This window comes from Triticum urartu, chromosome 3A (genome assembly GCF_056163025.1).
Source record: "Triticum urartu cultivar PI428250 chromosome 3A, HENAU_Tu73, whole genome shotgun sequence".
NCBI classification, from domain to species: domain Eukaryota; kingdom Viridiplantae; phylum Streptophyta; class Magnoliopsida; order Poales; family Poaceae; genus Triticum; species Triticum urartu.
The window spans coordinates 7,926,093-7,996,571 of record NC_141875.1 but is presented as its reverse complement, the minus strand read 5'-3'; the positions used below and the strand labels follow the sequence as shown (position 1 = coordinate 7,996,571).

General features: G+C 45.9%; 4 protein-coding genes, 1 long non-coding RNA gene and 5 pseudogenes across 10 annotated transcripts; 6 read left to right on the top strand and 4 right to left on the bottom strand.

Annotated features, from left to right (window-relative positions):
* The window catches only part of LOC147977669 (uncharacterized), a 14,251-nt pseudogene extending 9,587 nt beyond the window's left edge, over window positions 1-4,664 (bottom strand).
* Window positions 4,665-8,875: 4,211 nt separating this feature from the next.
* LOC147977668 (uncharacterized) lies at window positions 8,876-10,329 on the bottom strand (annotated as a pseudogene).
* Window positions 10,330-14,520: 4,191 nt separating this feature from the next.
* On the bottom strand, window positions 14,521-18,088 carry LOC147977667 (uncharacterized). Its single transcript, XM_087545866.1, has 3 exons — window positions 16,617-18,088; window positions 15,545-15,644; window positions 14,521-15,002 (listed from the first exon to the last, which is right to left on the bottom strand). The coding sequence occupies exons 1-2, from the start codon at window positions 18,070-18,072 to the stop codon at window positions 15,592-15,594; spliced, it is 1,509 nt and encodes a 502-aa protein (XP_087401992.1). The 5' UTR covers window positions 18,073-18,088; the 3' UTR covers window positions 14,521-15,002; window positions 15,545-15,591.
* Window positions 18,089-21,604: 3,516 nt separating this feature from the next.
* On the top strand, window positions 21,605-30,279 carry LOC147977666 (rust resistance kinase Lr10-like). Of its 4 annotated transcripts, XM_087545870.1 has the most exons (7): window positions 21,605-21,746; window positions 21,838-22,139; window positions 22,517-22,807; window positions 22,955-23,357; window positions 27,825-28,524; window positions 28,667-28,836; window positions 28,931-30,279. In XM_087545870.1, the coding sequence occupies exons 4-7, from the start codon at window positions 23,306-23,308 to the stop codon at window positions 30,064-30,066; spliced, it is 2,058 nt and encodes a 685-aa protein (XP_087401996.1). In that variant the 5' UTR covers window positions 21,605-21,746; window positions 21,838-22,139; window positions 22,517-22,807; window positions 22,955-23,305; the 3' UTR covers window positions 30,067-30,279. The 4 variants fall into 4 exon arrangements, with proteins under 4 accessions (XP_087401996.1, XP_087401997.1, XP_087401995.1 ...); XM_087545871.1 differs by lacking the exons at window positions 21,605-21,746; window positions 21,838-22,139; window positions 22,517-22,807; window positions 22,955-23,357 and adding an exon at window positions 27,667-27,767 and having other exon boundaries at window positions 27,912-28,524; XM_087545872.1 differs by lacking the exons at window positions 21,605-21,746; window positions 21,838-22,139; window positions 22,517-22,807; window positions 22,955-23,357 and having other exon boundaries at window positions 27,734-27,911; window positions 28,036-28,524.
* Window positions 23,371-27,298, bottom strand: LOC125530423 (rust resistance kinase Lr10-like; annotated as a pseudogene). Its single transcript, XR_015617911.1, has 3 exons — window positions 26,481-27,298; window positions 24,854-24,877; window positions 23,371-24,671 (listed from the first exon to the last, which is right to left on the bottom strand). The product of XR_015617911.1 is annotated as a rust resistance kinase Lr10-like (transcript).
* A 7,231-nt stretch (window positions 30,280-37,510) lies between the features above and the next one.
* Window positions 37,511-43,152, top strand: LOC147977665 (uncharacterized). Its single transcript, XM_087514503.1, has 4 exons — window positions 37,511-37,807; window positions 39,199-39,407; window positions 41,682-41,799; window positions 41,940-43,152. The coding sequence occupies exons 1-4, from the start codon at window positions 37,511-37,513 to the stop codon at window positions 42,744-42,746; spliced, it is 1,431 nt and encodes a 476-aa protein (XP_087370629.1). The 3' UTR covers window positions 42,747-43,152.
* LOC147977664 (uncharacterized) lies at window positions 43,130-44,683 on the top strand. Its single transcript, XM_087514502.1, has 7 exons — window positions 43,130-43,201; window positions 43,319-43,401; window positions 43,483-43,684; window positions 43,787-43,990; window positions 44,074-44,247; window positions 44,329-44,613; window positions 44,666-44,683. Exons 1-7 carry the CDS (start codon window positions 43,130-43,132, stop codon window positions 44,681-44,683), a joined length of 1,038 nt encoding a protein of 345 aa, XP_087370628.1.
* Window positions 44,684-44,716: 33 nt separating this feature from the next.
* Window positions 44,717-45,242, top strand: LOC147977663 (uncharacterized). Its single transcript, XR_015599493.1, has 3 exons — window positions 44,717-44,862; window positions 44,950-45,075; window positions 45,171-45,242. It is a non-coding gene; the product is annotated as an uncharacterized LOC147977663 (long non-coding RNA).
* Window positions 45,243-49,944: 4,702 nt separating this feature from the next.
* LOC147977662 (uncharacterized) lies at window positions 49,945-51,127 on the top strand (annotated as a pseudogene).
* Window positions 51,128-55,568: 4,441 nt separating this feature from the next.
* LOC125542265 (putative LRR receptor-like serine/threonine-protein kinase At3g47570) lies at window positions 55,569-59,468 on the top strand (annotated as a pseudogene). Its single transcript, XR_015617910.1, has 2 exons — window positions 55,569-58,704; window positions 58,795-59,468. The product of XR_015617910.1 is annotated as a putative LRR receptor-like serine/threonine-protein kinase At3g47570 (transcript).
* Window positions 59,469-70,479: the final 11,011 nt, after the last annotated feature.

Genomic DNA, 70,479 nt, shown 5'->3' with positions numbered 1-70,479 from the left:
CGTTTGGCACTAATATATCCATCTGTCATGTTTGAATAATAATTGCCATGTTGTAAATATTTGTAGAAACTATGGACACCGCCCTAGATGAAGCAACAAAAGAAGCATTGTTGAGGGACATAATCGCAGAAGGAAGTGATGCCATCTCGTTGTTTCTCAACGAAACCGATGGTCTGGAAGGACAGGGTGAACAAGCTGGCTACGGTGACCTAATGCCGGTGCAAGAAGAAGAACATGAGGACGGCTCCGGTGACCCAATGCCGGTGCAAGAAGGAGACCGTGATGACGGCTCCGGTGACCGAACCGAGTCCGGCCAGGTATATATATTAGTTAAGCCTATGCTGACTAGCTGATTGATGCATTCATTGTTTTGGTATGTACACATATTAATTAAGTCTTTGTTCTTTTTTCTAGCCCTCCGAATCGAGCACAACTTCGGTAAAGAGACGAGGCCCGAAGAAAAAGTTGAGCTCGGATGAAAAGTTTGAGATCATAGCAATCGCGCCCGACGGCCAACCTATTGAACCCCTCCGGACAAAGAGCGCATTTGTTGCTCAGTGCGGGGTTCTGGTTAGGGACAAGATCCCGATAAGCATCCAGCAATGGTTTAAGCCAGCTACAGAAGACCCTGAGGTGTCTTATGTCAATGATATGCAGAAAAATGATCTTTGGACTGAGCTGAAGTCAAATTTCACCCTACCGCCTGAGGATAATCCAGAGAACCCAGTTAAAGAGAAATTAATCAAGTCTTTTGCTCTGAAGAGGATGGCAGAACTATTCAGGAGGTGGAAGAAAGAGCTGAATAAGTTTGTCGAAAATAATGAGACACCAGAATTCAAGGGCAGATATGAGAAGATCAGAGATCACTGGCCCGCATTTGTGGCCCACAAGACATCAGAAAAGAGTAAGAAGATGTCGGCGACAAACAAGCAAAATGCTGCGAAGAAGAAGCTTCACCATCGCACGGGGTCAGGTGGCTACCTCGTAGCCCGGCCTAAGTGGTCCAAGAGTGAGAATGATCTGGTTCATAAAGGGATCGAACCAGAGACAAATAACTGGCCAGACCGTTGCCGGACTTGGTTCTTCCGGGCTGGCGGAACCCTGGACCCTGAAACAGGGAAGTGCATTTGGACGAACGATCAAATGGACATACCAGTCAGTAAGCTTAAGTAGTATATCGAAGCAGCGCATGAAGGGACGTTCTTTCCAGACAGAGAGAACGACGAGCTCACAATGGCCCTCGGGAATCCTGAGCACCCTGGACGGACACGAGGCACGCCAGGCTCCGTTCCGTGGAAGGTTGGGTTTCCGGACGCAGGCGGTTACAAATCCCATGATAGGAGGAAAAAAGTGCAGCAGACCCAAATGCAGGCGCTGAAAGCAAGGGTGGACGCGATAGAGGAACGAGAAGCAAATTGCAGCAAACGTACTGCGGAAGCCTCCCCCGAAGCTACCCCGCCATCTCAGCGCAGAAGCAGTGTGGCTTCCACCGAGCTTCTTCAGCCGGAGCATGCCTTGACGGCTCCTGCCAGCTATCCCGTGGATGCTATAACGGAGTCTCAAAATTGCCACCTTATGACGCAATGGATGAATTTGAAGGTTAAGGCGGCTGTTGGCTCTGTTTTTCCTACTGAACCCGGCGCAACTTTTCACTGTCGGCCGATTCCAGAAGGATATGCTAGGGTGATGGTGGATGAGATAACGGAGGGATTTGAGGACCTCCAGCTTAACCACCCTACCGGTGAAGGGGAGACTCGGCTGGGGTCTGCTCTGAAGACTCCATGCCTACGGCGGAAGGAGCTCATCAACCTTCCGAACTGGACGCCACCGCCTCCTCCTCCTCCTCCGGCGAGTCAGGGCACTCCGCCTCCACCGCCTCCTCCTCCGGCGAGTGACGATCAGGGCCCTCGGCCGGCTCCTTCTCCGGCGCGCGGCGGCACTCCGCCTCCTTCTCCGCCTGCGCCGACGCGCCCGAGCAGCCAGCCTCCTCCTTCTCCGCCTCGTCAGCAAGGGCGGAAGAGACCTGCCGCCGCTCCAGCTACTCCGGCGCGTCGTAGTCCTTCTCCTCCGCCTCTTAAGCAAGTAAAGAAGACAACCGCTACATCTGCTCGGTCGGCGTCTAGCAGTACAACCAGAGGCGGGAGGACATACAGATTCGGTCCTTCTCTGAAGACTCCAGAGAAGTTACCATACGAGAGGACCCAGGAGGAGAACGCCGAGATCGCGCGAGAAGAAGTGAAGAAATTCTTTGAAGGGGTGAAAGCAAAGAAACATCCACCTCCGGAGGAGAAGGTAGATCGGGTGAAAGTGAAGCGCACTCTGGCTTCCCTGACAAAACCATCGAAGTCTGATTCGCCGAAAGGAAACTATGACCGCATTATTGGAAAGGAATTTGCCGAAGCGGAGCGGTCGGGAAGTACTGTCAGTGATCAAAGGCTGAAAGAACGACGAGCTGGGAAACAAATTGCCCAGCTCGGCGAACAAGCGAAGCAATCGTGCCCCCCGCTCAAGGTGCCTAGCCACAACGTCGCTAATGATCCGAGGATGGTGCCCGGTTATAGCAATCTTGCAGATTACCTGCCCGACGAAGTACATTATGAACCCATGGAGATGTAGATACAAAGATACGAGTACGGGAAGCCTCTCGTCAAAGATGAAAGATCTCTATCAACGATGATGCGAAGATTGCATGATTGGTACTTGAAAATCTGCAGAGACTCTGGGGGGAGGAGTACTTTGTATTTGAAAGTTAAAAAGGAGCATGACCTCGTTGGAATTGATCTGTTGCCTGTTCCATTTGAGGAGTTCTATCAGTTTTTCAATCAATTGGCCCTCGATAAAGCAACGGTCACCTGCTACTGTCTGTAAGTACTACTACTTCTATCATTAAGTCTCTCCATATAGCTCAGCTCTTTCATTGCATGTATTTATAATCATCCTCACTATATTATGCAGATTGAAGATCGTCGAATTGAAGAAAAGACAAGTCGGTGATATTGGGTTCATTAACACCTATCTCATAGATGCAACTCAGGTTAAATTTCATGCCGCAGAAACCGAGGCCAGCATGCTAGAATCGTTGATAATAAATCAAAACAAAGATATAATACTCTTTCCTTACAACTTCAAGTGAGTGTTACTGTCTTGTGCGTATTCGGTTTCCCTTATATATTAGTCAAGGTTATAGTAATGTAATTGATGAGTTATGCATGCGTGTGCAGTTTCCACTATATTCTCCTACATATTAAGCTTGAGCAGGGACTAGTAACCGTCTTAGACTCAAGACGAAAAGATCCCAAGGACTATGCCGACATGACTCAAATACTCGAGAAGTAAGTTAAATCGATCATTATCCACCATATCAGCAACTTTGTTCATTTCCTGATATATCAAGTAATTGTTTTCTTTGTCCGGCAGGGTTTGGAGAAAATTCACCAGAAAAGCTCCGGGACTGCCGAAGGAGCTGCAATTTAGACACCCGAAAGTAAGTACTAGCTATAGTAGCATTTTAAGCGCATCTACTAGTCATTTAAGCCCTAGTTTCATCAATACCATTTGGCATTCTTGCTTATCAGTTTGATTAACCTCTATTTCTTGTAAAGTGGTTGTGGCAGGAACAAGGGAATGATTTCTGTGGATACTATGTTTGCGAGTCCATCCGCCACACGGCCTGTGAGCGGGGCTACACTGACGAACAATATGAAGTACGTAAATAACAACATTCACAATTTTATTTTATTACCATCATTTGTGTTGAGTTTCATTCATTCATATATATATATATATATATATATATATGTATTGACCCCCTTCTTTAAATTAGATGTTTTGGAAGCGGGATGAACTCCTAGCAACAACTCGCATGCGAGGAATTCAAGAGGAATTGGCGGCATTCTTTCTTGACCACGTGATCCCTGAAGACGGAGAATTCTATGTGGACCCTGAGTCCGTATGATTATATTTGTAAGAGATAATTATTGTATATATATAGCCGGTAGTGTCAGATAGATATACGAGAACTTGTTGTTCGACCAATCTCTCGGAGAAGGAGAGGTGGTCGATATCACTTCTCTCTGTATATATGCATATATGTTCATGACGATCTTTCTGTTTCCTTCGTTTGATTAATTACTAGCTAGCTAGCGTGTCTAGTCCTCTCTATATACGTATGTATAGTACGTAGCGTCGACCAAGTACGGACATAACAGAGGACACTTCTCTCTATTAATTATAACTAGCTAACACAATATATGAAACACCTAAATTAACCCCCCAAAACCCCCAACCCCCCCCCCTTTCAAAAAAAAAACAAAAACCCCAGCCACAGAAGTGCTGACGCGTGGATGCCTATTGGTCCCGGTTGGCTCTGCGCACTGCCCACGTGGAGGGCCTTTAGTCCCGGTTCTGGACTGAACCGGGACTAAAGGGGGGAGGTATTAGTACCGACACTTTAGTCCCGGTTCCTAAACCGGGACTAAAGGCCCTTACGAACCGGGACTATAGGCCCTTTTTCTACTAGTGGGTGACTCCGTCGCCCTCGTCACTTGCGTGGACTGGGTGATGGAGACGCGCACTGCGCCTCAGATTCAGTCCGGCTCCCTCCTCATTCGCCTGAACCTGGGGATGGAGGCGTGGGCTGCGGCGGCGGGCCGCTCCGGCGGCATCTAGGGCAGCGTTCATCCGCGGCCGCCAAGAAGACCTAGCAAGGATGGACGTGGTGGTAGCAGGCTAGCAACGGGTTGAGTTCGCTCCTGTTGTAGAGAGCATTGGTTGGGCTTGGACATATGATTGGAGTATTCTCTTTTTTTTCGGAATCTATGGTTGGAGTATTCTCAATAAACAAAAACCATGCGGATTTACAACCAACATCCTTACAGACTTTGATGAAGTCATCAGACATCTCAGCCTAATTTATTTGCAGTGTCAATCTGCAAAGACCGACCACGGCGATCTCAACTGCTTCTTTCTTGCTACTGTAAATGATAGCTTAAATTGCTATTTTTCCAATCAATCTTGTCCCGGGCTACATTTTGTTGGGTATGCAGATGCAACTTGCAACAAGTTCATACACTAATTAATATCCAACACTTGATGGGGCAATGGATCCACGAAGAGCTTCATCCGGCCTGTGTTCCCACTGTCATTGTGATATTTTCCTTCGGCTCGTGCTGGTCTGTGTGTACTATTATTGCTCAGACTTTTATGATGGCAACTCCGATTTCCCTTGTAATGAGTTCTTGTTGTGGCTTATAAATAAATAAGGGATGTGCCCTTCAGACAGAAGGGGTCGCCTGGTTTCCCTTGTACCCATTGGTGGACAAGGCCCGCATGCATCACTCTGGCAGCATACATCTGAGAATGGCTTGGAATTTTCCTCAAAAATTAGAGAGAATGACTTGGAATTTCAACCGAGATGAAAACATAATTCAGCTGAGAATGACTTGGCATTTCAGTCAAAGTAGCTCTCCGAGAATTGTAGCTGAGATCAATCTAAAAGTCCTGGGGTGATGGCGTGACACATATTGACCACTTCAAAAGCAGTGGACAGCAGTACCAACCTCAGTCAGTCTCAGGACAAGAAATTTCAGTCGTGTCAAACAGGCACTTGAAATGACTTGGAAACCCAACAGAGAATTAATGTCAAGAATGCAACCTCCTGCCGTACGTGCTCCTGTGATTGTAGACTCGCCGAAGTCCCGTCCCTCATCTTCAGCAGCAAACAACTTCTGTGGGAACGATTAGTCCTCTGGCTCATATGAACCACTTCTGCGGAGACAGACTAACCTCCACTGTTCTAACCCCTCCCCCCCCCCCCCCACCTCCCCCATGCGGGCGACGGGCGAAGCCCCGCTCCCTCCTCTCCTACAGCCCACCTACCCGCCGCTCTCCCCTGCCGCTGCTGCCGGCGTGGTCCGCCGGGCCTTGCCCGCGCGGCGCTGGCGGTGGTGGGCCGTTCTTTCCCCGCGTGCGTGGGGGCCCCCTGATGGCGGCGGTGCTCCTTGGCCGGCAACAGTGTGGCTCGGCGGCGGGGTTTCGCGGGCTGCGGGCGTCCCTGATGCGGCAGCGCGGCCGTTTGCTGTGGGGCACGCGGTGGTGCAGCTGGGCGGTGGCGTCCGCTCCGCCCAGATGTGGGGCCTTTTGGGCCCCACTGGGTTGGGGCGGGCCAGCGATCCGGCGAGCGGCGGCGTTGCCCCTGGTGGAGGTGGCGCGGCATCGGGGGCTGTGGGTGGTGCGGCTTCGTCGGTCGATGTGCAACATCGTGGCGACAGGGTTTGTCAGGACCCTTTGGGGCCCAGCCGGGCCAGTTTGGGCTGGTAGGCCCCTGTCATCACGTCCAGTCGGCTCCACGGCAGCGGTGGTGGTTGTCCCCTCCCGTCGGCCGAGTTGCGGATGCCCCCGAGCCCGTTGGCTCCTTGTCCCTCCTCCAAGTGTCGTGTCGTTAGCCCCAGGGAGATGGTGAAGTTGGTTCGGTGACCATAGTGGCACATCCTGGTGGGCAGCATGTTTGGTGGTGCACTTCAGATCGTCCGGGGTGGTGGTGGTTGTTTGGGTTGGGAGAAATCCTTGGCGGCCCGTCCGACATCGACGTGATGACGCTTGCGGGCACCGCCGGACCTTCCTGAAGGGCGTCGGATATACCCCTTCCGCACTGCCCTTTCCATACCAGGGGAAACTTTAGGACTTGTCTGGACAACAGCGGCCTCGTTGTTGAATTCCTTCTTGAAGGTGTTGCTCGGTATGCGACGCTTCAGAGTGCTAGGAGCACAATGGTACTTCTCCGGAGGGTGTAGCGGTTGCCGGCCATCTTCGTCTCGTTGATCTGCCATTGTCAGCATTTGCTTCTCTTTCCATTTCTCTATTTTTTCCTTTGGGCTCGTTTGTGCTGTGGCCCTAGCAAGCCGGTTGTATCGAATGGTTGCTTTATAATATAGAAGTGGGGGCAAACCCTTTATCGTCATATGAACTGCAACTCTGTAGCACCGGAATTTGACTTCGAATTCCATCAGAGTCATGGTGCATGGATAACTCTGTACCTTTGGAATTTCATCCCAAAGATAGGTCTGTTCATAGTTGCATATAGATAGACCAAAGGAGTGGGCAGCGGTAGCAACATAAATTTGATTTAATCTTGTTTTCTGCAGTCCAACTCATGTTTCAACTAAACTATATCTTCCTGCCAACAAAAGCACATCGACTTTGCCCGCCCAGCATATGCCAATTTGTAAATCTTCTAGGAATGACATGCTTTGCGAACCACAGCTGAGAAGCACAAAAACTGGCATGGCTTAGGAGAAGAGCTGCCAAGTAGAAGCACGTACAAAAATCAAGAGACGATGAAGTCCTGCTCAAAACAATAATAAGGTATTCAAAGGCATCCGACTACATTGCAAACTTCTTTTTGAGAATGCTACATTACAAACTTAGCCAGACTAAAGTGCGCGCTCTAACATATAGAGAATCCAAGCACATTGAAGCGACGAGGCAAACTCAGCTACAACTAACAACTGCAGTAGCCCTTTCTTCACCTGGAGAAAACAGAAGTGTTAGTTTATTAGTGAGCCAGTGCAGAAAAAGAGAAAATATAACAGAAACACCTATGTATGATAGTGTATGAACAAAAATTTAGTGGCTATATCATATCACCTAAAATAATAAGATCTATATCATGTCCCTTAGAAAAATATAGGGTTGTATCATATTCCTGACTATCTCCTAGAAATAGCAATGACAACAAAATAAACCCTTCAGCCTTTTCACACAAACTAATTCAGTTGGGGAATTGAATGATGTGGCCGGCGTTTGTAATAATAAAGTGAGCTACTAATACATTGCTTTCAGCTTATTGAATGTGAAATAACCAAACCAAGTGAAAACTCTAGGCATAAAACATGTGGATCATCCTGTGTATCATTTAATTCAACATGAGTTATATTTTTTACTTAGCATTGCCACAATTCTAAGTGTTTGTCTGTGTCATTAGCTGTGCACCCCAAATAGTGGCTGAATAGTAGTTTGAGGGCACATGCTACCCACATTGGTCACAAAATATTTTCTAAAGAGAAAATCAAATAGTTCAAATCCCAGAAACTATATGCAGAAGCTCTTTTTTCCTGTTGAACTGCTTCAAAGCATTAGCACTCAAATCAGAGAGTCGTCATGTGCAATGTGCAATGTGCAACATTTTCTCAACAAATCAGAGAGATCCATCCTTAATCGTTGTGCCTAGAAGTATTAGAAGTCAGACAATTAACAATAGTTCTGATGAGAAGACTAATGGACAACAGAAAGCAACAATGAGCCAGTTACATATATGAGATGACTTTAGAAAATTAACCTTTTTTCGTAGATGTTTTGTGAGTTGCTTTTAATGGAGAAAAGAAGGAAATATGACTTAGCAAAATAACTAACTTTTCATTTATAGATACTAGCAATAGTGCCCAAAGTCACATATGTTGTAAATCACAACAAACATTCCTGAAACTATTATATGTAACTGCCTAGAATTTAGCTCATAAAAAATTATTGTCTATAATTTCTCATCCAAAATCATCCATCGTCACTTTACAGAGAGAAAAAAACATGCCTGAGATAAGAAACTTTAGGAAAAGAAGTGATATTAGGTATTCAGTTTGAAATAAATGGAACCTAATTAGAGACTAGAACAATATTTGTCATGTGCTACAGATGTACTAATCAGTTGCTGAGGTTCTTCATCAAGTACAAAGAGGACTATTGTGTTCAAGGACAGTTGATATTACGTAGAAGCTTACGACAGATAAAAAGTACTAAGTTACAAAATAGCAAGCTTAGAATTGATGAAAGTACTAAGTTACAAAAGTATAACTAGCTTTAGATTCCATACATGCCAACTAAGTTACTCATTAACATTTGATTTTATATTTTCACTCATTTGACAATTATGCTTCAGATTCCATACACTTGTTACTAAGCTTATATTGTGGTGACTTAAGAAGAACAACAAAGACATTTCAGCAACCATGTACGAAACATGACTGATCGAGCAATCACCTGGTGCATGGAAACTCGTGAAAGGATGGTAGCAAAAAAAAATTGCCGCTTTCTTGAAGTCTCTTGGATTGCATCGAATCAAGTTGAACCATGTATAGGCTGCCGCCCACACATATAAAAATTGCATCCTCAGTATTTCCTTCGATAGTTTTCCACTCTTCTGGCCTTCCTTCAATCAGGGGAGGGAGTCCAAGAATTATGCTGATGTCAATTGTTTTCTGCAGCACCCATGTCATAACACCATGATAATTGAGGTCCCTCTGCCACATTTGGAAGTATGGGTAAGACAATATTGCTAATCCAACATCACCATTATCGGTCAGCATTATCTTACGACTGGCATTGTTCTAATCCTTTGCAACAAGGGGGCCCTCGATCATAGGTAGACTCTGCCCGTCCAAATCAAACTTGAGGATGTGATTTCCCGTGCACAACCAATAAAGTGTATTACCAACAAGTGACCCAGAATAAGAAGCATCATAAATCTTACATGGCGCGGCCGTTGAGATGTGATTGCCCCATGTGTCAGTCTGGGAGGAGTAAACGCACACGAGGAGGTGATTATCCTTGGAGTACATCAATACCACCTTGAAGGGGCTGTAGTGGCAGGCACCATGCACGTGGCCCTGGTCGCTAGCAGTAGCGGCACAGAGCACAGCCGAGGGGCGAAAGCTTGGCTCGTACTCAGGCGGAACAGCCACACAATGCTTCTCGCCGGTGATGGGGTCGCACACAATGACCTCTCGCCGCTCCAGGTCTTCAAAGAGGATGCGGCCGTGGCGGCAATCGAGCAAATTATCATAGTCCGGGTTGCTGTAGCGTCGCAGGTCGAAGCGCTCTGGAGTGATGCGGTCAGGTAGGTCGAGGGCCGGGTTGAACATGATATCAAAGTCACGGCACTCGAAGACGCCTAGGAAGGGTGGATTCCGGTGGTGGGCGTGGAAGTGACACTGGAAGTTGGGGTCGGTGAGGATGCCTCGCCAGCGCTTGCATACGGCGGAAGCGCGAGGGAGCGACGAGGGCAGAGGCGGGAGGCGGAGGAGGATCTCCCACAGCATATCGTCGTTTTCAAGCGGCGAGGTCGGCCAGCTGCGGCGGCCGCGTTGGGTCATTCTGGCGCCCTTCTCGCTGGCGTGGATCTGGGGGTGGAGCCTCCTTCTCCCTCCTCAATGGGCGTGGATTTGGGAACGGGGTGCGTACGTGCTCCGGCGGCCTTGGCTGGATTGGAGACGACCGATCCCTACGTTTCGATGCCAGAAAGACCTTGCTAGCCCTAGGTTTGTTCTCTCGTAGCGTTGGGCCTTGACTTTACTACAAAAGAACTGGTACTGGGCTTGGTCCCTGTTCGTTCCAAGGATATATATGAAGCGTGCAAGGTACAATTTCCTAACCAGATGTACTCCCTGTCTCAAAAAAATAAAATTCAGATGTATTCCCATTCAAAAAAACAAAACAAAATAAGCAGATGTATTCGCATTCTATAAAAAACCCAGATGTATTCGAATATTGTCTTTGGCGGCCGAGCTCCATGGAGCTCGGTTTTGAAAATTTTGAATTTCATCAAATTTCATATTTCCTTAATTTCAAAAAATTCAAAAAAAAACACAGAAATACATGAAGGCATAACACACATGCCTGTAAATTTTCAGGCCAAAATACGTTGAAATGAAGGCTGTGCAAAAAAACAAATCTGGGGCTTTTTAACGCATGATACTGTTCATCCTCCAGGGCCATAAATTTGTCTTTTTTGTACTGGTCGCATTTCAATGGTTCTCATCCTGAATTTTACACACATACACATAACATGCTTACTTGCACATTTTTCAGATTTTTTTGATACCAAAAGGTTTGAATTTTGATTTGTTTTAAAAAAAGGCCTCCATTTAGGCCGAGAGCCAAACACCCGTTCTCAGATGTATTCCCTGTCTAACATACTCCCACCGTTTTATAATACAGTGCCTATATTTTTTTCAGAAGTCAAACAATCAAACTTTTTTTTTGCATGGAATTTAGGACTTTATTCAGTATAATAGGAGTCGGTTACAATCTGCCCGCAGGCTAGTTCGGAGGAAATCTGGGCTAACAGCTAGCCAACTGTCCGTCCCATCAAGCGTACAGGCACGCTGAGCACAAAGATGGGCCGACACATTCATGTCCCTACCGACATGTCGAACCGAAAAAGAGATAAAATGCGGCACTATGTCCAATAATTCTCGAAAGATAGGCGATGCAATCGATCTGGAATTGCCTCGCGAGTTCCAGAGCTCGACCAAATGAAGACAATCGACCTCCATTATCACATGTGAGTAGCCTCGGAGCTGAGCAAAAATTACCCCCTCCCGAAAGGCCAGCAGCTCGGCGATGAAGGGGTCCGAGACTCCCGGCAATGGTTTGCACCAAGCTCCTAGGAAAGCAAGATGGGAGCGTGCCACTCCCCCTGCCCCCCCCCCCCCCCCCCATTTGGCTGGCCGTCGAAAACTGATCCGTCAGTGTTAATGATGATCCAACCCGCGTCCGGGGGGGCGCCAACACTGCCCCGATGTCCGAGTGCGTCGGTTTGGTATGTCGAGAATGGATAGTGTCTCCTGCACCCACTTCATGGCCATCGCAGGATCGAACCCCTCCTGATCATGTGTCCACTTGTTCCTCGAGGTCCAAATGGAATGCATGATAGTAATGATTTTGCATCGTGCATCATCAGAGAGCTGTTGGTCTAGCGTGATGTCACGAGCCCAGGAATCTTGGTGCAGCGCTGGTAGGTGTAGATCAAAGCGATCACTAGCCGCCGCCCAAAACAAGCTTGCATGCGTGCAAGTCATCAATGCATGCATCAGGTCTTCGTCTGCAGCCTGACAAAGATCACACCGGCTCATCGTTTTGATGTGCCTGTAGTGTAGAGTCACGGAGTCCGGTAGAATCCTCCGAAGAACTCTCCACCAAAATACTCTAATCTTCGGTAACACATTGAGCTTCCAAAGTGCAGTCCACAACTGTTTGTTATTCAGTGATGTCTCCGTTACCGTCCCTTCCTCTGGAGAACTAAGCTCGTTGCGAGTCATGAGAGATCGGTACGCCGATTTGACAGAATAGTGTCCTGACCTTTCCAAATCCCATGCCAAAGTATCCTCTCTGCCCGCCACCCTCAATGGAATATTCAGTATTGCTATCGCGTTGGGGGGAGTGAATTTTTGACGGATTAAATCCACATTCCACCTTCCTGTATAAACATCGATCAACTCTGAAACTTTTGTGAGTGCAGCATCTCCTATGCGGCCACTAGGTTTCAGTGATATTGTGGTTGGTATCCAAGGGTCTCTACACAGAAATATGTACACTTAAATTACCAAATACGTACATATAAGTAGACGGCGATCTCCTCGCTCGTCCCTGCTGGTGCTCCACCTCTCGGATTTTATGCGCCCAACTATGCAACGGCTGCTCCCGTGGATCACGCTGCGGCTTCATCGCCGTTCTACTTCGTGTATTTCATCCCGGTGAAGCTCATGCCGAATAACTATTTTGCATGGCATGCGCAGGTGCTACCCCTTCTCTGCAGTCGCTACCTCGATGGGTACTCGACGGTATCCTTCCGTGCCCGCTGCCGTATCACCCGACGTACCACGCATGGGTGGCTCAGGATCAGGCCATGCTCTCGGCCATCCAGTCCTCGCTTACGGAAGGCGTCTCATGGCTCGTGCTCTTCGCCACCACGTCTCGGGATGCATGGTGTGCCCTACACACGAGTTTCATGTCTCAGCAGCAGGCACGTGCTCATGCCATCCGCACCAAGCTTGGGGAGACCAAACTCCACGACCTCAGCATCACCGACTACTTGAACAAGATGATGAGCCTCGCTGACACTCTTGCCTCCATTGACCAGCCTGTTCATCCTGAGGACTTCACCACCTTTGTCATGAACGGGTTGGATGACGACTATAATAACCTCGCTGAAAATATCAATGGTCGCGACACCCCGCTGCAGCTCCATGAGCCCTACTCGCGCCCTGTGTTGGAAAAGGCAGTGCCTAGGAGGCGCTTAGGCACGCCTAGGCGCTAGGCAATGGCCAAACACCTCGCCTAGGGCATAAATGGAGGTCTAGGCAGGGAAAGCAAGGAATGGCCTACCCAAGCAAGAAATCATGCCACATACTGCACTAATATGCCAATGGGTTATATTTCAATGGCATTAGATTGTAATTAACTTATTTATATGCCCTAAACTAATATCAACACCCATATAATAATCACAAATACACTACGAGTAAAAACTATATTACCGCCTAGGCCGCGCCTAGAGCGCTTAGGCACCGCCTAGGCACTAGGCGAAGGCCAACCGCCTCGCTTACGCCTACCGCTTTTTCCAACGCGCCTCCTCACCACGGAACAACGAGTCAAGTCCGCCGCGCCGCGCCGAGCTTTGCTTCTGCCAACACCGCCACATGCGGCACTAGGAAGTCCTACAAGCCGCAGCCTAGTGGTAAGCAGGCCCCGCGACCTGCCGCCGCGACCTTCGCGCCCTCCACGCCTACGACTGGTCGTGGCCGCCCATGCGCTTGCTGCCCCACCTATGGTGCCCAGCTTCCCTCCCAGCTTTGCGGCCTCGCGGGCCACATTGCCTCCCGCTGTCAACCGCTTCAAGCAGGACTTTCTTGGCATCGGCAATAACGACAAAGGCAACGATAAACAGGCTGCCTTGGCGGCTCATGAGCATGGACACACTCCATCATATCCTATTGATCCGACATGGTAAATGGATATGGGTGCGACTCATCACTTGACGAGTGATATGGGCAAGCTCTCCACCCAGGAGCCATATCGTGGTCATGATCAGGTTCGCACTGCCAACGAAGCAGGTATGCACATCTCACTTTTGTAGTAAGTATGAAGTATATATTTCCCATTCTTTATTAGTAATGGGAACCCCAGGTCCTGTATGAACCCAATAATCTTGGCAAGCTGGCCTCAGTGTATGTGTATTCACTTCCTCCAGTAGCAAACTTACTCTTCTCAGTATATAGCTATGTGCTATGTGCCTGGAATTATTTTGGTTGCAAGTGCCATGTTCTTGTATTTCATTTCGTTTTTTCATAGTTGAGATGGGATACAGTCATGGCGTACTGATAGCTCTCTACTGTACCATATCTCTGGAAATTTAGTCAGTGACTCGGTGTCCATGCGATTTTAGACCTGCAATCCAGTGTCGCTTATATATGGACCAAAGTAGCTATTGGAGAGTCAGGGCATTCCGATTTAATCTGAGTTCATTTCAGCTGTATAAAAAACATTCAAATGACTTGGAAGTCCAGCAGAAAATTACAAGCTAAGACTGCTCTGTATGATCTTGCGATTACGAGTACGGTTGTAGGCCTGGCTGCTGTCGTCCAGTCCCATATGTATCATCAGCAGGAAATATATTATCTGTAGTCTCATCGGAACCACCACAAATAAGTGGACCACAGCAGCAACCTCAGTCCCAGGGCAGCAGTGCAGCAGTTATCCCGTTAATTTCCTGATATATGTTGATCTCAAGGCAAATGGGAAAAAAAGAGGGAGCATCACATTATATCTTGGAGATGGCATGCTTTTCAAACCAAAGCTGAGAAGCACACTCGAAAACACACTTTTTGGTGATACTTGGGTCGGAGAGACATTAATGCTAGGGTATTCAAAAGCATCTTGCTACATTGGAAACATAAGCGATAATGAAACTGTCATGGCCGGAGAGATAGGAGCTGCCAAGCACAAGCACATACATAAGCAACAGATAGCAAAACCCAACTTGCATTAATACTAGAGTATTCAAAAGCATCTTGCTACACCGGAAACATAGCTAGACCAAGGCATATGAATTCAGTAAGCTTCTTCAGATAACAGTTTCTTAATGTTGTCGACCACACTGATGTGCAACAAACTCGGTGACAAAAAAAAATGCAGCAGCCCTTTCCACATCTGGAGAACACAAAAGCATTAACCTGCAAGTAACAAACTCACGATCAATACAGATAAATATAATATCTAACAGAAGCACTTGTGTACAAACTCACGATCAATTCAGCATTATAAATAAGAGCTTTTCCATGTCCCCTCGAAGAAAGATGAGGTATATCTCCTATGAATTCCCATGACGACAAAATAAATCTTTTAGTCTTTTCCACATGAATTTGTTGGGTGGCGGAGTTGAATGACACGACTGATGTTCGCAATAACAAAATGGCTACTAATTTATTGCTATCAACTTATATATCACGAAAAAGCTAAACCATGGGAGCACTCCTGGAAATACAACATATGGATCATCTGCATCACATTATGATCCAAAAAGGAGTCATTATTTACTTTGCATCAGCCACTGCAATTTTAGTTGTTTTTCTGTGTAATTAGCATGTTTGATTCCCAATAGTCAAATGGTCAGTAGTTTGAGGGTGGATGCTACCCACAATGGCTGCCAGATATTTTTCAAAGAGAAAATCAAACAGTAGTTCAAATCTCACAAACTATATTCGTAGGACCTTACTTGTTGAACCATTTCGGCATAGTAGCACACCAAAGCAAATAGTCATTCTATGTCTCATGCAACATTTCAGCTCCATCACGTCCAGAAGCAATAGCTGCGCCTAGAAGCATAACCACAAGAAGACAACAGTGAGTCTCTTTCTACATAGATGAATTGAAAAAAATAAGAAAAACAACTACCGTTTATATTTATGTTTTATAGATGACTTCTGGCAACAGATAAACAAAATTTTGCAAGGAATATTCTTGAAAGCAGTATATTGCACACGTAGCTACCCCATAATGAACAATTTAGCTTATAAGAAAGCAAGAAAGGTCTAGATTTATGTCATGTAAACTCACCCCGGCCTCCTCATATGAAGACAAAATAAAAACATGGCAACACTCAGAAATACAAGTGATCTTGGTTATTTAAGGATCCTGATTAGAGATAACAAACATGTGAAAAGGGGTGTGCTTTACTAGTCACTTGCAGGACAATCTTGCACAAGTGGCAAAGATTTCTATTATTCCGGAAGGTATGGTTTCAACAAAAGTCCTTTTATGGAGTTAATAAAAATAGCAATACTAAAAGTATTGGATAGAAGAATATACCTAATTAAGGTTTCAAACAAGCTGGACGGAGCTAACAATTTGAAATTTGAATTCACATTATTACTCATTTCATTTGATATTTGATTTGTTATCTTTCAAGGATGAAAGACAATTACATTAAATGATAACACAAAGTATGGCTATATTAAATGATAACATATACTAAACATTACGGCTATAAGCTCCTTTGTCTAGCAAAGGTATTCAAGCATAAAAAGGGCAGCCCCAGTGCATGTAGCTCCCGCTTGCGCAGGGTCTGGGGAAGGGTCCGACCACTTTGGGTCTATTCTACGCAGCCTTTTCCTACATTTCTGCAAGAGGCTGTTTCCAGGACTTAAACCCGTGACCTCATGGTCACAAGGCAGCAGCTTTACCACTGCGCCAAGGCTCCCCTTCAAAAAGGTATTCAAGCATATATGTAAAAAACATAACAAGATTAGGATACTCCTATGATATTAGTACTAATGAAGAACAATCACCTGGCATATAGAAACTCTTTAAAGAATGTTGGCGCATAATATAACCGGTTTCACAAAGTTTCCAAGATTGCATCGACTTAAGTTGAACCATATAGATACAGCTGCCCACATATATAAATATATCATCGGTATCCTCAGCATATCTCAGTCTGCATAACAACTTTGGCCAATCTCCTTTAACCTGATGGGGGATCCCATGAATGTCATTCAGTTCAACTGTTTTCCACAACACCCACTTGGTAACACCATGACAATCGACCTCCCTTTGCCACATTTGAATGTCCTGGTAATAGTTAGACAGTATGGTGAGACCAATAACGCCATCCGCCACCTGGATGATCTCACGTTGGACATAGCTGTGGTTGACATCATTTATTCTGGGAGGCGCTCTGATCAAAGCTAGGCTTTGACCATCCAAATCAAACTGAAAAATGTGATCATCGCACATCCAGTAAAGTGAATTACCAATAAGTGACGCATGAATATAAGTGCCATGAAGCTGATATGGAGTGGGCGTGGAGATGAGATCGCTCCATATGCCAGTCTCCGAGGAGTAAACACATGCAAAGGCGGGCTGTGGACCAGTACGGTAGGTGCTCGTCGACAGCAAGACCACCTTGAATGGGCTTGAGTGGCAGCTTCCGTGGACATGGTTGTGGTCAGCAACAACAGCGCAGAGCACCACCCCATCAAGGTAGCAGTCCCCCTTGAACTTCGACGGAACGGTCAGGTGGAGCTTCTCGCCGGTTATGGGAGCAATTACAATAAGCTCTTCCCGCCGTGAGGGCATGATGAGGAGGCGACCGTGGCGGCACCCGAGCAGCTCGACTCCCATGCCACGGCGACTGTCAATGCCGAGGAGTCGCAGGTCAAAGCGCTGAGGAGGGATGCGGTTGGGATGGTCCAGGACGGGTGTGAACACGATACCATCTGCACTGGGCTCGAAGAAACCGAGGAGGGGCGGCTTCTGGTGGTGTTGGCAGAAGCGGCGGTGAAACCTGGGGTCGGTGACGGCGCGTCGCCACCGCTTGCAGACGGCGGAGGCGCGTGGAAGGGAGGAGGGCTGCGGCGGGAGGCGGAGGAGGATCTCCCACAGGAGATCATCGTCCTCAAGCGGCGAGGACAGCGCCGCCGGCGAGCGGCCGCGGCGGCCACGACGACGACTGCGGCGGGTCACTCCGGATGCCTCCACACTCGCGTGGACCTGGGGACCGAGGCGCGCGCCGGGCCGGCGAGCCACTCCTGCTCCGTCCTCACGCGCCTGAACCTGAGGATGTAGGCGCGGGCTGCGGCGGCGGGCCGCTCCGTCGCCCTCGTCACTCGCGTGGACCAGGGGACGGAGGCGCGCGCTGCGCCGGAGAACCACTCCGGCTCCCTCCTCACTCGCCTGAACCAGGGGATGGAGGCGCGGGCTGCGACGGCGGGCCGTTCCGGCGGAATGGTCGGCCGCGTTCATTTCGCCGCCGCCACAAAGACCTAGCCACAGGAAGACTAGCAGTGCGTTCAGTCGTTCGTAATTATATAGAGAGCATTGGTTGGGCCTGGGCCTGGCCCTGACTTGAGAAAGTATACAGTGGTGTTGTTGGGGCCCGTTCGTTCGTTCGTCCTATTTATTTGCAGTGGTCAATCTGCAAATTAAGAGCGTTTCCCTAAAAAAAATTGCAAATTAAGAGCGACCACAAGGATCTGAACTGCTTCTTGCTCTTGTGTGCTTGCTACTGCAAATTTTTTTTTTGCGGGGTATGCTTGCTACTGCAATTGATGGCTTAAATTGATGTACTACCTCCGTTTCAGTTTACAAGTCCTACGCGTATACCTAGATTACCAAATTTATCATCTTAATATAAACCATATAACACAAAAATTATACGGTTTGAAAATATAACATCTGAAGTTTATATTGATATATTTTTTGTAATATATGACTTGTATTAGGTTGGTCAAATTGACGACCTAAGGACACGCGCACGCTCTGTAAACTGAGAGAGAGGTAGTATGTAGATGGAGAGCCGCAACTAGCAACAAGTTCATACGCTAATTAATAGTAGTAATATCCAACGCCTGATGGGGCCAACAACCATGAGAGCTTTTGTTAGGGCCGGACTTATTCCACCAAAAACAACTTCTTTTCAGAAATTAAAATTTCTGAAAAAGTTAGTTTATGGAGTGTTCAAGTGAGGTATAGAAGTTAAGCTTGACACATAGTGAATCCTTTTCGCCTCATCCTTTGTGAGCTGTCAAGACCCACTTTCAACTGCTCTAAAAAAATATGGAGAGGAAGAGGTGGAATGAAGGCGGGCCAGAGAGATATGGGAGGCATCGGGGAGGGCACTGGGTAATGGATAGAGAGGAGGGCGGCGGCCTTTTAAAGGGCACCGTGGTTGCCATTAAAGAGGGTCGTTGTGGAGGCGATGAGCAGCACAACCATCAAGAGGTGTGCTTCCCCGTGAGAAACGCAGCTGCGCTCACACACCTCCCATTGGCCTGTTCACAGGCAAGCCAGGAGATGATATCGCGTGGCGACATGCGACATATTTGCCACGGGAAACTGAGGGAGCGGTCGTAGCATTAATGGTCAGTTGGTTGCTCACCAGTGGTGTGTGGGTATCCGCATAAGCTAAAAAACCGGCCATGGTGTGAGGAGGAGGAAGATAAAACTTTCCTCCCGAGCCGGTGGTTGGGTTTGGAGCGAACTCCATACTAGACCTCCACAACCTCCAAATATGGAGGCTATGAGCTCGGTTTTGGATCGAGCTCCATAAATTATGCGACTAAGGTTGCTCTTAACCCCTCTTTAATAATGTGTACTTCAAACTGAAATTATAATAAACTTACTTGAATAATTATCTTTCTCCTCTTTATCTGTCGATTACTAATTGAACTCTAGCAAGTTCAGGACTTGGTAATAACTAGTATGACTAAGGTAATCAACCAACAGAAATTATGCAGGGCATGACTAGCATGACTAAGGAAAGGACACATTGTACCAACATATTTTGATACTTTCCCTCCATCAAGCTTCTTTCAATCAACTTCTACTTCATGTACCCTCATTAATCCTCCATTGTTCATGTGGTCCATGATGCTACGTTGGCCAACACGGCAGAATACCTTAAGTTGCAGCGTGTGGACACATTCAACGTCCAAGAGACGATCAACTAAGATTTTTCAGGTAGCGTTTCATCTCGTTTCTCTATGCTTGCCATGGTAGGCTGGTAGCTCATTTGGCATGCCGCCATCCTAGTCTACTCCGAGGACTCATGATGTGTCGCTCAAACCAAGATATACAATTGGGCCACTAAGTATGAGTTACCAATTCTCGATCCTTCCCAAGCCCAAGCATACATGCACACCCCTAGTTGGCAGCCATAGTGGCACTTAGTGCCCTGCATGGTGTTTTCTTGCATGAACTATACCAAAGTGTTCTCACGAGAGCTTGTTTATATAACTTCCTTTAGGATGGACACATTTACCAATGTGGAGATGGGCATTGATGGATGCTACCAAAGCTAGTGAGATTGTGTGAAATGCATTGGTTGACGCCATCAACCTCCTATTGTCGGCCGCTATTGTAAGTTGAAGAGATCGAGTACATTGAAGTCGTCCTTTCCCACCAACCAGTTGATATTTATTCATCGGGAGTCGGAGTCAGGACATCACATGGAGTTTAAGTGCAAATATATTATTATCATTGCAGTTTGCTCACAGAAAGATAAACAAGCGTTGCAAAAGAATGATGCAGTTTATGGAATGTGTAACAAAACTCCTTTCATTTTTTATTTTGTTAATTTAATATTGATAAAACCAAAGTTCAAGTAGTGTTGTAGTGCTTCTAGAAATAATAACAAAACTCTTTTCATTTATCATCTGTTAATTGTTGTTATTTTATTTTTTCAAATTTTACTATGTTAACCATTAACCAACAAACTTTTCTTTCGAAAAATAAACCAACTAACTTGCTAGCTCTTTATTTTGAATATTGTATACAATGCACTACATATTTCAAATAAATCCATAATTTAAACTCATTAGTAGATGTGAGACAGACTTTAAGAAAAATAGCTTTAACTGCTAACATCATTGGCTATTTTAACTAGTCATTTTTGTTCAGGCACTCTCGAAAATAGTTTTATATTGAATCTAGCAAAAAATATTGACGGGTTATGGAATCTAGCAAATTTATGGTACGCTCTAGTACGATAGTCAAATTTTCTAGCCAAATTTTTTAGGCAAATTTTTCTACCCACATGGAAACATAAGTTTTTTTTTAGAAAATCATGGAAACATAAGTTTGCCTCAAAATAATGTTGGCTAGAAAAACGTATCCACAAGCCCGACCCATAAGCAAAGGGAAAGACATATCCGCGATTTCTTTTTTGCAACGGGGGCCCGTTTATTACCCTATAGGTGGCGGACGGCGGCCGGAGGCCGGCTGCCGGCGTGCTTCTGGGCGGCCGTCGCACTTGGGCCGCTTCCGCTCGAATTGGTCGGCGGCTAAGCGAGATCCTCTTCTTGCCTAGTACCCCGCTTCCCTCGCGTAATCCAGCGGGAGCGAAGCGCCCCCTATCCTCTGCCCTGGAGAGGGACTCCGGCGGGGCGGGAGCTCTCTACCATGGTGAGTAACCCCCTTGCTCTCCCTTTGTTTTTGATACTCTCCTTTTTCTAGAATATGCAAGAGGATCTGCGCATCTCTGTATTAGTTACAGGATCTCTGTATTGTGAATTTGTGATTTGGAGAAGGAAATGGCTGCTACACTATATGTATGAGGGAAATGAGGATAAAATCACAGTAGGAAACACTAGCACCGATGAGGAACCCACTAGAAAATACTGAAGCGTGGAACCACAGAATAAAGCTCCATGTTAAACTGTCAAACTGCAAAAAAAATTAAGCTCCATTTGATTCCGATATGCTGCAAATAGCTTCTAGTACTATTACATGGAGACTGACTGATTATTCATGCATCAGCTGGCAGATGCTAGCAGAGCGGAAAGATCGAAACATATTCCGGCACAATGGAAGTGGCAATCAAAGGGCGTAATCATGTTTCCTGAGGAGCCCAGTGAGGAGCAATGCACTGCAGGAAGTACTCAAGTGGAGATAAATCACCAGACGAACATCGCAACAAGGTAAGCAATGAACTACTGTATTTTTAACTGTTATACAATCCAAATAAACTTCGATTTGGTTCTCATATGTTCTTGCATATATACCTAGCAGTACTATTACATGAGGGCAGGCGATTATTCAGACAATCAATTGCTAATAGGGTGGAAAGATGGAAATATACTGCATACTAGTGCTATGTTGTGGGATGATTTTCAGACGACAGGAAGGGCTTAGGAGGAATCTGCAGGTTCTGCAACCTCCTCGTTAACATGTTTACCACCTAGCACTTGGGTAGCTCCCGCTCGAATTGGCCGGCGGCTAAGCGAGATCCTCGTCTTGCCTCGCGTCTCAGTGAAGCACCCCCAATCCTCCGCTCTGGCGATGGACTCCAGCGGGAGGAGCTGTCTGCCATGGTGAGTAATCCCCTTGCTCTCCCTTTGTTTTTAGTAGTTACAGGATCCTTTTTTTTTCTAGAATAAGCATGGGACCTGCACATCTCTGTATTACAAAGAGCTACTACACTACACTACACTTTGTACAGGATCTCTGTATTGTGATTTGGAGAAGGAAATGGAGTATGTATATATGAGGGAAAGAGGGATTAAATCACAGCTGGAAACACTAGCACCGATGAGAAATGCACTGTAGAAAATACTGAAGCCTGGAACTGCAGAATAAAGCTCCATGTTAAACTGTCAAACTGCAAAAAATAAAGATCCATCTGATTCCGATATGCTGAAAATGGCTACAACTACTATTACATGGTGATGACTGATTACTCATACATCAGCTGGCAGGTGCTATATATGTAGATGGGGGAAGACGAAACACATTCCATTCTAGTGCTAGTGCTACGGATTGCTGAGATTTTAAGGAACAGGGCATCATTAATCCACCTGTAGAATGATCTTCCAACCAAAGGGGGTAATCATGTTTCCTCAAGAGTTCTATGAGGAGCAATACACTGCAGGAAGTACCCAAGTGGAGATAAATCACTGGAACATCATAACAAGGAAAGCAACAAGGTACCCCGCCTCCCTCGCGTCTCAGTGAAGCGCCCCAAATCCTCTGCTCTGGCATGGTCAGTAATCCCCTTGCTCTCCGTTTGTTTTTGGTAGGAGTGGCATGATTAGTGACATGATTCTCTTTTTTTTTCTACAGTAGAATATAAGCAGGGGATCTGCGCATCTCTGTGTTAGAAAAAGCTTACAGGATCTTTGTATTGCAGGGGATCTGCACTACACAATGGAGTATGTATGAGGGAAAGGGGGATAAAATCACCGCAGGAAATACTAGTACTGATGTGGAATGCACTGTGGAAAATACTGAAGCATGGAACCGCAGAATAAAGCTCCATGTTAAACTGTCAAAATGCAAAATATAAAGTTCCATTTGATTCCGATATGTTGCAAATAGCTACTAGTAGATGGGGAAGATCGAAACATATTCCATGCTAGTGCTATGGATTGCTGAGATTTGAAGGAACGGGAATTTAGAGTGATCCTGTCATATTCTCAGCACAATGGAAATGGAAATCAAAGGGCGTAATCATGTTTACTGAGGAGCCCAGTGAGGAGCAATGCACTGCAGGAAATACTCAAGTGGAGATAAATCAGCGGAGCATCAGCAAGGTAATCAACAAACTACTGTATTTTTCACTGTTACAATCCAAATAAAAGTTTGATGTGTTCTTGCATATACCTAGCAGTACTATTGCATCGGGACGGACGATTATTCATACAATTAGGTGCTAATACAGTGGAAAGATGGAAATATACTGCATGCTGTAGTGCTATGCATTGCTGTGCAACACATGGACTAAGTGCATGTCTGCAATATGTACCAAATCACGGCAGCATGTTCTCCATGCTTTTATGTTGTAGGATGATTTTCAGATGAAACAAAGGGCTTAGGGGGAATCTGTAGATTCTGCAGTCTTCCTGTTAACATGTTTATCACCTTTGTCATTGTTGGTCGATTTTTTGGGTTCCACTGGATACACCATAGTCCCACAATGGCAAGCTGTCTGACCTTTTCTTTCTCTTCCTGTGCCATTTCCAATGTAAGTACAAATTCTTGCCCAGTGATAACTTTCTCATAGATCCACTCCGGGAGGTAGACATCGTTCTGGCTACCAACACTAGGGTCTGAGTTCCTCCTTCCACTCACCATTTCTAACACCAGCATGCCAAAACTGTATACATCAGATTTGTATGACACTCCCCCAAAGTTCCGTGAGTATAGCTCCGGTGCAATATAGCCCATCGTGCCTCTTGCTGCAGTCAAGGTAATGATACTCTGGTCCCTTGCACACAGCTTTGCTAGGCCAAAGTCTGAGATTTTGGGATTGAAGTTGAAGTCCAACAAGATGTTGTGAGGCTTGATGTCGAAGTGGAGGATGCGTTGGTTGCACCCCTGATGCAGGTACTCCATTCCTCGCGCGATGCCTAAAGCAACATCTATCATTTTATTGGGCACTACGATATCTTCAAAAATATTAGAGTCGTTGGATAAAATGTATTTCTCCAGTGAATCATTAGGCATGAATTCATAAATGAGAGCTCGTCTCGTTCCTTCAGAGCAAAAGCCCAGGAGACGGACAATATTTGCATGGTGAATTAGTCCAATGGTTGCAACTTCATTGATGAATTCTTCCCCCTCTCCTGTAGAGCTCTCTAGCATTTTGACTGCCACAGGAACCCCATTTGGTAGCTCTCCTTTGTATACACTGCCAAATCCTCCTTGCCCTACTTTTATCTTAAACCGTCTTGCTATTTTCTTAACTTCAGAGAAAGTGTACCTTGTGGGTTTTGATGTGCCATATGTCCTAAGAAACATTTCAACTTTCAAATGTATTTCTTCGTTATATCTTGTCTTCACTGAAAAGTAAAGGGCTGTGGCCACCATCGACAAAAGAACAACTAAAGTGGCCACCGATGATGTAGCTGGATAAAAGAGAACTGGTAATCAGAAAGTAGCATTATGATTGAAAGGCTTTACTTAGTGCTTGTGATGGGGATAAGAGGATGTTAGAGTTAGAATATTCTGCAATAACATCTGTGCATAATTGAAAGCTTGGAGCAGTACAAAAAAACTGAAGTACAAAAAAACTGGGTTGGAGCAGTACCTGCAATGATTTTGATACGTGAACCTGCAAATACCAAGAAGAGAATGAGATTCAGTGGATAATTCAGCAAACATATAGAATGTACTTGTTGAAAAACGATCTAGAACCAACATGTTGTTTTAGTACTACCCAATATCTAGTGTCGCTCAAATGCATATTGCCCCAGTGGGATATGATAGAGTTGCCCTAGAGGGATAGATGGATTTTAAATTCTTTAGGTACACTTATACAATGATTGTGCCTTTTTAGGAGAAATCTCTTTCACAACTTATCTAACAGGTTTTCTGTTCTGAGAACACACAGGAAAACTTTGCCTCTTGTAATTAAGAAGACACACAGGAAAACTTTGCTAAAAAAAACTAGAGTAGAAAATAAATCTGGTATAGAGGTACTGCCAAGATTTACACCGTGCTTAGACATGGAGGATAGTCGAGATCCTATTACAGAATGCAATGCAGCCAACACAACTGTTCTATGCAGTAGTCACCAACTAGTAGCAGTAGCAAGCTTTTTCTTGCTCCTGTTTATGCAAGCTTTTGCCTCTGTATGTATTTTTGTATTTGTTTTTTTCTTTTCATTTCCCATAATGATCGTGTCCGGCTGTCTGGAGCTCTGCCTTCTTGCTGGTATTGAGATATGTTGCAGAGGATGTGGTTGCAGATTTGAACTTTGTTTGGTGTTTTGTTGGTTCTCTGGCTTTCAGGATGGCCACATAGTGCGCCTTGCAGGCAACATGTAAAGGTTGGATTAGTGACCTGAATGTGAGACTACATAGATGAATTCAAGAGCAGTTGGCCCAGAGTGGGAAAACATTTGGATCGAGCATATGGTCAGACTTGGTCAGCTCTTATTGGGCGATTAAGTGAGTCAGCATAGCCAATTAGGGATTATCTGGTTGGTTACTGTGGATTATGGTTAATTCCTTATTGTGCTAAGCTTAACTGGATTTTCCAAATAAATAGTTAAATTATGCAGTCTCTTCCTTTGGCCTTCAATCTCCTCAATGAAGCTCGACACTTGTTCCGCCAACCTTTTCTTCATGAAAGTCTTCATCTCGACTGACTTGAATATTTGGAAACAAAGGAATTCCAAGATTTTGACAAATGTTAATCCTTGCATAGCTTCTTGGTCCTTGTATTTAAGAGGGGCATCTTTCAGAATGAAGGCCACATTTATTCTCTAAATTAGCGACAGAGCTTCTCAGTCCCTATCCCACCCCATTGTACATTCTTCTCCCTATCTTGTAAATATTTCTTTGTTTCTAAATTTACTGTTGGGTCCTCCCTTACAGTTGGCAAGAGTTCCAGATTTTATATAAGCTCACAGCCTGACCGATACATGAACAGAACATATTTCTTTCCACTTAATTATTTCTATGATAACCTTTTATAATATTGGGGCGCCTCAATGTGATTGCCAAAGATAGATGATATGCTTATGTGAAAAAAGAAAGTAAGCTGCTCAAATGACATGTAGTGCTATTGCGGAAGAAAAATGACAGCAAATCTCATGTAACTTCGAACACATGGAAATTCTAAACTGAAAACAGTATAATATTAATGGATTTTGAAGCTCCATTAAAAAAAACTGTAAATTCTAGCAAGTTTTGTCCAGTTTGAAATGGTACCGTGAGGGTTACGTATGCAGAATGTGACGTTCCTTTGTGAGTTGAATGCGCAGCGTTTCCCATGTTCTTCACACTGTCGACAACTGTAGCCATAGTCATAGACATAGCTCACCGTGGTCTCACTAAGACTGAGGAGTCTTTCTGCCCTTCCCTTGAACGTTGAGTGATCGAGTACTTTGCCATCAATAGGATTGTAGGTTTTGGGTATTGGAATGAAACCATCAGAGATGACCTTGCAGTCCAATGCAAGAACATGCATGGACGCATAAGCATCCACCAGATACGAGAAGTGGGTTGCGTTGCTAAGGCAAGGAATTGGGCCAACAATAAGATCGGCTCGAATACTTGGCGTGAACTCTCTCATACATCTCACTATGCTTCCTGGGTCATGCCAGTACGATACTTCTGCAGCAGTATCATCAGGAGTAGGACTGAAGCTTTCTGGTCTTATCTGCTGAAGAGGGCATGGCGATAAGTAGTCTGCAAGCGGAGTTATCCTCATAACCTGACGCTTGTAATCTATCAAGGTCACTCGGCAGGGGCCAAGATATGGGTGATCTAGTATGGTGTCTTCTTTTGCAGAGCATGATAAGAACATGGATGGTACCCCACACGATATATCACTGGATTTAAGCCGGAAAGGAAACCTGATCTCTGGGCCATGCTCGTGGCACCAGGATGGCGGACAATATCTGAAGAAGTCTTCATCTTCCCATGCTGTGGCTATGTTGGTTGCATCTTTGAGAAGAAGAGAGAGCAACACAGCCGCGGCAAAAGGGTTAGGCATCTTTCTGTGAAGTAGTGTAGACCAAAATGAAGATGAAGCCAATCAAGGAAGCTGCTACTTATTGTAAAAATGTAGCAATGAAGGGATGGGCCTGACCACTTATTCATTATCATTTACTTGCAATAAAAGTTATGTTTGTCATGACTTTTAGCTCAATTTTGTTTGTCATGATAGCGGTGCCTGAGTAGGCGTGTTCTACTGATTCCAAGTGTGATTGCAATACTGCCCTGTGTCATCAGTCATCGACAATAAATAATTAATACTTGAAAACGAAGAAGCATTTCCGTGTGGAAAGGGGCAAAGCGGGGAAAAGTTGGGAGAAAAGAATGCAGATGTTGACTGCACGAAAGAAGACTTGAAATAGTAGACTTGCCATAAAGAACAGAAAAGAAAAATTACTAGCCATATCACGACCATATATACGGAGGCACTCGTTTCTCCTAACAAACTAGTCATGTCATTCAAGCATTGGTTCTGTGAAAGCTTTGTGCCAAACTCTGGTACATTACATAGTTTTATTATGCTGAAAGCCTTAATGGTTTCTTCCTTTCTTGCAGTCCTTGCAACAAATGTTGGGGGGAGCCCATGTCCTCCTTTCTCTTGTGGTGATCTTCGAAATATATCACATCCTTTCCGTCTTCTAGGTGATCCACCTGAATGTGGTGTTGAAGCATATGAGTTGATTTGTAATGGCCACAAGGCTACAATCCAGATCAACACAGGGACATACTCTGTGACTGAAATTAACTACAAAGATTCTTCCTTCAGGGTCATGGACGCAAACTTGGACATAAATAGCAGTTGCCCTCTTCCTCGGTGGGATGAGATCCCCTATCCAGACTTTGGCTGGTACAACTTCAATCATACAAATACAGATGACTGGCCAATTGATTCAGGAGGCCGCATCGATTTGGTCACTGATGGAAATTTCTGGGCATGCTTCGTTAATTGTTCGCGAGCAATAACAAATTATAGTATGCCGGTTACTTGCCTGAGGGCAAGCGATTCTTATGTTTATGTCTATATTGGCAGCGTGAATTGTCCGATTGCATCTCTTGGGCCTTCTTGTGGATACTTGGGCATGATTCCCTTAGATGATCAGGATGTTATGCCTCACATATCACCATATCAGTTTCCTCCAGGTTATGATGGTATCAGGCAAATGATGCAGAAAGGATTTCCTGTTCGGTTTCCAATGGACGGTAAACCCCGGACAAGTTCTCAGATTATCAGGACATGCTTGAACGATTCGATCAGGTGAGCTGGCACTCTGGGTAATGTACTGTCTAACATTGTCATGTGGATTCATTTCTTTGGAATTTGGCCTGCCTCTTAATTATTTGGAACTGTGTTACCCTCTTTAATCCTTTTCTTTTCTGTAAAATTATGTGACTCGCAGCTACTTCCATGAGCAAATATCTATGGAAGGCATCATGAACAAGAGTCGTGCTTTTGTTTGGAGTGAGATACAGTTCTTAGTGTGTGTAGATGACTACTCATATCGAACTAAGCTATTTTGGGTTGCAGTAACTATAGTGTCCATCATTGATGTCGTGAAGTACATTCTTGGTATGTGAGAATTATCTACTTCTAATAATCATGGATACGATTTTTGTATTTGTATGCCTTCAAACTAATTGTGTCTGCCAAATCTTCCGTGCAGCATTAGTGGTGTTACTCAGGTTCGTGTTTATGCCATTAACAGTATGGATATTCCTTGGCCACAAATTTTGGAGAACAAAGATATCCATTGATGCTGTAGAGAAGTTCCTTCGGATGCAACAAATGATCGGGCCGACGAGGTATGCCTACACCGACATCATTGCAATCACAGGCCACTTCAGAGACAAGCTAGGCCAAGGTGGCTATGGTTCTGTGTTCAAGGGCGTGCTACTGCCAGGCCATGTTCATGTTGCCATCAAGATGCTAGAGGGCGGCTCCAACTGCAATGGAGAAGACTTCATCAGTGAAGTCTCCACCATCGGCAGGATCCACCACATCAATGTGGTCCGTCTTGTGGGGTTCTGCTCCGATGAAATGAGAAGGGCACTCGTCTACGAGTACATGCCTCGAGGTTCTCTTGACAAGTACATCTTCTCGGCCGAGAAGAGTTTTTCTTGGGACAAGCTCAATGAGATTGCTTTGGGCATTGCCCGAGGGATTGATTACTTGCATCGAGGTTGTGATATGCAGATTCTCCACTTTGACATCAAGCCGCACAACATCCTTCTAGACAGCAATTTTGTCCCAAAAGTTGCTGATTTCGGTCTCGCCAAACTGTACCCAAGGAACAAGAGTTTTGTGCCATCGAGAGCTCTACGGGGAACTGTTGGATACATAGCTCCTGAGATGATATCTCGGAGTTTTGGGGTCATATCGAGCAAGTCTGATGTTTACAGTTTTGGGATGCTGCTGTTGGAGATGGCTGGAGGAAGAAGGAACGCCGATCCGAATGCAGCGAACTCGAGCCAAGCATACTACCCGTCATGGGTGTATGATAGACTAACTGAACAAGAAGTGTGTGAGATATCTCCCGTTGCTGACATGCATGAGTTGGAGAGGAAGCTGTGCATCGTTGGACTATGGTGCATCCAGATGAAGTCTAATGACAGGCCGACGATGAGCGAGGTCATAGAGATGCTGGAAGGTGGCTTCGATGGCCTGCAGATGCCTTCCAGGCCATTCTTCTGCGACGACGAGCACACCGCTGTTCCGGATTCTTACCCTTTGTTATCCGAGCTGACCGAGATCTCGGAGGAGGATGAGATCTCAGATTCTTATGTTTCCCGGGTCCTATGAACTTCTATGTGGAAACATGTAATAAAATCTAGCAGTTAAAGAGGATATATAACTCCAACTGCTTAATTGGTAGTAGAATCTAGAATGTAATCATCTTTCTGGAAGACACATATTATCCGAATATATGAATAACAACTTGTGAAAGCTGAAGTGTTATTTGCACTTGCTGTTAAAACATTGTTGGCATGAATACATGAAGGTTGACAGAATGTATTATGGTGATTCAGGCAGAGGCAAACCAAAACATGATGTAAGAAATGCAGAAAAATCCATTTTCGACAGCTGTTGGTGACGATATTTTTCTGTTGCCCCATCCTCTCCTGTCTAAACCCTTGTGTAGCCAAAACTTCTGTAAATGCAGAGAAATGTATAATGGTGTTTTGTAGGTCAAAACTTCTGTAGTAAGTGTGAACCATATCCCATTCTTTGTAAATGGTAGCCCCCAGTCTTTTGTATCGAAATTTCTGTAGTATGTTTCCTTCCTCCTGTAGCAAACTTACTCTTCTTGCTCTTGTCAGTGTATGGAGACGATGATGACCGCTAAGGGGAAGAATTCGTATCGACTGCGAATGCAACCTCCTGCCGTGTTCACACTTTTTTCTAAGGCCAAGTTGTTACAACCATGAATGTGATTGTAGACATCTTGCCGTCCCGGTCCAGGTCAGTGTCTCATCAAGTAAATTGCTGCAAAAATTATGAGTCCTTTGGACCATTACAAATCAGTGGACAGCAGTAGCAACCTCAGCCTCAGGGTAAGAAATTGAGTTGTGGAATTTCAGTCAGAGTCGCAGTGCACTTACCTCTAGAATTTCAATGACCCGCAGTCCAGTGTCGCATATATGGAGTACTGGACAGCAGCAGCAACCTCACCGTCAGCTCAGGGCAAGAAAAATTAAGCCGATTTCTTGCTGTCACACGCATTCCGAATTAATCGGCGGTAATTTCAGCCGTATAAAAAACATTCAGATGACCTCAAAGTTCAGCAGAAAACTACAAGCCAAGAATGAAACCTCCTGCGTACGTGTTCCTGCGATTACGAGGGTGATTGTAGACTCGCTGCCACCCAGTCCCGCATCTTCAGCAGTAAACAGCCGCTGCGAGGACGACGAGTCCTCTGGCTCATATGAACCACTACAAATAACTGGACAGCAGCAGCAACCTTGCACCCAGGGCACCTCGCTCTCAGGGCAAGGAAAGTCTTGTCTCTGTCATTTAAATTTCTACAGCAATAATTTCAGACATGTAAATAACATTCAAATGACTTGGAAGTCCAGCAAAAAACTGCAAGCTAAGAGTGCGACCTCCTGCCGTATGTGTTCTTGCGATTAGGAGTACGACCGTACACTTGCTGCCATGTGTGTCCTGCATCTTAAGCAGAGAATCATGGATGTGATTATAGACTTGTTGCGGAAATTTCTGGCCCGGTATCATTACCATCAAGTAAACTGCTGCGAAAATGACGAGTCCTTCCATTACAAAATCAGTGGACATCCGTAGCAGCGTCAGTCTTAGGGTAAGTTCAAAAAGGGTTAAAAAAATCAATCAAGTTTGGTCATAAGCGTTGCAGCAACATGGAATTTCAGTCAGAGTCAGAAATCAATCCAGCTGATATCAATTTCAGTCATAGCTCTCTAGGAATTCAGTGGACAGCAGTAACTACCAGTCAGTCTCAGGGGGCAATAAAATTCAGTCGTATAAAACTCGCTCGAGACGACTTGGAAGCCCAGCAGAGAACTGCAGCTAATAATCCAATTTCGAGTGCGACTGTAGACTCGTTGTTATCCAGACCCGCATCTTCAGCAGCCGCTGCCAGAACAACGGTCCTCTGGCTCATATGTACCACTACAAAATAACTGGACAGCAGCAGCAACCTCGCTCTCAGGGCAAATAAAGCCCCGTATCTCTCAAACAAATTTCTACAACAATTATTTCAGACCTGTAAACATCGAAATAACTTCTAGACCGAGACAAAAACCATGCTTACAAGGGTTCGTTTTGGTCAAATGGGTGCAGATCTGATTTGATCTAGCATATAAACAGATCGAGAATTTCTAAAAAATCTAGAGCAACTTCCTGGCATTCAGTTAGCACAGCCATGCCAATTCTTCTCAGACAACGGCTGAATAGCACAGACAAACATACAAGTCTAGGATCAAGAGATGAGCTGCCAAGCACGCAGCATGTAGAAAAAAGCAAGACATGTAGAAAAAAGTATAGGTCGAAATTCCCCAGATTACGATAAGTTTTTTGCAGATAACATATAGACACCACCGACCACATTGATGCGATGCAACAGACTCGGTGACAACTAACAACTGCAACAGCCATTCTTCACCAGGAGAAATCAAAAGTGTTAATCTACTAGTAACTCAATACTGATAAATATGAAATTTTACAATAGCACCTATGTAGCATAGTGTATGAACAAGACAGTAAAAATAAGCAAGTGAAAAAAAAGACAGTACAAACTCATGATGGGCTCAGCAAAATAAAAAAGAGCTCATAACCCCTAAAAAAAGAGGTATATCATAGTACTAGCTCCACCTCCCAGAACACCACCGACAATAAATGCCTTTTGACACATATTTGTTGGGTGGGGGAGTTGAATGATGAGAATGGTGATTATGCTAATAAAATTGGCTAGAAATACACTGGTTTCAACTTACAAAATATGAAACAACCAAATTACTTAGTATCTATATTGGCCACCACATATTTTCCGAAGAGAAAATAAAAAGGCAAAATCTCACAAACTGCGATCAGAAAATATTCTTACCAGTGCTAATGTTTCAGCACATTAGCACAGCAAACCAGGTAGTCATGCTAACATTGTTTCAGCTCCATTGTGTCGCCACCGTCCGATCATGAAGATCAAGTTTTCACCTGGAGCAGACCGAGAGAAGTGCGAGCAACCGCGACGGAGCCTTCAAGAAGGGGAATGGCGTCCGCGAACACCGCCACCGACGGGCAGTGAAACCAGACAGGTTATGTACCCCGGCGCTCACACCCTTCTGGCATATCCATGCTACGACGAACACAAACATCCATACCACCCGCATGGCCATGGCTGCCCGCCCGCAACTGAGACGCACGTTCCGCCCACGAACGCCGCGACTCACCGCCACAAGGGCCGCCGCCCTCCATCCAGACAGCCCTAAGACCAAAAAGGCATTGGCTTGGGTCCAAAATGACCGCCCTAGAGACGAAACAGCAGCACACGCCCTGCCTCGAACATCGCCGGAACGGCGCATGCGTGCACTCGGTCAAGGAAACGGGAAGGGGGGGGGGAGCGGACTCATCCACGAACGGTGGCCCGACCGCGTCGGCGCCTCCCATCACTACCGGAAACTGGCCCTACCCCGACGGCCAAATCAATGCCGACGGCTGCCGTCGGCCTACTTTGCGCTATGCCGACAGCCACGTCTTGGCCGTCGGCGTATCTTGGCCGTCGGGCTACCACGAGCTAAGCCGACGGCACCCGTCGGCATACATATGTCGTCGGCCCAGCTGCGAACATGGCGACAGCAGCCGTCGGCATACCCAGGCCGTCGGCATACCCGTGGGCCCGGCGACCCCGCCCGTGACCAGCGGCTAACGTCGTCAAATCTATGCCGACGGCCTGGAAGGCCGGCCGTTGGCATATATCGTCATGCCACGTCACAGATCCGCGGCGCACCGTCCATGAGCTAAGCCGACGGCTGCCGTCGGCATACCTACCACGTCAGCGATCCGCGGCATGCCGCCCACCGCCTAAAACCTGGCCGTCTCTATGCCGACGGTAGGTAGACTTTTTTTCTCATATGTATTTTTTAAGCTTTTTTATGTATTATTATATAAACTAACATGTAGCATGTTAAATATAAACATACATATGAATATATATGTAGTTTGTATTTTTTTCATATATTATGAATATATATATATGGTTTGTATTTTTTCGAGCACGTTAATAATGTGCGGTCATGTTCTTTTGAATATAGATCATTATATTTTATTAAAATCAAAAATAGCTATGCCGACAAAAGTTTTGTGGCGGTTGCAAACGCCCGACACCCGTCTCCAGAGTGTGACCCCCCTCACGTCCGCGGTGTGCCCCCCTCATGGACGGCGCCGGCACCTGGAGAGGGGAAACGGACGCGTCGGGTCTACACGGTGGATGTAGCTGTGGGTTTGGCCCGGATGTTGCTCCCGGGTGTCCCTACGGGTGACCTGACACAACCGGGTGCAGAGGTCCACTGGTCAAAGTCCGTCCGCGGGAAGTCAAAAGGCTAGATCTCGTGGTCAACCGCTCCACGGTTAGGCGGGACGGGGGCCCTGGGGGGGGGGGGTAGCAATGCCACCGGAGCATCATACCGGACCCTCATACATGCGAGGTGGTGTTGTGGCATGTTCAAAGAGGCGGCACACATCTCAGGGGCGTGGCCCCCCTAACGGACGGCGCCGCCGCCGGCACCTGGAGGGGGAAAACGGACGCATCGGGTCTACACGGAGGGGATGTAGCTGTCGGTTTGGCCCGGATGTTGCTCCCAGGTGTCCCTCTGAGCTGACCTAACACAACCGGGTGGAGAGGTCCACTATTCAAAGCCTGTCCGTGGAAAGTCAAAGGGCAAGATCTCGTGGTCAACCGCTCTAGGGTTAGGCAGGACAGGGGCCCTGGGGGGTAGCAATGCCATCGGAGCGTTGCACCGGGCCCTCATACATGCGGGGTGGTGTGGTGGCATGTCCGAAGAGGCGGCACGCGTCTCCAGGGTTTGGCCCCCCTCACGGACGGCGCCACCGCCGGCACTTGGAGGGGGGAAACGGACGTGTCGGGTCTACACGGAGGGGATCTTGCTGTGGGTCTGGCCCGGATGTTGCTCCAAAGTGTTCCTATGGGCTGACCTAACACAACCGGGTGGAGAGGTCCACTGGTCAAATCCCGTCCGTGCAAAGTCAAAGGGCTAGATCCCTTGGTCAAACGCTACAGGGTTAGGCGGGACGGGGGCCCTGGGAGGGTAGCAATGCCACCGGAGCGTCGCACCGGGCCCTCATACATGCGGGGTGGTGTGGTGGCATGTCCGAAGAGGCGGCACGTGTCTCCGGGGCGTGGCCCCCCACACGGACGGCGATGACACGGTAGTAGCCATTCTGCGGTAACGATGCGGCGTGAATATTATTAAATACTCGGAGCGCGATAAAATCATGAGTTTTTTTGCACGACGTGGGCACATGTGCTATAGGAACGATAATATTTTTTTCATAATTTTTGGTGATGGAGAAGTATCCGAAAAATTCCCTCTACGCGGATTGCCCTTCGCGCATCTACGGCTGTGGCCGGCGGCCTCCGGGGGCTAGCATTTTTGGAAGCGTTGTGGTGGTTGCAAACGCCCGGCACGCGTGTCCGGGGTGTGCCCCCCCTCACGGACGGCGCCGCCGCCGGCACTTGGAGGGGGGAAACGGACGCGTCGGGTCTACACGGAGGGGATCTTGTTGTGGGTCTGTCCCGGATGTTGCTCCAAAGTGTTCCTATGGGCTGACCTAACACAACCGGGTGGGGAGGTCCGCTGGTCAAAGCCCGTCCGTGCAAAGTCAAAGGGCTAGATCCCGTGGTCAAACGCTATATGGCTAGGTGGGACGGGGGCCCTGGGGGTAGCAATGCCACCGGAGCGTCGCACCGGGCCCTCATACATGCGGGGTGGTGTGGTGGCATGTCCGAAGAGGCGGCACGCGTCTCCGGGGTTTGGCCCCCCTCACGGACGGCGCCACCGCCGGCACCTGGAGGGGGGAAACGAACGCGTCGGGTCTACACGGAGGGGATCTTGCTGTGGGTCTGGCCCGGATGTTGCTCCAAAGTGTTCCTATGGGCTGACCTAACACAACCGGGTGGAGAGGTCCACTGGTCAAATCCCGTCCATGCAAAGTCAAAGGGCTAGATCCCGTGGTCAAACGCTACAGGGTTAGGCGGGTCGGGGGCCCTGGGGGGGTAGCAATGCCACCGGAGCGTCGCACCGGGCCCTCATACATGCGGGGTGGTGTGGTGGCATGTCCGAAGAGGCGGCACGCGTCTCCGGGGCGTGCCCCCCCCCCTAACGGACGGCGATGACACGGTAGTAGCCATTCTGCGGTAACGATGTGGCGTGAATATTATTAAATACTCGGAGCACGATAAAATCATGAGTTTTTTTGCATGACGTGTGCACATGTGCTATAGGAATGATAATATATTTTTCATAATTTTTGGTGATGGAGAAGTATCCGAAAAATCCCCTCTACGCGGATTGCCCTTCGCGCGTCTACGGCTGTGGCCGGCGGCCTCCGGGGGCTAGCATGCCGCCAAATCTTGCGTAGGCAGCCTCTCATGTGTTTGGAAGTGTTGTGGTGGTTGCAAACGCCCGGCACGCGTGTCCGGGTGTGCCCCCCCTCACGGACGGCGCCGCCGCCGGCACCTGGAGGGGGGAAACGGACGCATCGGGTCTACACGGAGGGGATGTAGCTGTCGGTTTGGCCCGGATGTTGCTCCCAGGTGTCCCTCTGAGCTGACCTAACACAACCGGGTGGAGAGGTCCACTGTTCAAAGCTTGTCCATGGAAAGTCAAAGGGCAAGATCTCGTGATCAACCGCTCTAGGGTTAGGGAGGACAGGGGCCCTGGGGGGGGGTAGCAATGCCACCGGAGCGTCGCACCGGGCCCTCATACATGCGGGGTGGTGTGGTGGCATGTCCGAAGAGGCGGCACGTGTCTCCGGGGCGTGCCCCTCTCACGGACGGCGATGACACGGTAGTAGACGGATCAGGCACTCGCATAGTTACCGGATCAGGCACTCGGTAACGGTACCCCTCAGTTAGTTGCTTTCCTATGTATCACTTTTCACGAGACCATAGAAAAAAATATACGTGATATTTTAGAAAATTGTTGTACAATATAAAAAAAGATCATGTCATTAAAAATAATGTTTCAAATCATTAAAGAAAATGTATGGTACATTTTAAATAATGTTCTGCATGTAAAAAATATGTATAAGAAAACATTAAAATATTTATAAAAATTAGAAAACATTACAAAATTTATACAAAATAAGAAAAGTAAAAATAAAAATATGCCGACGGCAAAGCCGTCGGCATAGCTGCGGCCATAGGGAAGCTTATACGCGGATCGGTGACGTGGTTAATAAAAAAGAAAAAAAAGTATGCCTACGGCTAAGCCATCGGCATAGGTGCCACGTGGCGCCCTGAGCTATGCCGACGGCTTAGCCGTCGGCATAGTTGACCTTATCCACTCGCGTTCTCCCCCATCCACTCACTGACTCCCCCACACCCCGAGCTGCCGCCGCCGCAGCCCCCGACCCCGACCTGCGCCGCCGCCGCCCCCCCCCCCCCACCCCGACCTGCCGCCGCCGCCGCACCCCCCACCCCGACCTGCCACCGCCGCCGCACCCCCCACCTCCCCCTGCCGCCGCCGCCTCCACCATGCCCGCGCGGCCCTCCCCGCCTCCACAGCCGCGTCGCCGCCCCCGCCTCCACACCGGCCGGCGCCGCCGTCTCCACCCGCCGTCGCCCCGGCCTCCCCCGACCACGCGCTGCACCGGCCTCCCCCGACCCCGCCACTGCGCCGGCCTCCCCCGACCCCGGCGCCCCGGCCTCTCCCGACCCCGGCCGCGGCTCCTAGAGCCGGCCGCGGCTCCGTCCGGCCCCATCCCTCCCGTCCCCGACCGCCCCTGCCTCACCATCCCCTCCACCGCCTCGCCCCCTGCCACGCCCCTCTCGGTGAGCTACGTTTTTTTTTTCATTTTTTTGCATTTTTTCTACTTTTGGATGGATGAATGAATGCATGGATGGATGTTGGATGTTAGATTGTTAGGTTAGATGTTAGATGTTAGGTTGTTAGGTTGATATATAGTTGAATGTTGGATGTTAGGATGTTAGATTGTTAGTTTGCATTATTTTTATCATGATGATCTTGTCATTTGAGATGTGCTCTAAAATTGGTATAAGATGAGTGATTATTTTTATCATGATGATCTTGTCAAAAAAATAGAACCGGACAAAATTTGACACTTGACAAAATAAGATTTTTTTTCATAGTTTTAAGTGTCAGTGCTTAATGTAAGTAGCTATGTGAGATGTGCTGCAAAATTATGATATGATGAGTGGTTATTTAATCATGATGATCTTGCTAAAAAAATTGAAGGACAAAATTTGACACTTGACGAAACATGATTTTTTTTCATAGTTAAAAGTATCAATGCTTAATGTGAGGTGATGACCTAATTTTTTTTCACTCGGTGTAATTAACAGGATTTGTGGTGTTCCATCTTCGTGGAGTGATTGTCGACGTTGGAGGTGTTGGACCACGATCGTCCGTCTTCTTTGATCGACTACATCGGAGGGTGAGCAACAATTCCATGACCTCGTCCACTTTTTTTCCATGTCACTAGATTAAATTTTCACATCAAGTCGCGTAACCTAGGTCTCCCGTCCGAAAGGGTTGCATCGATAAATATGCATTCAATTGCATATTTATCACCGCAGCTCTTTCGGATTGTCCAGCGCTTTCCACAGACAGCCCGAGGATGTGTAGATTGGGTACGTTGTTCATGCTCTACCCCGTTTCGAGACAGGATTTCGGCGGCGCCTCCCTGTTGTTCTCCGGATGCACATTCTCTCGGCATTTTGCCGAGACGTGTATTTGGAGAACAGCGGGGAGGTGCTGCCGAAATTTTGTCTTGGAATGGGGTAGAGCATGGACAACATACTCAATCTACACATTCTCGGGTGGGATTAGGACCCATCTTTACCTATTAGAGATGTAGGTGGATTAAATGTCGTTTCTCGTCAACCTTGTAAAAAATAAAATATTGATGTGAGTAATTTAAATGAATCCTTAATTTTGTTGTGTGGCTTCCAATAAAGCAGAGATGACAGATAATCAGTGGATGTATAGTGGGTTTTTCCGTCGGAATCAAGTAACAACAGAGTGGGTCGAGAAAACTGATGTGGTTTTGAAAGAGATATTCCGTAGTCCAATGAGGATGGTGCCAGAATGCCCGTGTGCCAGATGTAAGAGGCGTATCCGCAGAGATAAGAGTGAGATGACTAAGCACCTTCGTACGCATGGATTTATGCCCAACTTTAATATGCCGATAAACTTTGCCCAGCGGGACCGTGGTAGAGAGGATGTGATACGACAATGCGTCGCTGGTTATGAGGACGATGGGGTTAGAGACATGCTAGATGATGTCTTTGCTGCACAGCCGACACCTCCGTCACATTCAGCGAATGAACCGGAGGAGCCGAAGGAAACCGCAAAGGCCTTCCTGGAAATCTTGGCCTCGTCAAAGAAACGTCTCTATGAGGGTGCCAAGCTGTCTGTGCTGGATGCCATCTCGCAACTGATGGCAGTCAAGGCTGAGTACGGCTGTAGCCGAGGTTGCTTCGAAGCATTTCTGGGAGTATGGGCTAAGAGCCTGCCTGAGGGCCATGAACTGCCGAAAACCATGTACGGTACGAAGAAAATCATGAAGGCGCTCTCGATGGACTATGAGAAAATACATGTTTGTCCAAAGAACTGCCTTTTGTTTAGGCATGAGTATGCGGATGACAAGTACTATAGGAAGTGCGGTTCCTCTCGGTATATTGAGGTGGTCGATAAGCATGGTCAGAAGCAGCAGCTAAAAATCCCTTTGAAGGTTCTTCGGAATCTTGATTTTATAAAAAGACTGCAGCGCCTTTTCATCACCGAGGAGTCTGCCAAAATGATGAAGTGGCACAAGGAAGGGAAAAGGTACAATCCAAAAAAAATTGTACATCCATCAGGAGGTGAAGCATGGAAGTCATTCGATATAGAGTACCCCGAGGAAGCAGCCGAGGCTGGGAATGTCAGAATTGCTATAACAGGTGATGGGTTCAATCCATATGGTATGTCGTCTAATCCATACAGCTGTTGACCCGTATTTGTTATTCCGCTGAATCTCCCTCCCGGCGCCATAATGCAACGCAAGACCATGTTCCTGTCGCTTATAATTCCGGGGCCTGAATATCCGGGGAAGAATTTGAGTGTGTTTATGCAGCCGTTGGTGGATGATTTGCACCATTCTTGGTACTTCCCGAGGTTGACATACGACCGACATCTGCAGAAAAATTTCTTGATGAAAGTTTGGCTACAATATTGCATGCATGACTTTCCCGGTTATGCCTTGTTCTGCGGATGGTGTACAAGTGGAAAGATGCCTTGCCCAGTGTGCATGCAGGCCTTGATTTTCATTTGGCTGAAGAAGGGTGGCAAGTATGTTGCATTTGACCTGCATCGACAGTTCCTCCCTCCAGACCATCCTGATAGGGAAGACAAGAAGAACTTCACAAAAGGCAAAGTTGTCCATGAAGTAAATGAGATTCCAACCTTTTCTGGTGCGGATGTGCTTGCTCAGCTGAAAGCTCTTAAGCCTGCCGGTGAGGGGAAAGGCAAAGGCAAAGGCAAAGGCAAAGGCAAAGGCACAGGCGAAGACGAGGGCGAGGGCAAAGGAAAAAGTAAAGGGAAATTTTTTGAAGGATATGGTGAGACGCACAACTGGACTCACATTACCCCCTTCACGCAGCTTCCCTATTTTAAGGACCTCAAACTTCCATACAACATAGACGTGATGCACACCGAAAAGAATGTCGCAGAGTCCCCTTTTCACACGATCCTCAACATTCCTGATAAGACAAAGGATAATGTTAATGCTAGAGTTGATCAACAGAATATTTGCGATAGACCATGTCTACACATGCAGCCTCCCACAGGCAGTCGAAAATTTTGGTTCAAGCCAGATGCTGACTTCGTACTTAAAAAGGATCATAAGATGGAGACATTCAAGTGGCTGAAACACGTCGTGAAGTTCACTGATGGTTATGCGTCGAATATAAGTAAGGGGGCAATCTTTCAACGGGCAGAGTGACCGGGCTCTAGAGTCATGACTATCATGTATGGATTGAGCGGATTATGCCGGTGATGGTTCGGGGCTATGTTCCCGAGCGTGTCTGGCGTGTGCTTGCGGAGTTAAGCCATTTCTTCCGCACGCTTTGTGCTAAAGAAGTATGTCCTCAGAAGATAAAAGGAATGCATAAGAAGGCGCCGGAGTTGATATGCAAGCTAGAGAAGATCTTCCCGCCAGGCTTCTTTACTCCGATGACACATCTCCTTTTGCACCTCCCGAACGAGGTATTGTTGGGGGGCCCTGTGCAGAATCGTTGGCAGTACGGCCCTGAGAGACAGAACAAGCATCTGAGACAGAAATGTGGAAACAAAGCTAAGATTGAAGCTTCCATAGCTGAGGCAGTTATCCTAGAGGAGGTGGCAGACCTCAGGACAGCCTACTATCCGGACCATGTTCCCACATTGCACAATAAGGTGTCTCGATACAATACAGAAGAACCCAAGTATAAACCCAAGTTGCCTCTATTCATCGGGCAAGGTAGTAGGGCTGGATGCTCGAAATCTTATCTCATGCCACGAGATGAGTGGGAGGATGTCATGTTCTATATCTTGCACAACATCAAGGAAGTTGAGGATGAGTGGATGAGGTAATACCTTTGCACCATTCTTTTAGTCAATTCTTTATGTTCACTTTGCCTAGTTCTTATACCGCTTTTCTTATTGTAGTCGATTCGTTGAAGAAGTATGGACGGGAATGCTGCCTCCTTCTGAAGCGGAGGCACTTGCTCTTCTCCGAAAGGGTGCTGATGGAAGGAAAAATTTCATTGCGTGGTTCATCGAGAAAGTAATTTTTCACACTTTCAATTAAACTCATGCACCCTATAATTTCAATTAAACTCATGCACCATATAATTTCAATTAAACTCATGCACCCTATAATTTCAATTAAACTCATGCACCCTATAATTTCAATTAAACTTGTAGGGAAATGATCCGACCGAATCAATGGATGAAGAATTGAGATGGGTTTCCATGGGTTTTGATCCTGTCGTCATGACATGCGAAAAGTATGATGTGAATGGGTATCGCTTCCATACAAAGGAGCACCAGAACAGTCGGCCTGATCCCAAAACCATAAATACCGGAGTCTTCACTGAAGGAGATAATGAAGTAGATTACTACGGAAGGGTAGGAAAAATATATGAGCTTACATTCAAACGTGGCCGCGAACACCTAAGTCTCACTGTGTTCAAATGCCGATGGTTCGACCCCAAAAAGGGTCTGAGACATACGCCTTCTGTTGGTTTAGTTGAAGTTAAACCATCAACCGTCTATGCCGGAGCTGATCTCTTTATCGCCGCTACCCAGGCCACACAAGTATATTATCTGCCTTACCCATGCCAGAAAGAGTACCTAAAGGGTTGGGAAGTTGTGTTCAAGGTGTCGCCGCATGGTAAGCTACCGGACCCGAACGATGATGATTACTACAACATAAACCCCATGACATACGAGGGAGTGTTCTATCAAGAGGAACATGATGACGTGGTCCGAAACAACGAGGATGATGACTTGGGTTATGTTGACCTGGACCCAAACGACGACGACGCACAGATTGATGGTGAGGCAATTGTGAATCAAAGAGACATAATTATGCTTGAAAAGTTAAATGAAGACGCTGACGATGAGGAAGAGCCTCCACCTCCGTCAGACAACGAAGAAGATATGCGTGATAGTGATGATGAGACCGGTCCACAAATAGATTACAATAGTGATGATTCATATGGGTTCTAGAAAATGTAAGTTCTTTTAATGATCATTACAATAGTATGCTTAATGTGCTCTTCTGGTATTAATTTTTTTCCTGTATGCTTGTTTAATTGATATCCTTACTAATTGTTTATTCTCTTCTCAATGCAGGTTTAATAATCATGGGCAAGTCCAGCGGCCCTAGTTTCCTCAGTAAATTTAAAGGACTTACTCGGAGTGGACGAGCCCACAAGGTTCCCTCCCGACTACGCGAGGATGACACCTCACAGGGAGGTGGAGGGGTCGGGGGAGGAGACCCTAGAGGAGGAGGCGGTGGGGGGAGAGCCCCTAGAGGAGGAGGAGGTGGGGGGAGAGGCAACCGGGGCAAAAAACTCCGGGCCGTGTCTGAAATAGGTGGGTCTTCTTCGATGCCCTCCTATACAGAGGCACCTTCTGAGTCTGAGGAGGAGGAGTATGTTCCTGATGGCGAGGAGGAGGAGGCCGAGGAGGAGGTTGAGGAGGAGGAGGCCGAGGAGGAGGGTGAGGAGGAGGCCGAGGAGGGTGGAGGGGAGGTTGATCCCGCGTTGTGGGGTGACTTGCCACCGGGTTCTTCGCAGGGGTGGCTGCGTGGTAATGCCGGACTACCTACACCACCTTCTATCGAGGAGCACAAGTGGCTCATTGAACCTGTGGGGACAGAGTAAGTGCCTCTCAATCATATTTTCAACACATGACAACATTTTCTTATTGTACACATGGCAATCATTTGATTCTTTTGCAGAAACTGGATCCTTCACAGAAAGGGCCGTAAACCGAACGGCCTTATCACTGTCCTGTTGAAGGAGTTTTGGCCTGGCCTATTCTGCCCGCGGCCAGACAGGGACCTGCAGCAGCGGGTTTTGGCCACGAGCTGGGCCCACTACGAGGCTTGCAGCAACGCGGAGTATGGGACGACCGCTAAGGCCGTGATCACCAAATTTTGGGTAAGTTCTCTTCTGAATCACTTGTCTTCAGTTTCGTTCATAGTTTATCATTGAATCACTCAACTCATGCCTTGTTTGCTTCTGGTTTTTGCATGATTGCAGCAACTCTATAGAGTTCTTGACGAGCACAAGGCCAGAGCCGACGTGGTCTTGCTTGCGGCTGCGAAGAAGAAAGCTCGTCAGTTGCAGTACGAGGTGCGCTGGGTTGCCGTCTCGCAGTACTACCACTACTACCTGCACCAAAAGATGCCCAAAACTCAAGCGCAGAAGCTACGACTTACCTTGAGCAAGGAGCAGTTCATGATGGTAACTATTACTAACTTTTCATTGTTTCAAGCAGTCAACTATATGTTTCGTGCTCACATGTCATGCTTCCAAAATTTGCATAGGTTGTTCCTCGTTGGTGCTATGGAAGGCATGACGGATGGGCGAGTTTGGTGGATAGGTGGCTCGGCGATGATGCAGAGTTTGCTGCCAAGAGCATCAAGGCCCGGGCTAACCGTGGAGACGACGGGACACACGGCCAAGGAAACAGGAACCACTGGGGCTTCAAGGCCATGAAGGTATATCTATGTGCATGATGCATTTTTGTTCTTCTTTACGTCATGTTCTTATGTATGACTGACTTCTATTTGACGTTGTAGGAGGACAAGTTGAAGAGGCCGCTCTCAGACATGGAGTCGTGGAAGCTGGCCCGCGAGCGGAGTCATCGCAAGGAGGGCGAGAGCCAGTCCTACGGCAAGACCGAGGAGCACCTGGGGTCTTACATTCATCACTATCAGGAGTTGCATCCGGATGTTCCTGTTGCTGAGGTCGCCCAGTCTCAGATCGACGACACGGCGGTGGTGGCCATCCAGGGGAAGAAGAATGGCCGGTATCCGTGTTTCGATGGCTTGATCACTCCTTCGATCTCATACACACTGCTTCGGGCTAGCAACCCGAGCCAGTTAGAGAGTACGGGGCGTTCACAAACTCCCTTAGCCCGCCAGCATGCTGTAAGTACTTCCTCTTTATCTTTTTCTATCTTGCATTCTCAGTTTATTTTCAGCATTGCTCACTTAGAAACAACCTAAATTATGTAGGCATATAAGGAGTTTGTCGAGCATAGGAATCTCGAGGTGCGGGAGTACTTGAAACGAGTGAAGGCAAACGATGATTACAACCGTCAGATGATGACGGTTAGTTTTGCCCTCTTAAAACCAACCTAAATTTTTGCACTTTCATTCCTTCTGATCTTCTAGTTTGCTTGTTTAACTAACATTCAGGCTATGTTGGCGTCTTGGACTAACCGCACGGATCCACCACAAATGGGACCCCCACCACCACCTGCGGGAGAACCCCCACACGTGCCCACGTTCGATGAATGGGTGGCACTAGGCAGTGATGGTTCGGTTAGTACATTTGCCTAACTACTAGCAAACTAGTTCTCGTTCATGAAACACTATCATATCATATTTACTGCTAGAATCTTTTCTGAAACATGTAGGGGACCGGTGGCTCGACTCCTGCTCCGTCGACCCCAGTCACTCCGATCTGGCAGAGTGGTGGTGGTCGCGATGCCGGTTTTGGCAGAGGTGGTGGTGGTGGTTTTGGTGGAGGTGGTGCTTTTGGCGGAGGTGGTGGTGGTTATGGCGGAGGTGGTGGTTTTGGCGGGGGTGCTCTTGCTTGATGATTCCGTGCATGTGGCCATCGTGCCATGCCTTTCATATTCCTACTTTTATCATGTTTCATGTCTTGCACTACTTTTATGTTCATGAACTTCCATCGGTGATGATCTTTAGATGATGTGATGAACTTGAGTATGTTTAGATGATGATGGTGAACTTGAGTATGTTTAGATGAACTTGAGTATGTTCACATGATGAATTGTCATATTTCTGCATAATTTCATATTGTTCTGTTTTGAAATGCTGTCAAATGAATTGGAAAAGAGAAAACAGGGAAAATAATAATAAAAAAAACTATGCCTACGGCAAAGCCGTCGACATATATACGCCCAGGAGTTACCAGGGCTTGCCACGTGGCAAACTATGCCGACGGCTTTGCCGTAGGCATAGCCCTGCTGCCAGGAGAAACCAGGAGCTGCCACGTGGCAGACATATGCCTACGGCAAAGCCGTCGGCATAGTATAGCCGTAGGCACAGCCCTGCCGCCAGGAGAAGCCGGGGGACGACACGTGCCGCAGGTATGCCGACGGCATACCTGCGCCACGTGTCGTCTCCTGAATCGCGCTGTTGACGGTGCCGTCCGTTGCCGTCAGACGGAAAACAACGCCGACGGCTACACTATGCCGACGGCTATCCCACGGCCGTCGGCATATGCACCTATGCCGACGGCTATACTACGCCGACGGTCTGACACATCTACGCTGACGTGATCTACGCCGACGGGGCTATGCCGACGGCGGCCGTAGGCATAGATCTATGCCGACGGCAAAGGACCTATGCCGACGGCCCTGGGCCGTAGGCATAGCCCGCGAGTCCGGTAGTTGCATCCCTCCGGTCTACGTTCCCACCGAACAACCCCTGTGTCGTCCTACCATGGCAGCCGTCGCGGATCCACAAGAGGCCACCAACGCCGTCCGTCCGCCGCAAGGCGACAATCGACAACCATCATCAACCTTGAGAGTCACCGAAACTGTCCACCGCGCTTCCCGGCAATGTCCAGCTGCCGGAACCACCACTGCTGCGCCGCCACCCCCACTAGCTGAGTCGAGGTAGGGGTAGCCGCCCGCAGCCCATGTCGGCCAAGACCCGCACCCCTGGATGAAATGGGCCTGGAGCAGCTGGCAACGCCCCGGAGCAGCCGCTTCGCTGTCCACCCAATGTGCACCACCAGCACCTGCCGGCGGCCAGACCAGATCACGACCTCCAGCCCGTGCCCCTGCTTCCAGCGACCCAGCAAGGCCGCCAGCCACCCCCCGCGTTGCGCATGGCCAGCCCGTAGCCAGATCCGGTCAGACCTAGCAGGGATCGACGCGCACGCGGCCACTCGATGAATCCGCCCGCACAGCCGCCACGCCACGAGCGAGAAGAAGGCCAACACAACACGTCGAAGCCGTCATCCCGTGCCAGAAGCGCATCACGGAGAGGGGAACCAGAGCCCCTCCGCCGCCTATGCCAACGGGGCTTTGCCCAACGGCTCCACGTGGCTGCGGCACAGGGGGGGGGGGGGGGTCGTGGAGCCGGGAAGGCAGATGGGGGCGGCCGCCCGTAGGGTTTGCCACCGGGCAAACGCGGGGGCATCACCAACGCATGTTTTAATATTTTATTATTTGTTTAAATTTGGTAGAATCTTCATCTACAAGTTGAGAAGATGAAGAACATGTGTTTATGCATTTGCTGCAAATCATCCTTTCTAAGCAATGAGAATTTTGCTCATCCTTCCATTTTACTTTGATTAAGTAGTCAATGACGAAGGCGGCACCCCATTCTTTGTCGTTAGGTAGCATCCAGGATCGTGCTGCAGTAGTACCCTGACAGCTGCTGCACTGGTTGGCTCGGTTATCGTCGAAGAATTCCACCTCTGAATGCAACATTCCGCCGTGTGAGATTGTGGTCCAATCACCGTGATAGCTGCTGCAGCCTCAATCGCCATGGAGAAATTTCAACATTGAGTGCAATATCTTGTCCTGTCTTCGAGGTTCTGCAAGTCACTACAACACGTTGGTTAATCAGAGGCGTAATGTTGCAGGCGTTTTCTAAAACGCCCTCTTACATGTTATGCGGAGGCACTTTTCGGAATTGCCTTGAAAGAGCAGAGTATTTGAGGCATTTTAGAAGAACGCCTCAAAACCAAGATGCAACGGCGGCAAAATTTCAAAACGCTGTGGTTTCGTTGTACATACAGAGGCGTATTAGGAGAACGCCGTGGCTCGGATAATTTTGGCGGCATTCTGCAGAAGGCCTGACTGTATTCGAAGGCGTTTTGATGCATGGTATGCGCGTAGGTTGGCTGCAGGGCTGTTGTGGCCGCGGCGGCACGCAAAGGGATTGGCCGGTGCCGTAGGACGGTCGCTCGCTCAGGCACCGAGCAGCTGCAAGCTGGCCCGTACTGCTGCTGGTGCGGTGACTGCAGACCGGTGGCCGATCTGCTGCAAGGAAGGCGCTGACAGTTGCAAACTCTCGTCGCCGTTGCCGTCGCGGTCGCCGTTGCCGTTGCCGTCGCCGTCGCCGTCACCGTCGAGCTGCAATAAAGGTGTGCAATGACAACTCCAAACTCAGGTTCCCGTCGCCGTCGTGTTCCGGCCACCGGCGATGCGCAGGTGTGATGCCTTCAGGGAGAGGCATGCATGCCTGTTTTAAGTCAGCAATACGCGGCTGACCACTTTAGGGTCAATTTTTTTTCCAGGCGCGCGAGCACACGGTACAGTCAGTTTAGTCCCATACCGCTTGCCGAGTAAGACCTGAACCTACTTATAAGGAGGAGGCTATCGCACTCTGTCAAGCATGGTAGATACACGTAGGTTAGGATTAGGATTTAGTTTGATTGATTGATTAGATTAGATTTCAGGATCCAGTTCTCAACAGCTCGATCAAACAGGCGCACGTAGCTGAGGTAGTAGATGCATGCGCGCGTGGCCTGTAGAGGGAGTGACTGACGAGGACCTTTTCCTTTCAGCTCGATTTTGTGCAGTGTTTACAGAAAACGCCTCGGATACGTTGGAGCATTGGAGGCGTTTTCATGCCTGCCGCGGAACGCTCGATCTTTCGAGGCATTATTGGAAAACGCCTTCAATTACATTTCCCTTCACGACCATTTCTAGCGTTTTAGAGAAACGCCGCAACAAACATATAAAGGCACTTCTTTGTCTTTCGGGGGCATTTTAAAATGCCTCGTAATATCAACTGTGTTGTAGTGAGTTATTCGACACCGACTCATGGACTATGCATGCGATTAGTCGATATTTTCGTTTGGATGACAAGTACAACCAGGATGAAGTTGTTCTCATCATGGTAGTTGCGTGCCTGGGCAGGAACCACTGAAGCTTCTGCCGTGTTGTATGGTCTAGCTAGAAAGCTCCATGGTCTTGGAAATGAATGCCAGTACGGTCTTTATACTATTCTTGCCATTTCACCATGAAGGTTTAGAAATGCAAGATGAGTACCGACTACTCTTTAAGAAAAGAAAGTTTGAAACAATCTGCGGAAACATGTAATAGCTAGCAGATTAGCAAAACTCCTACTGCTATGCCCTTGCCATCTTATTCATAATATTTTGCTTCAGCTCCTGCTGCTGCCGCTGATCTGTGTTTTCTGTTTTGCTCAAACCTGGAGTTCCTAGCACAAAAGGAACTCCAGCAAACCAGACCCTAGTATCCATGGTTATATTCTGTTCTTATATAACGGAAACTGGAGTCAGGTTTGAGCAATTGGAGTTCCTTTTGCTCCAGTTATCGTGGAAACTGACCCTAGTATACCCTAGTAAACTGACCCTAGTATACCTGGTGCCATGGATTTTATAGAGAAAAGTATACTAGGGTCATGCTGTAGTAGTACGTGACAGCTGCTGCACTGGTTGGCTCAGTTATCGTGGAAGAATTCCACCTTTTGAGTGTGACATCTCGAGCGCCGTGTGAGATTGCAGTCCAATCCTTCCTCATCAGCAGCAGTAAACATACCATGAAAGGGTAAATGCACATCACATCATCAGCATGAAGGATGAAGATCCGGTCTATGGTTCCAGTGCTGCTCGTATCTAAATGCTGAAAGTATGTCTTTGAAAGTTGAAACTGAGAGCAGCACAAACTAGTGGTTGCAAATGGACAAAGACAGGAGGGCTTATGAAGTAAGCATGCATAATCCACGGCCTGTAGATGTAGAACCAGCGTGCTACAATCTGTGGGTTTATGATTTCTACTCTACATGCTTTTGAGTTTGGTATTGCTAATACATGTCACTATCAAACACTTGGAAGCTGGAGCGTATCAAAAAATCTCACAGGCACCACTTCGGATATCTCCACTAATCCACAAAAATATTACACAACAATTAAGGTCTTTGATGCCGAAAGCGCCACTTGTGGCCGCGTTTCCTTTTTATTTGTATTACTGGTACTCGGTGACTTGAACTTGATTCGCGTTTAATAAAATGGCTGTGTGCATCCTATAATGCAGAGGTCGTGGTACTCCCCTTCTCGAAAAAATGCGAAGGTCTTTGATGCCGAAAGCACCACTTGGAAGCTGGAGCCTATCAAAAAACTATCCTTCCCACCATATAAAGACCGATCGATCGATAAGATAACAGCTCGCACTTGCATCTCTGTCCCATACATGGCCTCACTTGGATTTCCATCCATATCCATACCCATTCTGTTCTTGATCACCTTGCTGTCCACTGTACCCACGTCTTCTCCTGGTCCAAGCAAGACCAATGGTAGCGACACTGATCTTACTGCCCTGCTTGCTTTCAAAGCACAGCTCTCCGACCCTCTCAGCATCCTTGCCAGCAACTGGACTGCTGGTACGAATTTCTGCCACTGGTTTGGTGTTGCATGCAGTCGGCGCCGGCAGCGCGTCACCGCTTTGGAACTGCCGGGCTCCCCCCTCCATGGATCAATCACTCCTCACCTTGGTAATCTCTCTTTCCTCTCTGTTCTCAACCTCACCAATACAAATCTCACGAGCTCCATCCCAGATGATTTAGGACGGCTTCGTCGTCTTAAATACCTATATCTCGGATTCAATGGCCTACCAGGTAGCATCCCAACCACCATAGGAAACCTCACAAGGCTTCATGTTCTTTCCTTGCATTATAACCATCTATCTGGTTCAATCCCGGTAGAACTGCAGAACCTGCAGAGTCTTGTCTACTTCAATATCTTTGGGAATTACCTGAGCGGCTCAATACACACCTATCTATTTAATAATACCCCTCTGATAACTCGCCTGAGCTTCGGCAACAACAGCCTATCGGGACATATACCATCTTGTATTGGCTCCTTACCAATGCTTGAGTACCTTGACCTTCAAGTGAATCATTTCACCGGCCCAGTACCTCCATCCATATTCAACAATTCTAGATTAACCGAAATCTGATTTGCATTGAACTACAACTTAACTGGTCCAATCCCTAACAATGAAAGTTTTAGTCTACCAGCGTTGCGAAAGATCGGCCTGGGCTCTCCGGTGAGATTCCATTGGGGCTCTCCTCTTGTCGCTACCTCCAAACTATCTCCTTAAGTGAGAATTCCTTTGAGGGTGTTGTGCCAACGTGGCTGGGCAAGCTTTCTCATCTCAATTTCCTTTCCTTGGGTTTGAATCACCTTGTTGGTCCAATTCCTGTTGCACTTAGCAACCTCACTCAGCTAGGTTTACTAGCCCTGCAAGGCTGTAACCTGTCAGGAGTCATTCCGGAAGAATTTGGACAGTTGGAGCTGTTAGAGTGCTTTGGATCGAGTCGGTTAGATCTTCTCGGTGAACCTACCTTCTCTCTGAGTCGATGATCCCGCCGAGGTGGCCATGGTGGATGGCGACGGCGGTGATGGCAGAGAGATGGCGGCGGTGGAGGAGCTTCCCGTGAGCACCGCGCTAACCCTAGATCGGTAGGGAGTATCGGTGGGGTTTGTGGCAACGATCAACCTCGCGAGTCGTGCCCCGGCCCCCACCTCTGTTATATAGCGCGGGTCACAGGAGCCCACCAACCATGGTTTGGTTGGGCGCCCCCGATCAGGGCGCGAGTCAAGGGCCCGTCGAGCCGTTGGGCTCGATCGAGAGGAGATCAACCTAACATTCTCCCCCTTGATCTCAACTTTACTTTTTTTAACTTTATACTTTCTAGTTTATTTGTTTCATCACATATTGGTACATAGAGCATGTTTCATCGTCACAGCTTAATTGCCGTTAGAATCATACAGCTACAACATACGTTATGTTCAGAAGCAAATTCTGTTTCTTTTGGGCCTATCCAGGAATCATAAGGCTTTCCCTTAAACCCATGCCGGCTAAGTGTTCCTTGAACACATTGGGTGGTAAGCCTTTCGTTAGCGGACCCGCAAGCATATCCTTTGTCCTTATATGCTGGAGACTTATAGTTTGATCCTGGATTTTATCTTTCACAACATAATACCTTATCTCTATTGTTTTGGCAGCATTACTCAACTTGTTGTTGTGAGCGTAAAATACTGCGGGTTGGTTGTCGCAATACATCTTTAGTGGTTTGTGAATACAATCTACCACTTTCAAGTCGGGTACAAATTTCTTTAGCCATATCGTCTGCCCCGTGGCTTAGAAGCATACTATGAATTCTGCATACATCGTGGATGATGCAACTATCGACTGTTTGGAGCTTTTCCACGAAATAGCTCCCCCAGCGAGAGTGAAGACGTATTCTGACGTGGATTTTCTATCATCTCTGCCCCCCGCAAAATCTGCGTCTGAATACCCTTTTATCTTTAGGGAATCACTTCTCCTGTATATTAGCATGTAGTCCTTCGTGCCTTGCGCATAACGCAATGCTTTCTTTACCATCTTCCAGTGCTCCATGCCTGGATTCTCTTGATATCTACCGAGTACCCCGGTGATAAAAGCTAAGTCAGGGCGAGTGCACACTTGTGCATACTATAAGCTGCCAACTGCCGAAGCATATGGTACTGCTTTCATTTGATCGATCTCGTACTGGTTCTTGGGACATTGGAATTTCCCAAAACTATCGCCCTTGACTATAAGAGCAGGTGTGGCTTTACTCGCATGCATATTATACTTTTTAAGAACCTTTTCTAAATATGCTTTCTGCGATAGTCCTAAGACTCCATTGTTCCTATCTCGATGAATTTCTATGCCCAAAACATATGATGCTTCACCAAGATATGTTATGTCAAAATCTGAGGATAAGAACAACTTTGTTTCTTGTAGTAGACTAACATCACTGCTAGCAAGCAGGATATCATCCACATACAAGATTAGGAAAATATATTCCCCATTTTAAACTTTGCATAAATGCAGTTATCCTCAATTTTTTTTCTTTAAATCCTAAATTTTTAATCGTTTGATTAAACTTTAGATACCACTGCCGAGAGGCTTTTCTTAATCCATAAATGGATTTCTTCAGGCGGCATCCCATATTTTCCTTGCCTTCCATGATAAAACCCTTAGGTTGTTTCATGTAGACATTTTCTTTTAAATCACCATTCAGAAATGACGTCTTAACATCCATTTGATGTAACTCTAAATCAAAATGAGCAACTAATGCCATTATGATTCTGAAGAAATCCTTACATGAGACTGGAGAAAATGTCTCATTGTAATCTATCCCTTCTCTTTGTGTAAATCCTTTTGTCACGAGTCGTGCTTTATACTTTTCTATATTCCTTTTAGAGTCATACTTAATTTTGTAGACCCATTTACAGCCTACTGTTTTGGCTCCTTTAGGAATTTCCTCTAAGTCCCAAACATCTTTGGAACTCATCGATTTCATCTCGTCTTCCATTGCCTTCATCCACTTCGATGAATGAGGGCTTCTCATGGCTTCTTCATATGAGGTGGGATCTTTTTCCATATGAACCATTTCTGTGTTATAAACTTTAAAGTCAGTAGAAATAGCTGACTTTCTTGGTCTTCTAGACCTTCTAAGGGCCTCAGTTTCTGGCACATTTTGTGCCTCAACTTCTGGCACTTCTTCTAAAATTTGTTGTTGCGCCTCCCTTTCATGCTTAACAACGGGTTCAGTCGGCTCCTGACAGACAGGTTCTGGGTCTACCCCCAAGGTTGTCATGGGTGGAGCTGCAATTGGTAGTGAGAAAAATGGCTCCTGAATCACCGGATTAGGTGCATGCACCCTCTTCTCCTCAAGATCAATTTTCCGAGCTACCAAGCTCCCCCTCATCATTTCGTCCTCTAAGAAGACTGCATGTATCGTTTCTACAAACTTTGTATATCTGTCTAGGCAGTAGAAACGAAAACCCTTTGATCTGTCTGGATAGCCAATGAAGTGGTAACTCACTATTTTGGGATCTAACTTTGCAATGTTTGGATTAAACATTTTGACCTCAGTAGGGCACCCCCACACCCTGAAGTGTTGTAGGGAGGGCACCCTTCCTGTCCATAGCTCGTACGGTGTTTTGGGCACCGACTTGCTTGGCACTCTATTGAGAATGTGAATGGCGGTTTTAAGTACCTCCATCCATAACCCCAATGGCAAGTTGGAATAACTCATCATTTTGCGCACCATATCCATAAGTGTACGGTTGCGCCTTTCAGCTACTCCATTCTTTTCTCCCAGAGTGGGATACATTAAAAGCACCTGAGTTATCATATCTTTTTCTTGCCAGAATTTCTCCCGCCATACGGGATTTTTGACATAATATTATGTCAACTTTACCCCATTACGCAGGTATTTTCCCAGACTTTTCCCGCCATGCGGGTTTTATCATAATCATCTTTTCCCGCCACACGGGTAATTCCCTGTAAGGGAACATAAATGCCAGAATTGGCTCTTTTGACTACATATTCAATCATCAAATTTAGGAATAAATTCGAATGCTCTTTGACACACATGCTTGATCCGATGTTGGTCAAATTAAACACACATGTTGCTTGAAAAATCTTCTTCATAGAGAGTACATGAAAGACATTCATCAAAAGACTCTCAATGATCTGTCTCTTTTCTTTTGATGCCATTCTTTAGAGAGAACATACTCCCTCACGTTATGACCTTTCTTGGTCATCTTTCGGGTCACAAGTACCCAACCATTCGCTTTCACGAATGAAAGCATGGAAAAGTTTTTGGTCTGAGAAAACTTAGCCAATAATCAACGTTAATGGGCATAAAATAACCCTACGTTGGTCTGGTTAAAAAATGCACATTAAACTTTTGAAACTTTCTTTTATATTCTAAATCACCGTTGTGGCAGAATTAGAATAAGCATAATCCTTCTACATTAATTCCATATCACCGTTGGGCAGAAATGGAAATAATGCATATAACTCATAAACAATGTGATGATAGTATTTCTATTAAACAACTTTGCTAAGAATTAATCATCATCATCAACTTTATTGCAGCGGGAACAAGAAATATACAATTCTCTAGTTCAAGAGCATTTCTTGATCTTCATACGTTCTCTAAAAATTGATCACTTTGATACAAAATTTATCAGAGATTGAAACTTTGAACATAAGGCTCATAGAATTATAGCACCGTTATCATCAACGTTGGTCAGAAAATAACAATACCATATTTTAATTTTAAAACAAATATCTTTGTTTTGTCATAGCGGAAACTATCTGCATCTTATTTCACCTAGAGGGGAAAAACATTGCTAAGAACATTTCTTCCAATTAAATTTCCCCGTTGGTTCCAATTTAATTGAAGAATAAAACTTTTACTTTGCAGTAGAAACTTTACAATATTCTATTCAAAAACAATTCTGTACTCTTTTAATCCCTAAGCAATTTTAACCGGTTGGCTCAAAAATGCATTAGAGAAGCAACAATTTAATCTTTTACTTTAGTTCTATTCACTTTTAAAAGAGCACCTTTAAATTTCAATAATAAAACATGATCATGTTATTAATAACGTTGGTCATAAAAATAACATAATCATATTCATTCTAATAATCACTTTAATATGCTCTTTAAATATAATTCTATCTAAACTTTTATTTTCTTTGTAAAAGAGCACTATTAATTACTTACACAGCGGAAAAAACATGAATACAAATTCATGAACTTTTTACTCTTTACAAAAACTTTTTCTTTTACTAAAGAAAAATTCATGAACTTTATTATTTTCTTTGTAAAAATTCATGAACATTTCTTTTTCTGAAAATTTTCTATTTTAGTTTTCAGAAACTTTTCTGTTTACTTTTCTATTTTTCTAAACAAAAAAAATTCGTTGGAAAAATAATTTGCATAGAAAAATTATTTTTGAAATCTGCCCAAAAAATCTGGACAAAAACTATTAAAAAAAACACGCAGCTTCAGCCGACCTCGGCCTGGCGCGGGAGGCCCGCAGCGGCCCATGGCCTGCTCCTCCGCGCGCTCGCGCGAGCCGGACTCGCCTCGGTCTGGGCCACCGGCCTCAGCCCAGCGCTGCCTCCTCCTCTTTGGCCCAAAAGGCCCAACGCCGCTTTAGGTTTTCGATCTGCACCGTCCGTGGAGATCCGCCGGCCAGGCGCGCGTTTCGCTCGAACAAAACAGGTGAGCGAGGGAGAGTCGAGCGCAGCCTCGGTGAATCCCTCCCACCCCGCGCCGCTCGCGCGTCTCTGTGCCCGCCGGCCACGCCAGCGACGGCACGGCCGCCAGCCACGACGGCGAAGCCCACCGCGCTGCGCGGGCCACTTCTTCCCCTCCTCTCCTCCCTCTTCTTCCTGTGACAGAAAGAGAGAGCGGCGCGCCGGATGCATTCTTTTGTGCACCCGCAGTTTCCTCCGGCCGCCGGCCAGCCGCCGACGACGAGGGTACCTGGCGCGGCGATGGCTCCTCCTTTCTTTTCTCCAGTCCCCGCGCCACGGAGAGTGAGAGAGAGCGCAAGCCGAGCCCACCTCTGCTCCCCCTTGCGCGACGACGGCGGAGCATGCGTCGTTGCCTTCCCCTCGCCGGCCACGCGTTCGCCTCGCGGTGAGCGCGTTGCCGTCGAACGGGTTGGCCGCGGTGTTCTTTGCCCCCTCCGGGGTAGGTTCTTCGTCCGATGCCTCGGCTTGCCGATGCATGTCTGGATCAAGAGGAACAAGCGCGGCCATGATGGCGGCGCTCTTTGCCGGCGAGGCCTGAAGCCGTACTCCGGTTTACTTTTTTTGATTTTCTTTACTCTGCCCTGCTAGGGTTCTTTGGGGAGGGATGGAACTTTTGCTTTGAATTCTTTCTACCGAAAAGGTCTAACCTGATTTGGCTGATACCATTGTTAGAGTGCTTTGGATCGAGTCGGTTAGATCTTCTCGGTGAACCTACCTTCTCTCTGAGTCGATGATCCCGCCGAGGTGGCCATGGTGGATGGCGACGATGTTGATGGCAGAGAGATGGCGGCGGTGGAGGAGCTTCCCGTGAGCACCGCGCTAACCCTAGATCGGTAGGGAGTATCGGTGGGGTTTGTGGCAACGATCAACCTCGTGAGTCGTGCCCCGGCCCCCACCTCTGTTATATAGCGCGGGTCACAGGAGCTCACCAACCATGGTTTGGTTGGGCGCCCCCGATCAGGGCGCGAGTCAAGGGCCAGTCGAGCCGTTGGGCTCGATTGGGAGGAGATCAACCTAACAGGAGTAACTCACTGTGTTGGATTACTTGGATATCTCAATCAACCAACTAGTCGGATCCATTCCTGCTTCTATTGACAACCTGTCTGAATTAGCATACCTGCTCTTAAACAATAATATGTTCCTTGGATCGGTACCAGGAACAATTGGTAGTACCAATTCTATGATTCGTATTGATATTTCAAAGAACTGCCTAGAGGGGGATCTTAGCTTCTTATCCCGTTTTTCTAATTTTACAAAGCTCCAATTTATTCACATCTCTTCAAATAATTTCACTGGTGGCATTCCTAACTATGTGGGGAACCTGTCAAGCCAGCTGCAGATTTTCATTGCATCTGAGAACAATTTAGTTGGTGAACTTCCGGCTACGATTTCAAACCTAACTCGTCTTGAATGGCTAGATTTTTAAGAGAATCAGTTGGATAGCACAATTCCAGAATCCATCGTAATGATGGAGAATCTCCAGCGGCTTGACCTCGATGGGAATCACTTGTTTGGGTCCATCCCACCTCAGATTGCAATGCTCAAGAATATAGAACGTTTGTTCATCTACAACAATAAATTGTCAGGTTCAATACCGGAGGGGATTGGTAACCTGACCAAGTTAGAATACCTGGTACTATCTACCAACCAGTTATCATCAATAATCCCATCGAGTTTATTTCATCTTGACAGTCTTCTCCGGCTAGATGTGTCTCAAAACTTCTTGACAGGCACATTACCCATTGATATGGGATATTTGAAGCAAATTTACAGCATGGACCTCTCTGCAAACCTCTTGGTTGGTAGCATCCCATATTCGATTGGACAACTCCAAACGACAGCCTATTTGAACCTGTCAAACAATTCATTTGATGATTCACTTCCAGAATCTTTCGGCAAGGTAACCAGCTTGCAAACTTTGGACCTATCACATAACAGTCTTTCTGGTACAATACCAAAGTACCTAGTAAATTTCACCATCCTGACCAGCTTGAACCTGTCTTTCAACAAGCTACAAGGTCAAGTGCCAGAAGGTGGTGTCTTCTTAAATATTAGTCAACAATCCTTGATGGGGAATTCAGGGCTTTGTGGTGCTTCATGTTTAGGATTTCCATTGTGCCCAAGTAACTCTAAAAGAACTAACAATGGCCACATGCTGAAGATTTTGCTCCCTACTATCATCATAGCAATTGGACTTGTAGCTTTCTGCATATATGTAACAGTCAAAAAGAAGATTAAGAAGCGGCAAGGGATGTTAGCTTCTCCCGGTATGGTTGACATGCCCACCCATCACCTGGTCTCGTACCATGAGCTTGTTCGAGCAACTGATAATTTTAGTGAGAGCAACCTGCTAGGGTCTGGATGTTTTGGAAAAGTTTTCAAGGGCCAGCTAAGCAATGGTTTGATTGTTGCAATCAAAGTTCTAGACATGCAGTTAGAACAAGCGATGAGAAGCTTTGATATAGAGTGTGGTGTACTACGGATGGCACGACACCGCAATCTAATGAGGATACTCAATACCTGTTCCAACTTGGAATTCAGGGCATTGGTGCTTCAATACATGCCCAATGGCAGCTTAGAAATGCTGCTACACAACTCTCAAGGTACAACCGAATTGGGATTCAGTGAGAGACTAGGCATCATGCTCGATGTGTCATTGGCAATGGAGTATCTGCACCATGAACACTATGAGGTGGTCTTGCACTGCGACTTGAAGCCTAGCAATGTATTGTTCGATGAGGACATGACAGCACATGTGGCAGACTTTGGCATTGTAAGGTTGTTACTAGGTGATGATAACTCTACAATCACAATGAGCATGCCTGGAACTGTTGGCTACATGGCACCAGGTACTATTACTAGCTAGCACTTTTCTTGCTCAATCTACTTCTTATTGAACCATTGAGTAATTAAGTTAATCAGGCATGCCTTAATTTCAGAGTACGGGGCTCAGGGAAAAGCTTCACGAAAAAGTGATGTATTTAGCTTTGGAATCATGCTCTTTGAAATCTTGACTAGAAAGAGACCCACAGATGCGTTTTTTGTCGGAGAAATAAGCTTGAGGCAGTGGGTTGTTGAGGCGTTTCCGGCAGAACTTTTCCGTGTTGTGGACGATCAGCTACTACACGGGTCTTTTAGCAGTACACGGAAGGCTTTCTTGTGCCGGTATTTGAGTTGGGTTTGGCCTGCACTAGCGACTCTCCTGACCAAAGGATGACAATGAGCGATATGGTTGTGAAGCTGAAGAAGATCCAAGTGGCCTACAATAAATAGATAGCGGCCTCACGGAACAAAGCCAGTTCAACACTGCTTGGTTCATTCTGCTATATATCAGAATAAAGGGCGAAAACCATGCAACCAAATTCAAGATGTCAAAAAGCTATGATGCAGCTATTAAGATATGCCACAGGAATAGACTAGAACCTTCTAGATCCTATCACCATACATGGTTTGGTTGAGATAAACCTTAACCGTTTTCCATGTAATCCCTAGTATTCCCTGTGTATCAAGTCCAATAACCCCCAGATGTAATTTCCTGCTTGTACGCTATTACCGGATAAGCACCGCAATATAAATACATTGTACGCCATGTCCTGTGGGGCGTGAGACACTTCCTGAAATCCTGTATGGTATTAATGTTGGGAACGTAGTAATTTCAAAAAAAAAAAATTATGCACACGCAAGATCATGGTGATGCATAGCAACGAGAGGGGAGAGTGTTGTCCACGTACCCTCGTAGACCAAAAGCGGAAGCGTTATGACAACGCGGTTGATGTAGTCGTACGTCTTCGCGACCCGACTGATCAAGCACCAAAACTACGACACCTCCGAGTTCTAGCACACGTTCAGCTCGATGACGATCCCCGGACTCCGATCCAGCAAAGTGTCGGGGAAGAGTTCCGTCAGCACGATGGCGTGGTGACGATCTTGATGTTCTACCGTCGCAGGGCTTCACCTAAGCACCGCTACAATATTATCGAGGATTATGGTGGAGCGGGGCACCACACACGGCTAAGAGAACGATCACGAAGATCAACTTGTGTGTCTAGAGGTGCCCCCCTGCCCCCGTATATAAAGGAGCAAGGGGGGAGGGCCGGCCGGCCCTTGGGGCGCGCCAAGGAGGGGGGAGTCCTCCTCCTAGTAGGAGTAGGACTCCCCTTTCCTAGTCCAACTAGGAAGAGAGAAGGGGGAAGGAAAGAGAGGGAGAGGGAGAGGGAAAGAGGGGCCGCGCCCCCTTCCCCTAGTCCAATTCGGACTCCTCATGGGAGGGGGCGCGCCACCTCCTGGGCTGCTGCCCTCTCTCTCCCCTCAGGCCCACTAAGACCCAATACTTCCTCGGGGGGTTCCGGTAACCCTTCCGGCACTCCAGTTTTCTCCGAAATCACCCGAAACACTTCCGGTGTCCGAATATTGCCATCCAATATATCGATCTTTATGTCTCGACCATTTCGAGACTCCTTTTCATGTCCGTGATCACATCCGGGACTCCGAACAACCTTCGGTACATCAAAACATATAAACTCATAATGAAACTGTCATCGTAACGTTAAGCGTGCGGACCCTACGGGTTCGAGAACAATGTAGACATGACCGAGACACGTCTCTGGTCAATAACCAATAGCGGAACCTGGATGCTCATATTGGCTCCTACATATTCTACGAAGATCTTTATCGGTCAGACCGGATAACAACATACGTTGTTCCCTTTGTCACCGGTATGTTACTTGCCCGAGATTCGATCATCGGTATCTCAATACCTAGTTCAATCTCATTACCGGCAAGTCTCTTTACTCGTTCCGTAATACATCATCTCACAACTAACTCATTAGTTGCATTGCTTGCAAGGCTTAAGTGATGTGCATTACCGAGAGGGCCCAGAGATACCTCTCCGACAATCGGAGTGACAAATCCTAATCTCGAAATACGCCAACCCAACATGTACCTTTGGAGACACTTGTAGAGCACCTTTATAATCACCCAGTTACGTTGTGACGTTTGGTAGCACACAAAGTGTTCCTCCGACAAACGGGAGTCACTACTAGGAAAAGGCCTACTAATGACGCACCAATTTTTCCTACTAATGGCGCATCACTGGTGCGCCATTAGTATCACGCCACTAGTATTTATTACTAATGGCGCACCACTGGTGCGCCATTAGTATCTGGTATACTAATGGCGCACCACCCAGTGTGCCATTAGTATATATAACACCATGCGCCATTAGTATGCCTCCGAGGGGCCATATTTAACCATGTGCTTTGGCACAGTAATGGCGCACTGCGGATGGATGCGCCATTAGTATACTTGGCATACTAATGGCGCACTCTGTAGTGATACGCCATTAGTAAGAATATTAGGTTTTATTTTCTTTTTACTTTTCTAATTTTTGCACAGGTTACAAAATATATTATTTGACAGAATATAGACAGTAGCACACAGCAGCAACAGATTCATCAAATACAATAGAAGATTAGTCTCCGAATACAATTCATCATATTAGTCTCCGAATTCAAAATACCGAACAAAGATAAAACATTACAAGTCTCGAGACCGCGAGTATCGAGTTTGTCGGAAGTAATACTAATCCTAACAAGTCCTACTAATCATCATCATACAACTTCTACTCGTTATTCATAACAAGTCATACGATCATCATCTTGATAGTCATTGAACCAACCCTACTTAATTGTTCTTAGCACATGATCATCAGTATTAGGCAGGACCTAAATACCCTATTTAAGCTAAAATAGCATAAAACAATATAGACCCTGACTCTCCATTATGGAGAATGGAGAACATCCTGTCTCCAATTCTTGCGCTTCGCTTCCTTTTGCTTCCAAGAAGCTCCTTACGACTGTCCATACATTTTTTCCATCCTTTGATTTTCATGTCTCCACTTCTTTTAGAAATCTCGTATGGACAGTTGAGATTCGTAGGATGACCTGGCTGTATGTTCAAAACATTAAGACTACCTTTCTGATACATCATATGAGGCACACAATTCTCTGGGATTATTTGTTGAAAAACATAGTAATAACTTCATAGTTAGCAATGATGTACTAGTTTTAGAAGTATGCAAAAGATGCACGGATGTCGTAATAGTAAAAATCTTACCAGGGTATCTCCATGGTAGTTACCGTAGTTGAACACATGCACTAGTGGCATGTATTTACCATAATGTTGAGGAGTTTGATTGTGGATATTGTAATTCTCAATGTCAGTACAAAATCCGACTAGATGATTTTTCTCCTTGTAAGTTGTTAATTCGAAGCCATCGGTGTAGTGGGTTTTGTCTACCATCTCCCGCACATTCTTTGAACAATAAAAATAAGCTGTCAATGGAAATAAGCTGTCAACTATTTTGAAATAAACAATATAAATTAGCTAATAACTATGTTTGAGAAACTCACATAGTGGTAGAACTGGAGGCGTATCAACAAGGACCCAAATGTCCATATTGTCTTGGTTGATGTCAGGATTACCAAGATCCATGGTGATAAGCATACCCTCATCAAAACCATACATCTTCCAAAATGCTTCCCAATTTTTGCAACCAAAATGGGTTACGCTCTCAGAATTATATAGATTTACTTCAAAGTCCACATCGTGATGAGTCCTCAGGTGAATTTTCTTTGTTTCAGAAATTTCATGGTCTTCAAAATCCATCCTCTCCAAGACATAGCATCTTGCATGGCATGGGATAAGCTATACTCGAATTGTAAAAGATGAAAATTACACGTTGAAATAGTTGAAGTCATGCTTAATTATGAAAATAACACTTGTCGTCGTTGTGTACCGTTTCAACTTCGAAGGTCTCCTCGAGCTTAATGCTGAAGCGCCGATCATCGTCCAGGTGAGGCATGTCGCACAGACCTCGATCGTCGTGGCACCAGTCGCACTCCCCCGGAGACTTTCGTCGTCCGATGATGATGACGACATATCCTACGTACGTTCATAATTCAAAACTACATCATTTAGGGTTTGTCGACACCGAGGCATCCTAAAAGCTAAGCTTTTATCATTTAGGGTTTGTCGACGCTGATCATTCAGCTTTTATCATTTAGGCACCCTAGGTTGGGCCTAATCACTTGGCACTAATCACTTGGCTCTATTGCTACCTATGTTGGGTTTATCATCTAGGGTTTATCGATGCTAACGAGAATTCTAAGTTGGGCCTAATCACTTGGCTCTATTGCCACCTATGGTTTAATGCAGCAAGAATGGCGGGGTAGTTGATCCTACTTAACTAAGTACTAAGATACCCCGGCCCATGCATTAGTCGCAAGTACCCCATATGTCCTATTTTTAGCAAAGTCATGCTAAAATTCACGGAAAATTTCGGCATGACCTTTGCTGAAAATAGGACATATGGAGTACCCGAATTTGCCGGAACGGAAGTTAATCGACATTCTGGCAAACTCAAGGGCCTCTCGGGGTACAGCAGCAGTATCACAAGTTGACAAAATTCTCAAGTAGTACAGGAGCAACATCACAAATAGTACCAATGAACATATAGTCCAGCAACTTGAAAAAGCTGAAGTTCTCAGCATGAAGTAAACAGGAGTATCCAGAATAGTTATTTGCTTGATCTCAAGTTTGACATATACGATAGTGATAGATGTAAGGAGCAGAACAATGCCAAAGCCACAACCTCAAATCAGGAACAAATAAAAACACAAACTACAAATTGATGCGATCTAAATATACTTTTCCCTTACAACAAAATAGCACTGTGATTTACAATGTAATACTCCAAGCTGAGCTGAATATTTTCAAAGGTAGGACTATTTAGTTCATGAAACATAACATAAAATTTTGTTTCCTCTTGTTCAGTAATAATTAGTTTTTTAATGAATAACAATGGCATTTGATTTCTGCTGGTTTATTTAGAAACAATAGATCCCCAAGTCAAAAACCAGAATCTTGGAACACTTCAGGAGCACTTGAATTTCAAATTCTGCTGGTTTCTGTTGTTTATATTTAAATAAACAACGCAACTTCAGTAACATGGAACTAAGAGCAGAATAGTTATTTGGGGTACTAGCTAGCCAGACACCACCAATTATCAAACTTAGTTGTTACCTGAATATTTCAAAGCAGACTTAGGTACAGATGTCACCCATACTACCTTGGTTGGAACAGTCAATGCAATCTACTAGGATAGTAACAAGGCATGCATTTACAAGTTTAAGAAAAGTCTATAGATCTTGCTTCAGTTAATCTGCAAGGAAGCCTATAGATCTTGCTCGAATGCAGTAGCAAACTGAAGAGGAAAAACTGAAGATTACTGTGAATAACAATGTACAGTAGCAAACTCAAACTGAATCCAGTAACCATGTGAATAACAATTTATAGTAGATTTTCTACTCCAAGTTCAAGCCCAAACATCTGAATTACTTTAGCTAAGATTGTACATTTCTAAACTTGTTTCAATTGTTGAACATGTTTCAATTGGAAACCTCGACGGTGCACCAGATGGAAGAGGAGAGCAGCATGGGGAGAGGGGAAGCTCACCGTGTGGCACAAGGAGGCCGGCGAGAGCTTAGTAGCAGCAGAGGGTGGTGGTGCCCGAGGGGGAAGACGAGGGCGATGCAGCAAAGACGAGCTCGAGGTTGGGGTCGGGGAGGACGAAGCAGAGCTCGTGGACTTGCCGCCGAGGTGCGGGGACGGCGATGGCCGCAGCTAACATGGCGACGAGGCTCGAGATCTGGCGGAGAAGGCGAGCGGGGGAGAGGGCGAGCATGGTGGCGCGGCTATGGCGTCGGCCGGACGACGGAAGGAGGGGGCGCGCGTGAGGGTGTGGCGAGGGGGGATCGAAGTGGATCTGGCGAGGGAGGGACGATGGGATCAGTCGAATTAGCAATGGCGCACCCCAGAGCGGTGCGCCATAAGTAATCTTTTTTTATAGCAATGGCGCACCACCCAGAGGTGCGCCATAAGTAACTTTTTTTTCATAAGTAATTTATTATTATTATTATTATTTTTTGTTGCATCTAATAATTTTTTAGAAAATGCATATGAATATGAAACAGTAATAATTTTTTTTATAAAAACAGTAATAATTTTTTAAAAATATCATCAAATTTCTTATTTGAAAATATTTATGAATCGAAAAAATGTGATCAAATTTATTATTTGAAAATATCATCAAATTTGTTATTTGAAAATATAAACAAATTTGTTTTTTTGGATTTTTAGTTGCATTCATTTGTGACGGTGGACCGGGGGAGGGTGCGGGGGGTCCGCGGCGGCGGTGGTGCGGGGGAGGGTGCGGGGGGTCGTCGGCGGCGGTGGAGCTAGTCAAGTAGAGGCATACTAGTGACGTTTAGTTTGTCTATGTATTCACACAAGTATTATGTTTCCGGTTAATACAATTCTAGCATGAATAATAAACATTTATCATGAAATAAGGAAATAAATAATAACTTTATTATTGCCTCTAGGGCATATTTCCTTCAGTCTCCCACTTGCACTAGAGTCAATAATCTAGTTCACATCGCCATGTGATTTAACATGAATGGTTCACATCTTTATGTGGTTAACACCCATAGTTCACATCGACATGTGACGAACACCCAAAGGGTTTACTAGAGTCAGTAATCTAGTTCACATCGCTACGTGATTAACACCCAAAGAGTACTAAGGTGTGATCATGTTTTGCTTGTGAGAGAGGTTTAGTGAACGGGTCCGCCACATTCAGAGCCATATGTATTTTGCAAATTTCTATGTCAACAATGCTCTGCACGGAGCTACTCTAGCTAATTGCTCCCACTTTCAATATGTATCCAGATTGAGACTTAGAGTCATCTAGATCAGTGTCAAAACTTGCATCGACGTAACCCTTTACGATGAACCTTTTGTCACTTCCATAATCGAGAAACATATCCTTATCCCACTAAGGATAATTTTGACCTCTGTCTTGTGATCTACTCCTAGATCACTATTGTACTCCCTTGTCAAACGCAGTATAGGGTATACAATAGATCTGGTACACAGCATGGCATACTTTATAGAACCTATGGCTGAGGCATAGGGAATGACTTCCATTCTCTTTCTATCTTCTGCCGTGGTCGGGTTTTGAGTCTTACTCAATTTCACACCTTGTAACACAGGCAAGAACTCTTTCTTTGACTGTTCCATTTTGAACTTACTTCAAAATCTTGTCAAGGTATGTACTCATTGAAAAAATTTATCAAGCGTCTTGATCTATCTCTATAGATCTTGATGCTCAATATGTAAGTAGCTTCACCTAGGTCTTTCTTTGAAAAAACTCCTTTCAAACACTCCTTTATGCTTTGCAGAATAATTTTACATTATTTCCGATCAACAATATGTCATTCACATATACTTATCAGAAATGTTGTAGTGCCCCCACTCACTTTCATGTAAATACAGGCTTCACCGCAAGTCTGTATAAAACTATATCCTTTGATCAACTTATCAAAGTGTATATTCCAACTCCGAGATGCTTGCACCAGTCCATAGATGGATCGCTGGAGCTTGCATATTTTGTTAACACCTTTAGGATTGACAAAACCTTCTGGTTGCATCATATACAACTCTTCTTTAAGAAATCTATCAAGGATTGCAGTTTTGTTATCCATTTACCAGATTTCATAAAATGCAGCAATTGCTAACATGATTCGGACAGACTAAGCATCGATACGAGTGAGAAAATCTCATCGTAGTCAACACCTTGAACTTTGTCAAAAACCTTTTTCGACAAGTCTAGCTTTGTAGATAGTAACACTACTATCAGCGTCCGTCTTCCTCTTGAAGATCCATTTAATCTCAATTGCTTGCCGATCATTGGGCAAGTCAACCAAAGTCCACACTTTGTTCTCATACATGGATCCCATCTCAGATTTTATGGCCTCAAGCCATTTTGCGGAATCTGGGCTCATCATCGCTTCCTCATAGTTCGCAAGTTCATCATGGTCTAGTAACATGACTTCCAGAACAGGATTACCGTACCACTCTGGTGCGGATCTCACTCTGGTTTACCTACGAGATTCGGTAGTAACTTGATCTGAAGTTTCATGATCATCATCATTAGCTTCCTCACTAATTCGTGTAGGTGCCACAGAAACCGGTTTCTGTGATGAACTACTTTCCAACAAGGGAGCAAGTACAATTACCTCATCAATTTCTACTTTCCTCCCACTCACTTCTTTCGAGAGAAACTCCTTCTCTAGAAAGGATCCATTCTTAGCAACGAATGTCTTGCCTTCGGATCTGTGATAGAAGGTGTACCCAACTTTCTCCTTTGGGTATCCTATGAAGACACATTTCTCCGATTTGGGTTTGAGCTTATCAGGATGAAACTTTTTCACATAAGCATCGCAACCCCAAACTTTAAGAAACGACAACTTTGGTTTCTTGCCAAACCACAGTTCATATTGTGTCGTCTCAACGGACTTAGATGGTGCCCCTTTTTAACGTGAATGCAGCTGTCTCTAATGCATGACCCCAAAACGATAGTGGTAAATCTATAAGAAACATCATAGATTGTACAATATCCAATAAAGTACGGTTATGACGTTCGGACACACCATTATGCTGTGGTGTTCCAGGTGGCACGAATTTGTGAAACTATTCCACATTGTTTTAATTGAAGACCAAACTCGTAACTCAAATATTTGTCTCTGCGATCAGATCGTAGAAACCTTATTTTCTTGTCACGATGATTTTCCACTTCACTCTGAAATTCTTTGAACTTTTCAAATGTTTCAGACTTATGTTTCATCAAGTAGATATACCCATATCTGCTCAAATCATCTGTGAAGGTCCGAAAATAATGATACTCGCCACGAGCCTTAACACTCATCGGATCGTATACATCAGTATGTATTATTTCCAATAAGTCAGTTGCTCGCTCCATTGTTCCGGAGAACGGAGTCTTAGTCATCTTGCCCATGAGGCATGGTTCGCAAGCATCAAGTGATTCATAATCAAGTGATTCCAAAAGCCCATCAGCATGGAGTTTCTTCATGCGCTTTATACCAATATGACTTAAACGGCAGTGCCACAAATAAGTTGCACTATCATTATTAACTTTGCATCTTTTGGCTTCAATTTTATGAATATGTGTATCACTACGATCGAGATCCAACAAACCATTTTCGTTGGTGTGTATGACCATAGAAGGTTTTATTCATGTAAACATAACAACAATTTATTCTCTTACTTAAATGAATAACCGTATTGCAATAAACATGATCAAATCATATTCATGCTCAACGCAAACACCAAATAACACTTATTTAGGTTCAACACTAATCCCGAAAGTATAGGGAGTGTGCGATGATGATCATATCAATCTTGGAACCACTTCCAACATACATCGTCACTTCGCCCTTAACTAGTCTATGTTCATTCTGCAACTCCCGTTTCGAGTTACTACTCTTAGCAACTGAACCAGTATCAAATACCGAGGGGTTGCTACAAACACTAGTAAAATACACATCAATAATCTGTATATCAAATATACCTTTTTCACTTTGCCATCCTTCTTATCCGCCAAATACTTGGGGCTGTTCCGCTTCCAGTGACCAGTCCCTTTGCAGTAGAAGCACTTAGTCTCGGGCTTAGGACTAGACTTGGGCTTCTTTACTTGAGTAGCAACTTGCTTGCCGTTCTTCTTGAAGTTCCCCTTCTTTCCCTTTGCCCTTTTCTTGAAACTAGTCGTCTTGTCAATCATCAACACTTGATGCTCTTTCTTGATTTCTACCTTCATCGATTTCAACATCACGAAGAGCTCGGGAATCGTTTTCGTCATCCCTTGCATACTATAGTTCATCATGAAGTTCTAGTAACTTGGTGATGGTGACTAGAGAACTCTGTCAATCACTATCTTATCTGGAAGATTAACTCCCACTTGATTCAAGCGATTGTAGTACCCAGACAATCTGAGCACATGCTCACCAGTTGAGCGATTCTCCTCCATCTTTTAGCTATAGAACTTGTTGGAGACTTCATATCTCTCAACTCGGGTATTTGCTTGAAATATTAACTTCAACTCCTGGAACATCTCATATGGTCCATGACGTTCAAAACGTCTTTGAAGTCCCGATTCTAAGCCGTTAAGCATGGTGCACTAAACTATCAAGTAGTCATCATATTGAGCTAGCCAAACGTTCATAACATCTGTATATGCTCCTGCAATAGGTCTGTCACCTAGCGGTGCATTAAGGACATAATTCTTCTGTGCAGCAATGAGGATAAACCTCAGATCACGGATCCAATCCGCATCATTGCAACTAACATCTTTCAACTTAGTTTTCTCTAGGAACATAAATTAAACAGGGAGCAACATCACGAGCTATTGATCTACAACATAGATATGCTAATACTACCAGGACTAAGTTCATGATAAATTTAAAGTTCAATTAATCATATTACTTAAGAACTCCAACTTAGAAAGACATCCCTCTAACCCTCTAAGTGATCACGTGATCCAAATCAACTAAACCATAACCGATCATCACGTGAAATGGAGTAGTTTTCAATGGTGAACATCACTATGTTGATCATATCTACTATATGATTCACGCTCGACCTTTCGGTCTTAGTGTTCCGAGGCCATATCTGCATATGCTAGGCTCGTCAAGTTTAATCTGAGTATTCTACGTGTGCAAAACTAGCTTGCACCCGTTGTAGATGGACGTAGAGCTTATCACACCCGATCATCACGTGGTGTCTGGGCACGACGAACTTTGACAACGGTGCATACTCACGGAGAACATTTTTATCTTGAAATTTAGTGAGAGATCATCTTATAATGCTACCGTCAATCAAAGCAAGATAAGATGTATAAAAGATAAACATCACATGCAATCAAAATATGTGACATGATATGGCCATGATCATCTTGCGCCTTTGATCTTCATCTCCAAAGTACCGTCATGATCTCTATCGTCACCGGCATGAAACCATGATCTCCATCATCTTGATCTATATCAATGTGTCGTCACATAGTCGTCTCGCCAATTATTGCTCTTGCAATTATTGCTATCGCATAGCGATAAAGTAAAGCAACTATTTGGCGCTTGCATCTTATGCAATAAAGAGACAACCATAAGGCTTTTGCCAGTTGCCGATAACTTCAACAAAACATGATCATCTTATACAAAAACTTATAACTCATCACGTCTTCACCATATCACATCACAACATGCCCTGCAAAAACAAGTTAGACATCCTCTACTTTGTTGTTGCAAGTTTTACGTGGCTGCTACTGGGCTTTAGCAAGAACCAATCTTACATACGCATCAAAACCACAACGATAGTTTGTCAAGTTGGTGCTGTTTTAACCTTCGCAAGGACCGGCCGTAGACACACTCGGTTCAACTAAAGCTGGAGAAACTGACACCCGCCAGCCACCTGTGTGCAAAGCACGTCGGTAGAAGCAGTCTCGCGTAAGCGTACGCGTAATGTCGGTCCGGGCCGCTTCATCCAACAAAACCGCCGAACCAAAGTATGACATGCTGGTAAGCAGTATGACTTATATCACCCACAACTCACTTGTGTTCTACTCGTGCATATAACATCAACACATAAAACCTAGGCTCGGATGCCACTGTTGGGGAACGTAGTAATTTCAAAAAATTTCCTACGCACACGCA

Bases quoted from the DNA above. Each gene is read 5' to 3' on its own strand.
- LOC147977667 (XM_087545866.1), bottom strand. From the start codon at position 18,072: ATGAACGCGGCCGACCATTCCGCCGGAACGGCCCGCCGTCGCAGCCCG. The intron at 15,645-16,616 runs GTGATTGTTCTT...TTATGCTTCTAG, and splicing joins AAAGAGTTTCTATATGCCAG to GCGCAGCTATTGCTTCTGGA.
- LOC147977666 (XM_087545869.1), top strand. From the start codon at position 27,722: ATGTCATTCAAGCATTGGTTCTGTGAAAGCTTTGTGCCAAACTCTGGT. The intron at 28,525-28,666 runs GTGAGCTGGCAC...TGTGACTCGCAG, and splicing joins TGCTTGAACGATTCGATCAG to CTACTTCCATGAGCAAATAT. The intron at 28,837-28,930 runs GTATGTGAGAAT...TCTTCCGTGCAG, and splicing joins TGTCGTGAAGTACATTCTTG to CATTAGTGGTGTTACTCAGG.
- LOC147977665 (XM_087514503.1), top strand. From the start codon at position 37,511: ATGCCCGCGCGGCCCTCCCCGCCTCCACAGCCGCGTCGCCGCCCCCGC. The intron at 39,408-41,681 runs GTCTGTGCTGGA...TTCTTATTGTAG, and splicing joins CTCTATGAGGGTGCCAAGCT to TCGATTCGTTGAAGAAGTAT. The intron at 41,800-41,939 runs GTAATTTTTCAC...TTAAACTTGTAG, and splicing joins TTGCGTGGTTCATCGAGAAA to GGAAATGATCCGACCGAATC.
- LOC147977664 (XM_087514502.1), top strand. From the start codon at position 43,130: ATGCCCTCCTATACAGAGGCACCTTCTGAGTCTGAGGAGGAGGAGTAT. The intron at 43,202-43,318 runs GCCGAGGAGGAG...GGTTCTTCGCAG, and splicing joins CTGATGGCGAGGAGGAGGAG to GGGTGGCTGCGTGGTAATGC. The intron at 44,248-44,328 runs GTATATCTATGT...TTGACGTTGTAG, and splicing joins GGGGCTTCAAGGCCATGAAG to GAGGACAAGTTGAAGAGGCC.